The sequence below is a fragment of the Amblyomma maculatum genome, chromosome 5 (assembly GCF_055883805.1).
Source record: "Amblyomma maculatum isolate TAMU_Amacu chromosome 5, ASM5588380v1, whole genome shotgun sequence".
NCBI classification, from domain to species: Eukaryota; Metazoa; Arthropoda; class Arachnida; order Ixodida; family Ixodidae; genus Amblyomma; species Amblyomma maculatum.
Genome location: NC_139348.1, coordinates 63430516 through 63502604, shown reverse-complemented (window position 1 = coordinate 63502604; position 72089 = coordinate 63430516).

Here is a 72089-nt window from a genome sequence, read left to right as displayed (position 1 = left end):
AACATACCGGGATTCAATATCCTGTCCTTCTGATTTCGAAACAAGCCCACCACCGATAGGCCAAAGTTCCACACTCTTTCGTTTAAGTGAATGAGTGTCGTGTGTAAGTTCTGGTGTACGCTTTGCCATTACAAATAAAATAGTACAGAAATAAAAAAATTAGGCGAGCGACACAACACATTTTCAAAATTTTGTTCCTTGCAAACATAGAATTTGGTGGCGATATCATGCCGGCGGACACCAAAAATCGACCTAGTTGGGCTCCTGTAGGATAGAGGCGCAGCCACGCTGCTCGCTGACTGCGCTTCGTACTCGTCCCGCACTGCGGCACCCCAAGCTCACGCTATCACCGGCATGCCGGCCAAGCGCCGCGCAATATGCTGGCAGTGCAAATTTTATTGCACGCAAAGCGCATTTGTTTGTGTAACTAAACGTGTCAGATACGCAACCGACTAAAATTGCGAGACTTTCGTATGAGCCGCTTTTTACAAGTACGGATAGCGTATCTAAGACCGCGCCTGCTCGAGAACCTTCTAGTAGTGCGGACGGTGCATGTACAGCCGCGTCCACTTCTAGCTGGAACACGCTCACTGCTTTCAAATCGTCATTTTTGCTTCCGGCCAGGCCAAGCAATAAAGCTATGTGGCAGGACATGTGAGGCAGCATGTCCGGGTCACTGGGTGCTTGCATCAATTTGCATTAGTATGTCTCTGCGTCGGATGCAATGTTGCTTTGGAAGCAGTGACAGTGTTATAGCTAGAAGTGGCTGACCCTGTAAGTTTTGTCCTTGGCCTTGGGGTTGACAAAGTAATTCTGAAGCCAAGAAGGTGGAGACGAAGGTTAGGCAGCGTGAAAATGCCCAGACGCGGGCACGAGAGGCGCAGGCAATGCGTCAGAAGCGTCCTCGAAACGCGGATTCTTGTGATATCGAGGCGTAAGCAGAACGGTGGAAACGGGAGAACAGGCTGACTACCGAGCTAGGGAGGCGGACCACATGCGCCAGAAGCGGGCTGAAGACGCTGAGTGCCAAGTGAGGAAAGTAGATGCGAAGCGCAAAAGCGGGCTTAAGAGGCTGAGTACCGTGCGTGGGAGTCGGACGTCATGCGCCAAAAGCAAGCTGAACAAGCTGAGTATATTGAACTAGAATATTCATCTTGTGGCGCGAACGGAGGCGCGCGCCAGCCGAACGGCTGAAGCAAAACGGCTCGCCACCCGCAAGGGACGCTGCGCCTTTTGCTAGCCCCGCACCGCTGCCAACGCGCTGCTGAGGGCAGTCGGAATGGCTCTCGGACCCCTTGCTGCGGACGGTCACTTTGCGTTTCGATGTGGTTAGACGCCTAGACAAGGCCTGCGGACGCGACCTGCATACGCGGCCTGCTTGCGGACTCGGCCTGCGTACGCGGCCAGCGGACGCGGTCTGCGGACGTGGTCTGCGGACAGAAATCTGTGATCATAGCGAAGCAATGCTTTCACATTAATACATCGTCTCTTGTGTGCTGTTGATCTGATTGTAGTGTTATGTAGTCCGTACTGAGGGGCACGATATCGAAGACGAAGACGGATACTCATTTCTTTGCGCCGGCCTGTCGGAGCGGCTCTACCGGGCCGCTCCTGAAGGCGTCTTTGTTCACCGCTCCTAGAGGCGATGCCTTCAGGAAAAGGTGGGAGCGCAATCTTCATAGGGAGGACAAACCCCTGACAGAATCTTCGCCCTGGCAACGTCCTGCACGCAACAAGCCAAAGGCTATCTGCCAGCCTCAAATCCGCGGGCGCACGACTCCCCATCTTTCCCAACAAGCATGCCAGGCGCGGGGAAGAGGACGCCCATTTTCGATGGAATTGAAAGTTGTGCAACAAACCAACCAGCAAGTAAGACTTTCCAGAAATTGGGTTGGGAATATTTTCAATACTGGATGAAAGTGAATCAAAATACGTTTCAGAGGCCGCTGAGCCGTTTGAGAAAAAGAAATCCGTGTATGTATGTGCATGAGCGTAGGTGCGCAGACAGATGAATCGCATGTGTAGTTCCCCATATGCACAGGTATAGATAACTAGAATATTATTCGCAGGTAAACAAATTTAGCCTGAGAGGGGCGTGTAAATAACTGACATCGTCAACAAATCAAGCATTTCGCACCGCCCCTATAGCGTGTTGCACAATTAGAGGCGCGATGTAGAATGCTTCTCCCAGCTAAACCGCGCAATCCTCGCAGTTAAAATTTTGCACAGAAAGGGCATTTTGTTGCCAGTATTTTTTAATACCAAATTTGTTTGGGGTACTTGCCTGATTCGATCAAAAGAAGTCAGACGTTCTCATCTTATGCGGCGGCGACGACGCCAGACGAGCCGCTGACCCAGCGAAGGTACTAGTGGCGCCACCTCATGCTGCTTACAAATACTCAAACCTTCTGCCTGAAACGTTCGCCCCCTCTTTTCCTGCTACAGAGTTGTTTTAGCAGCATGAGGTGGCGCCACCAGTACCATCGCTGGGGCAGCGGCTCGTCTGGCGTCGTCGCCGCCGCATAAGATGGGAACATTTGACTTCTTTTGATCGAATCAGGCAAGTACCCCAAACAAATTTTGTATTAGAACCTACTAGCGACAAAATGCAATTTCTGTGCAAAATTTTAACTGCGAGGATTCCACGGTTTAGCTGGGAGAAGCATTCTACATCGCGCCTCTAATTGTGCAACGCGCTGTACTTGGTAGCAGACAACACAGAACCACGCAATTTTTCGCCACTACTGGTCTGGCTCAGAAAGCCAAGGTGCGAAAAAAATGCTTAGATAATTGCACAGAAGCTAGTTAAAGCAGTGGCTTGCAAGAGTATCTACTAAAGAAGCATAAATTCACTACAATGGGGCAACGAAACAGAGAAACACTCACAAGTGTGCGAAGCAGCCGCTAGAAGAATTTGCAGTGGCGCCATCTCGTGGTGTCTACTCCAAGGAGCACGCCTGCGCTCTCTGTTCGCGCCACTAGGACAGTATTCTAGTTCACTATAAAACTGAGTATCGAGCGAGGGAGGCGATGCCAGGAACCGTAATTAGACTGAAGACGCTCAGTACCGAGCTAAGGAGACGGACTCTATGCGCCAAAAGGAGCCGCAATTACGTGTCTCTATAAACTCGTATTATGGGTTGGGGGCTCTGAAATGAAAGTGCTCTCTCATCAGTAGTAGACCGCGAAGGTTTTAAGAGCAGGATAAACGAATGGCAACGCAATGCGAACGTCCAACCAATTTATGTTCCACGCCTCATGTGACCTAGAGCCATATATACTGTTATATTCTTCATCATTTGAAGCTGAGACAGAATCATGACATGAACGGACTTGCAAACTATTCCCCACTCACATTTAAGTACGCTATATTTGACGTATACTATAGTAGAATACAGCATAAAATACGAATTAAACATAATTCAATGTTACGTGGCGTTTGTATAACTTCGCAGATCACGAAAAAATATCCATTTTCGAAATTTAAACGTCAAAAGTTTAATGATAAGGTCATCTACGCACCTAATAATTAATAAATACGTAACGCCACAAAAATATTAAGAAGAAAACGTTGGCATCAAGGCTACCTTCAAAAAGTATGCAACAAGACAGATAGATGGATTTATTGACAGGAAAAGGCAGAGAGGTTGGCCCGAATAATTCAAATCTGGCCTGCTACTTGCCACTGGGGAAGGGGAAGGAGAGAAGAAAGAAGGTCATGATGGGTGACGATGTGGGAGAAGGCATATGAAATATATATACAGACACAGCAGCTTGCTTTACAAACGTGAATCAAGTCCACTGGCTCTCAAATAACGGCAAAGAGCGCGCACTGCCTGGATGCCCTTCCCCTTGTCCTGCCAAGCGCCCAGCAGCAATTCCTCCGACAGAGGCCTCTTGTCTAAACGCTTCAAGGAAGCAGCTAGCACATTTCTTTCGTTCGCATACTCTGGGCACACCAATAATACATGTTCCACAGTCTCTGGGATGCCACAAGTTAAACATTCCGGTGAGTCCATCTGTCCAATAAATGTAAGTACTTGCGCGTGAAAGCCACGTTTAAACGAAGTCGATGTATCAAGCATGTCTGATGACGCGGAATATCACGCGGAACAGTAAATTTAAATGTTCGATCAAGCTTTCCTAGACGCATGTGTCGGGCGTCTGGTTGAGCCCAGTAAGTCGCTGTATCAATATTCATATAACTCTTTAGAAGACACGTCGTATCCGCTCTTGAAAAAGGCACAGCTGTTTGGAAGCCATTGATGAGAGCGCTTTTCGCTTCAACATCGGCCTGCTCATTCCCATGGAGGCCGCAGTGGGCAGGAATCCATTGAAACATTATCATGTGGCCATGCAGCTGGGCAGATGTGATGAGCTCCGTAATGTTTAGTGCCAGGGACTGATAGGCAGTGTGGCGTAAGAAGTTTTCCAAAATTTGTAATGCAGTCTTCGAGTCCGTGAATATACACCATTTTTGAGGTGGTTCCCCACATATATAGCGAATAGATTCCCGAATGGCTACAAGTTCGGCAGCGGTTGATGTAGAGGTATGTCCCAAACGGAAATGCAGAGTCGTTTTCTGAGCTGGTATGACCACAGCTGCAGCGGATGCCTGTGCTGACACAGATCCATCGGTGTATACGTGAATATAACTGGGATATTCTGCCAGATGTGTGCCAGAGTAAGTTGTTTGAGTCCACTAATTGGTACCATAGATTTTTTTAGTATTCCGGGAACAGGAAGGTGCACCAAAGGTTTATCCATCGTCCATGGTGGTTGGGTGGGACGATATGGGAGGGCGTATGCTGTCGGTACTTGCGACTGATGGCAGCGGAGTGCAGTTGTAAAACTGCAGTCCGGCCTCTCATCCAGAATCTTGCTGAGTGGGTGAAAACGGTGTCTTGTAAGTGCTCGTAAATATACACGAAGTGGTTCGTGTGACAAGTATATGGATATTAGGCGAGCGTGTGCCTCTTCAATTGTGCCTTTGTTAGAGGTGCATCTGGGCAGTCCAAGGCATATTTTCAGTGCCTGCGCTTGCACGCTCTCTAAAGTCCGCAAGCAGGAAATGCTCATACTAGAAAGTACTGGGAGACTGCACCGGATGTAGCCAACAAACAGAGCCTCGTAAAGCCGCATTAAGGAGCGCTCAGTTGGACCCCATTTGATGCCAGCTATGTAACGAAGTACATGGCAAAAATTAATTAGCCTCTTCTTCACCATAGCAATATGTTTCGACCAAGATAGTCGGTGGTCAATAATTACTCCCAGGAATCTGTGCCTGGAGACGTATGGTATTACGACTCCATGAAGGGTAATCGGGTAGCGGCTGAAACATTTTCCCGTAAACGCTATCACTGCACACTTTTCTGCCGCTAAAAATAAACCTTGACACCGTAAGTACATCGATGTTGATGACACAGCTCGTTGCAGTCTCCCACGTAGTTGTGGGCGCGTCGGACCAGAGGCCCAGATGCAGATGTCGTCAGCATATGCACTGATGTGGATGTTAGTTGGCAGTTCACTCACCAGGCCAATTAGCGCAACGTTAAATAAAGTTGGGCTGAGAACTCCTCCCTGTGGAACTCCACGACCGACCTGAAAGTGGGTAGTATCTCCTTCAGGCGTAGTCATGTAAACAGAGCAGCCGCTGAGATAGCTTACAATCCACAAGTAAAGTCGGCCACGAACTCCCACGTCGTCAAGTCCATCAAGGATAGCTTCATGGAGGACGTTGTCGTAAGCTCCCTTTATATCTAAAAATGCAGCAGCTACTAGTCGACGGTGACGCTTTTCGTGTTCTACTGTCGCCACAAGGTCGATGACGCTGTCAATGGAAGAGCGTCCGCGGCGAAATCCAGTCATCATATTCGGATAAAGATCATTACTCTCTAGATACCACTCAAGTCTTGCCAGCACCATGCGCTCCATAACTTTTCCAACACAGCTTGCTAGGGCTACTGGCCGGTATGAAATAAGTTCGAGAGGAGGCTTTCCAGGCTTCAAAAGAGCAACCAGGCGGCTAATTTTCCAGTGTTCAGGAACAGTACTAGAAGCCCATATATCATTGAAGTAATTAAGTAGTGCAGTTCTACCATCCTTGCCTAGGTTCGATAAGGTTGAATATGTAATCCCGTCAGGACCAGGTGCAGATGAATGCCGACATGAAGCAAGAGCGGCGTCTAATTCAGCTATTGTAAAGGGCACGTCGTATTGATCATTCGGCGAAGGTGGTGCAAAAACCTCTGAAATTGGTAACTGTGCCTGGTTTGTGCCCACAACCATTTTACAAAAATCTTCAGCTACGTCAACTTCATTGCGGCGTTGGTAAAGGGCCAGGGCACGAAAAGGGTGCTTTTCTTGCGGAGGTGTGCGCAAGCTTCTCGCAACATGCCAGATACGCGACAGGGGCTTACGGGGATCCAGTGATGAGCAGAACTGTCTCCAACGTTGTCGTCCTAACCTCTCCAGGTGACGCAAAACTTGTCGTTTAGCTCGGCGAGAAAGTGCGAGATCTTGCGCGGATTTCGTTCTTCTGTACTTCCTTTCAGCCCGCCGACGGATCGCGCGAAGGCGCTCGAATTCCACGTCGATGCTGGACACTGACACCGGCACACTAACATAGCGAGTGTTCTCCCTGAGAGAGGAAGTAATGAGTCCTTCTATTTGAGATGGTGACTGGAGGTCCACGCTGGAAGTCTCCACCGCTGCCCTAAAGGCGGGCCAGTCTGTGTATTGCACACGAGGTGAAGTGGCAGGTGCAAACCACTTGATGCATATGTACGTTGGTATGTGATCACTGCCATGTGTTTCCACATCACTACACCAAGAAACGGAGGGATGGAGGTTTCTGGAAACAAACGCCACATCCAAGCAGCTGCTGTAGGTTGTTCCGCGTAGAAACGTCGGTGAGCCGTCGTTTATATTGTCGAGATCTTGCGTATGCATAAAGTCTGCCAGGTCTCTTCCTCTATTGCTCATTATTGCACTACCCCACTGAGGGTGGTGAGCATTAAAGTCCCCCACAATAATACGAGGAGCTGCACAACACTGGATTAACGAAAATAGATATGATTTGTCCAAGCCAGCTCTCGGTGGAATATAAGCGCCAATTACAGAACATACTCGTCCTTTCAGGGTTAACGTCAAACAAATGAAGTGGTTCGTGTTGTGGGGCTGCAGAGCATGGCGGACGTGCGCAATGTCTTGGCGTACACATACCAGCACTTTGCTTGTTTTGTTAGCTTCTCTAGACCATAGCAGAACATATCCAGAGAGGCGGAAAGCAGCCGGCATGTTGGGCTCACAGATCACAATCACAGGAAAGCGGTACTTCTGTACCCGCTGTCGGAAGTCACTCAGCCGACCACGCAGGCCTCGAGCATTCCATTGCATCACAACACGGTGGTACGCATCCTCATGAAGCATGCGAGACGGAGACTGTCAAGTGTGCGAACTGCTCGGGTGCCCATGAATCGACGGCTAAGGACTGTCCTAAAATTCGGGATGAAAAACGTATACTAAAAAAGATGGTGAGAGATAACTCGACTCATCAAAAAGCGGCCGCGTCTATTCGTCGTCGCAAGCACCGTTCCCGACGCCGACACAAGGAATCGGAAGGCAAGCCTAGCCTGGATAAGTCAACTTCAGAGTTAACGTCAGCTCAGGTGCCACAACAGATTGAGTCTAATCCCGCTAAGAGTACTCTTGCTGTAATGTCGCAGACAGTGTCACAGGCCAAGGATCCGACAGAGGCTGTTGTATTACCTACCGCCTCTGATGCTGAGTGGCCAGCTCTACCATCAAAGGCCAACGCCAGGCATAATCCCAGTTTGGTTGCCACACGTACTGAAAATTCCGACAACCCCGACAGCCAGCAGGCAAAATAAACGCTGAAACAGCTGGTTCGTTCAATGCGGGTGCTGCTCTCCAGCATCAACACACAAACAGCAAAGTTTGCTGTTCAGTTTTTGGACGCATTTGAGCCGCTCTTGGCGGCATTGCAATAATTCACAATTGCGCAACAAACTATGCAACAAAAATTCTAGGGGGCAATGTGGGCCACTAAAGTGTAGGATGCCTCGGTGCGCGCGCCCCCATCCGCGGCTCAGGAAGGTGGGGACATTCACTGAAAGGGTAAGTGCCGCCTCGCAGTTCCTGGCCCTACGGGGCGGGGACAGTAGGTCAACGCCGCTTGCGGCGAGGGCTAGCCAGCCACCGAAAGTTTATCTGATGTAGGCCGTCATTGCACCCGCGCGCATCTTTCTTTCTCTCTTCTTTTTCTTCTCTATTTTCTCCTCTGTCCGCACAAGGCAACGGAGGTGGCTCAGCTCAGAGCCAGTAGCAGGCCCGCGTGTTTTTGTTTCTTTTTCCTACAGCCACAACAACAACACGCCTCCATATTTGAGGCCACGCAAGTGTGTCCCGCTTTTGCGGCGGCTGTCGCGTGGCGTTCCTTGGCGCGCGTTCAAGTTTGAGATTGCAGATGGCAGGAACTCTAGACAAGATTAGACTTCTGAAGGAAAGGCGCAGTATCTTTCACACTTTCTCCGACAAGTGTGTGTTTGGATGGCACACCATCGCTCTTGTCGCGTGGCGTTCCCTGGCGCGAGTTCGAGATTGGGATTGCAGATAACAGGAACGCTCCTGAAGCGCTATGAGAGGGATGGGCCAAAAAATGGCGGAGTTGTCTCCACTCTTCAAGGGCGCGAAGGCGAGCGCATTGAGGCACCCTGCTAAAGTGCGATGAGGCGGAAACATCCATTGCTTGGTAGTACTAAGCTCTCCACTATGGTACTTTCTTTTTACCTCCCGCCTTCCTAATTTTCTTCACGGCTCGGTTAAGGTGTCCGCGGAGAATTGTGATAGATATTGCGCCTTCTCTTCCCTTTAAACAATTTGAAATGCCGCTGATGTCTGCTGTGCTGTGTCCGATGCATAGGTTGTGTTGTGCGGGATTCGATGAAGTACCAAATGAAAGCCAACGCACGGACGCCTGGGTTGAATACCAGGCAGGGTCAGCTTCATATAAGCTTGATTGATTGATTGTGCAACTTTGAATTCCATCGGAAACAGGGAGTCGTGCGCCCCCGGATATGAGGCTGGCAGGCAGCCCTTGGCTTTTTGCGTCCTCTTCCGCCAGTGTGGTCCGGTGCTGGATCGCAGGGTCCGCGCTTCACAGCAGGGTATGCCAGGCTACTCTACTTGTAATATTTTGTCCTATCCCTGGAGATTGTGGGCACTCCCAAATTAAGTGGTCGACGGTCCCTCTCACCCAGTGTTTGCACAGATCATTTTCCCTAAGGTCGGTAGTGCGTGAAATGCACAGACCGGGTTCATGAACGTACTAGTTTGCAGCCGCCTCCACGCGACTGCTTCTCTATTATTTAGTCTAACATCTGGCGGAGGTACCAGTCTACGTCCCAATTTATAATGGTCGATGATTTCCCCGTAATTTTGCAGACGCTCGTCATATGCCCAGTGTTCGGGGGGCTCGACGGCTAGAGAGCTCGGGCTAGCTCGTGAGCCGCCTCGTTACCTGGGACAGCAGCGTGAGCGGGTGTCCAAATTAACTTAATTTTCCTATTCAGCGTTCTTTGGGTGAGGATTATGGCCGCCTCCTGATATCCTCCCTTTCCAAACTTTTGAATGGCAGTTTGCTGTCATTAATTAGGAACTTGGTTTCCGTTCCTACGCGAAGCTAGCGCTATCGCAACTTCCTCCGCAGTCTCTATGTGGCGGCCTCTGATGGCTGCCACAGATACCGGCGCCCTTCGGCCATCGACTACCGCAGCTACCGTCGCATCTGTTCTGCTACTTGCCACGTCAACATAGACGACTTCCTCCACTCCCATATTCTTGAACCGTCGCTCTAGAGCTTCGGCTCTTTTGTCCCTTCTTTCGGCATTAAATTCAGGATGCACATTTCTAGGGAAGGGGGAACTACTAAGGCATTCCTGCTTTCCCTATTAATTGTGACTTTTTTTGAACTCCTCTTTCTAGGTTGAGGCCTACTTTTGCAAGGATCACCCTGCCCGTCTCGGTCGTGCTTAGCCTCTCTAATTGGGAGACACGATCTGCCTCTCCTAAGTCTACACACGTGTTATGCACCCCGATTTAGAGCAGTCGTTCGCTCGAGGTACCCATGTGCACTCCTAGCGCCTTCTTAACGCATCTTCACCCGCCGGGGTGGCGCAGTGGTTACGACGCTCGACTACTGTTCCCAAGGACGCGGGATCGAATCCCGGCCTCGGCGGCAGCTTTTCGGTGGAGGCGAAAAGCAAGGCGTCCGTGTGCTGTGCGATGTCAGTGCACGTTAAAGAACCCCAGGTGGTCGAAATTTCCGGAGTCCTCCACTACGGCGTCTCTCATAGCCTGAGTTGCTTTGGGACGTTAAACCCCACAAACCAACCAACCAACCTTAACGCATCTTCGAATCAGGCAGTCTAACTTCTATTTCTCGCCGGCCTCGTAACTGATTCTGCTTATTGCGTACGCCTGAATTAGTTTGAGTTAATGTCTCTCCTTGAGGCCACTTCCTTTAGTGGCGACCCTCCTCAAGAGCCTGATGGTTTGCATCGCGTAACTTTCTAATTTTTTTCAGGACCTCTCCGTTATGGCCGTTAGATTAGATCACCATCCCCAATATTGTGGTGTGATCGACTTTCGGCACCGATTTGCCCTCCACCTGAATATGAAATGCCCCGCTATTCTTGCAGTGGAGGTACTTTGGATTATAAACGAATAACTCGATTTATGCAGGGAGCGCGAAAGTCTGCTTTTAGCCGCGTAATCGACAATGATGTCTGTCGCTGCCTGCAGGCGTTCCTCCGTACTCGCAGCGCTCCCATGGTTAATCCAGAGGTTAATATCGTCCGCATACATGCTAAAACTGAGCCCCTTGATTTGGTTCAGTTTACCCGTGAGGCCTCTCATTGCCATGTTGAATAGGAAAGGCGATAGCACTGAGCTCTGCGGCGTGCCTTTGCTTCCTAACTCTATCGTATGAGATTCTAAATTTTAAAATAATATGCTGACTTTTCTGCCCAGTAAGAAGTCTTTTATGTAGTTGTACGTTCTCTCCCCTACTCCGAGCACTTCGAGCCCTTCGAGGATAGCCTCGTGCCTGACATTGTCGAAGGCCTTGGTGAGGTCTAGGCCCAGGATCACTTTGGCGTCTCGATCGCGAGTCTACGATATCATGCTTTAGTCGGAGCATTACGTCCGGCGTGTACAAGTGTGGTCGGAAATCGACCATTTCGTGCGGCCACAGGTTTTTTTGCTCCTTGAAGCAGGTTAATCTCGTCTGTATTACGTGCTCCAGCAACTTCCCTACGCATGAGGTTAGGGAAATTGGTCTGAAATGTTCCAATTGCGCGGGTTTTCTCGGTTTGGGTATTAGTATTATGTTTGCCGTTTTCCATTCATCTGGCAACTGGCTGGTTTCCCAAACGTTTCCAATGAATTTCGTTAGACGACTAATAGAGTCATCATCAAGATTCCTTAGCAATTTATTGGTGATCCCATCGGAGCCCGGAGCTGCTTTAGGTTTTAGTCTAAAGTAAATTTTCCTCTCTTACCTCTTCCTCCGTGATGGGGGCGTCAAGCGCCTCGTTGGGCATGCCACCGTAGCTCGGGAGGGGGGAACGCTGGTTGTCTGCAACCTACGTTTTTACTAACTTATTCATAAACGCCGCATTGTCTCCTTCAAAGGCGTGTCTGACTTTTGCCAATCGTATCCCCGATTGAGTTTTTGAAGTTGTTAGGTCCAGCAGATGCCGAACCATGCCCTACATTTTGGAGAGATTCATGCCTCCCTCCATTTCGTCGCATCTGCTGAGCTAGTTTTGTTCGCACTATTTGATCGCGTAGCTTTCAATTTCTTTGTTATGCCTCGCGATTCGTCTTCTAAGATTCTTGTTCCACTTTTGCTTTTTCAGCCTGCGTTCCATGCTTTGTTTAGCGTCCAACATGTGGAGCAGTCGGCTATCTTCGTCTCCTACCAGCGTCTGTGTCCCCTCACCAACGTAGCGTTTGAGCGCCTCCGTCCATTCCTAAATGTTCTCAATCCGTTCTAAATGCGCGGTTGCCGTGATTTCTCTACATTGATCCCATTCCTCCGCATAAAAGTGTATTCGCGTCACAATAAAAAATAGAAGAGTTGGCACGTGAACGTGGGTTTGGGCTGATCCCAACCCAGCCACGTTAGACGACAGTCATCTAAATCATCCAGGACCTTCCAAAACAGTTCGCCGCAGAGACCTCCCTCATAAAGTGAGAGTGAAATTGATTAATTCGCACCTCTTATAATGTGCAGCATCTTCCTGCTGAGATGCTTCAGGATTCCTTCTGGTGGATGACGTCAGATAATCGGGGGGGGGGGCAACCGCATATGTCACATCGGTCACCTGACGGCGAATACAGGCCGTTGTACTGACGAAGTATTTTTCACAAACATCGACACGCCGAGGAGACCAAACGAGAAATAGTGATGCGGGGAATAGCGCACTGGACAATGCCGGCGGTAGTAATAGAGACGGTCGTAAACAGCGTGATAGCAACTACAACTAGCCCGTTTCAAAGGATACGCTACTATATTCTATCCATCATCCACCCAGTGAATTTCAGGATGCACTGAAATGCTCCTTGTGTTGTGTTTAATGTACTCAATGGGACAGATAACGCCCAACTGTGGAGCGTTCAGGCCACTACGCATTTTCCAGCTTATGTTTGCTCCTCTCTGGCTGTGCACACGAAACATTAGTCTCCTGATTTACAACCTTTTTATTGCATGCTGTCTTTTGTGGGAAGGAAGGACACTCGTGTGATCCACCAACAGTTGTTGGTTGTTGTTGGTTGGTTCGCAGGAAGGGAAAGGCGCAGTATCTGTCACACTTGCTCTGTGGACACCTGAACCGCGCCGTAAGAGAAGGGAGGAAGATGGGAGTGAAAGTGGAAATAGAGAAAGGGGAGCCGTAGTGGAGGGCCACGGAGTAATTTCGACCACCTGGGGATCTTCAACGTGCGCTGACATCGCACAGCACACGGACGCCACTTCGTTTCGCCTCCATCGAAACGCAGCCGCCGAGGTCGAGTTCGAACCCGGGAACTCCGTACAGCAGTCGGACGTCTTACCACTGCGCCACTCCGGCGGGGCCCGACAGTCTTTACCGTCTCTGTCTTGTACAGTCGTTTTGTGGACCGCAGGTGACAAACATTAGTAGGGAGAGCTTGCTACGAAGCGATCTCGCGATAGGCGGAGATGGCCATCAGATAAAAGCTGTATTGTCCTCCCAAAATAACTAAATAACGCGTTGAGAATTCTAACCACCGAAGAGGGCAGCCAGAGATGCGGGCCTCGAACCATAGCTCACTGCAAATATATATATATAATTGGTTCACAGGAAGGAAAAGGCACAGTATCTATCACACTTGGGTTTGTGGACACCTGAACCGCGCAGTAAAGGAAGGGAGGAAGGTGGGAGTGAAATTGGACAGAGAGAAAGCGAGGCCGTAGTGGAGGGCTTTGGAGTAATTTCGACTACCTGGGGATCTTTAACGTGCGCTGACATCGCACACCACACCGACGCCTCTTCGTTTCGCCTCTTTTTAACTATGAACCCCAACCACTGCAGTGAAATTTGGAGGACGCTTAAGCTTCGCCTTCAAGAGTGGAACGCGATAGCGTTATTGCACCTCGTTCGCACCGCCCAGCGCTACCGGCACTGGTAGACGGCGCCGCTTCCATCCCACGCGTCTCAAGAGCGAGCGCGCAAGGCCCTGCAATACAACACCCGTCGACCTGCCAAGGAGTGTAAGACAACGCGCTACGGCGCAGCAATCACTGATGAGGCGCCCCGCGTCAGGCTTTGCACTCACGAATCACGCGGTGAGCGCCGAGCAACGCAGCGTTCGGCGCGGCAACGAAACGTGCGCCTGAGCAAGAGGAACGAACCAAAGAACTCGGTGTCTCGGAGGGAGAAAGCCGAGCAGCGACGCGCCATGAAGGCGGACGCGATCATGGGGCTGACGCCTTGATGGGATCATCCTCTATCTCGCTTGGGAGCACCACACAGAAGCATGATTCCTTCGAAGCAGCTCGGCACACATCGCAGGGGACGCTTTCCCAGCAAAAGCGCTACGGTGCAGCGATCACGTCAGAGGCGTCCGGCATCAGACGCTGCACCTAGCAATCGCGCTGTGAGCGGGAAGAGGAGCCGCGTCGCCTAGACACCTCTGTTCGAGTGACGCACGCTGGATGTTGGAAGGGGAGAAAGCGAGAAAACATTAAACGCAAGGGTATTGGGGCATCCTCGCACCGGTACCCGCGCGGCCCGAAGGGGAGAAGCGGGTGAGCGAAGATAGTGATCTAAAGAAAGGAAAGACGCTTGATTGTACACCAGGGAGGGGGGCGCTGCGAGCGCGCGATGAGAGCTGACGCGTGTGTTTCGGCTCCGCCAATTTGCGGCTGGGGCCGCGTCCCAAATCATCCTACCCCGGCAAAACTGGCATCGATCGATCCGAAAAACCAAGCGGAGCAACTGGATACAAAAGTCGTCCAGGTAGGCCGATTTTCTTCAAATCTACAGCCATTTTTCGACCGACCACGTTGGCGCCGTCGTTAAGCCTAACGGCGTCGCCGACGCCTGGCCTGGCGGAATCGGCCCTCCGGGGAAAAAATGGCGACTTCGCGGATCAAATACGCGGTTACGACCCTGAGGCAATGTTGTGGACCTCGGTACCCGCCACCGGAGATACAAATTCGACGGTTATCCCGAAAATTCGGAGTCAAGCTTTACTTCAAGCGGCTGCACGCCGCTCCCGAGACAAAGCCCAGATGGCGGCGTTCGGCGCCGCCCCGGCCGCCATTTCGTCGGTCGGAAACATGAACGCTCCCGCGACGAGCGCCACGGGAAGCAAGGACAAGGCGTTCTGGAAGTGGAAGCCGCGTCCAATGCCCAAACCGGCTCCCGAAGACTACGTTATAGTCATAAAGCCCACAGAAAGAGTTTCTTTTCATGAGGCGTTCACGGAAACTGGCTACGGCACTTCCATTTCGGCGTACCTCGGGCTGAAACGGGCCAACGCCGTCTCCGTTCTACCCTCACAAGAAAAAAACATCATCATTGTGCATACCCCGGACATCGAGGCGGCCGACCTGCTCATCGGGGACTTCGCAGTAAACACCGAGAAGGGGTCGATCCCGCTTCGGGGTTACCTGAGACAAGACGGCGGCAACATATGCAACGGCGTGATCGTGGTCCGTAACTCGGACACCATAGAAACTCTCCAAGACCGAGTGTGCTGGCGCGCCGGCACCATCCTGGAAATCCGGATATTCGGAACATACAAGGCACGCATCACTTTCGCGGGTAAAGATAAGCCCCGTTACGTGCACTATGACAACATGGTCGTCTCTTTGCGAAACTATTACAAAACTATTCCTGCGTGCGGCCAGTGTGGGGCCGTCGGGCATCGCGCGGATGCATGTCCAAACTTTCAGTCTGACACCGGTGGACTCTGCGGATTCCAAGCTCCGCTAGTGGAGGGGGTGCGGGCTCCTCACAACTGTGTTCCGCGGTGTTCTGTGTGCGGTGGCTCCCATGTCACCAACTCTCGCGACTGTGCGGCAAAATTCCGCACACCCAAGATAAAAAAGAAAAAAATGGCGCCCAAGAAGAAACGCCGCCATGTTGGGCCTCCCGGCGATCAGCCTCGCCAGGAAATCACCAACAGCGAGAACCCACCTACAGGAGGTGCTGAAAAACGACCATCGAAGGTGTCGCCACCACACGGCGGACTGGCGAAACAAACGACGGAAACGCGCGGTGATACCAGGGCCTGGGTCAACGCAGTCAAAAACGGACACCAGGTGAGCGGTTCGGGTAGGGCTGCTTCTCTCTCCCCCCTTTCCACTCCCTCCCCAAGGGCACGTAGCGCCGAGCAAGATCAAAAAGCAGCACTCAGGGCCCAAAACGAGATGCTGCTTAAGAAAATTAACAAATTGGAATCCAAAATTAACCAGTATTCTCCGCCCTCGCCTCCCGCGGCTGAGGTAATGGAGAGTGAGCTCGTGGTGCCAAAGGCGGTAACAAGCTTGGAGGCAGCATTCGAGGCCCGATTCGGGGCCACGGAGGCACAATTCATTGCCATAGAAAATCAAATTTCAGTAATGGTCAATGCCATCTCCAAATTGCAAGAGACAATCCCCGCGATGATTGCCAAACAAATTGCGCATTCCTTACGCTCCTCGCGCAGGCCCGGCGGTCCCTTACCCGGCCGTCCTAACAAAACTTCTAACGCACCCCTGAGGTAGACGATGACGACAACTGCTCGCTCTCCGGTATGGAGGATGCCCCCCTTCCCGCGAGTGTTGGCTCCGGAGCAGCGTCACTACAACCCCTCCTCAGCCTAAATGACCATGGGGAGCAGCCCTAAGCTCAGGCGCTCCCCAAGAACCAATTCGGCCACCCCCGTCCAAATTGTCCAACGGAACTGTCGGGGCTTCCGTTCCCGCGCAAAGAGGGCGGATCTCCGACTTTACCTTTCAACTTTCGACTCTCTTCCCGCGGTGGTTGCCCACCAGGAGCCAGGGAGTGGCGTCACCCTCACAAATTACATCACCTTTCAACTGGACCCCTCTTTCTGCGTCTGCGTGCACAAAAATTATACGGCTACTCTAGTTGACTTAGAACTTGACACTGAATATTCCTACGTGATGGTGACACTTCTTCCGGTCAAGAAACAAGATGCGCCACTCCACGTACTCAACATCTACTGCTCCCCCAGACTCAAAAATGTAACGTTCGCAGCACTCTTTAGCCGCGCTCTAAAGGCTGCGGGCAGGGACTCCTTGGTGATTGTGGGTGATTTCAACGCCCACAGTACACTCTGGGGATACATGCTTGAAGAGAAGCGGGGACGCAAGCTAGCGGAACTCGCCTCCACGCTGGGCCTGTCTCTTCACAGTGACCCTGCATGTCCAACGCGGATGGGTAATTCAGTGACCCGGGATACTGCCCGGATCTCACCTTTACCAAGAACATTGTACACGCAGAATGGATCAACACCGAAGAAACCCTCGGTAGTGACCACTGCCTTATCAATACCACTGTAAGAACTAAACCATTGGCAAGACCCCACGCACAAGCTCGGCTACCCGACTGGAATAAGTTTCGGCAAAGCTACATCAATTCGGCCTCTATCCACGAACAAGGATACCACGCGTGGGCAGAAGGATTGGTTACACATCTTCGCTCGGTGGAAACACAAATTCAGCTCTCGGAGTCCACTCCAGAGGTGGACAACCACCTTCTGCACCTTTGGGAAGCGCGGCACAGCCTCGTCCGCAGATGGCGCCACCAAAAACATAACAGAAAGCTCAAAATTCTTATTGCCGAGCTCACTCTGCGAGCGGCAGAGTACGCGGCCCAACTCGCCGACTCAAACTGGGTAGACCGCTGCAACATGGCGGCCAGACAAATGTCGAGCCGGAGCACGTGGCGCCTTTTCCGTGCCCTAAATGACCCGACTCAAACCCGCGCCGAGACACAAAAACATCTCCAACGAGCTATTCATAGCTTCGATGGAAATACATCAAAATTAGCATGCAAACTGCGCGACCAGTATCTTATCACTAAGCAGGACCCCGGAGGACCCGCGTACTCGTATGCAGGTTCAGAGAACGCGGATCTGGATCAACCGTTCCAGTTGCATGATCTGAAGGCGGCCCTGGCTAAAATGAAACGAGGAACGGCACCGGGCCGGGACAAGATAACTGTGAAACTGCTTGCCAATCTTCCCGACCCCACCTACGAAACCCTCCTCGCTTTCATCAACTCGATCTGGCTTGGTGAGGCACCTCTACCAATTGAATGGAAGACCGCCCTGGTAACTTTCATTCCGAAAGCCGGCAAAGCCATAAACACAGACAACCTCCGTCCCATCTCCCTCACGTCTTGTGCGGGAAAGCTGATGGAGACCGTGGTGCGGGACAGGCTGTCTGGTTTTCTGGAAAATAAAAATACATTCGCAGACACCATGTTCGGTTTCCGCCCGCAAAGGTCCGCTCAGGATGTTCTGCTTCAACTCGACTGAGAAATTCTCAATCCTGTCAAATATCACTTGAAGGGGGCTTTCGACAATGTCACACACGAAATCATACTGCAACATCTCTCCTAGACGAACTGTGGACATAACACATTTCAGTACATCAAGCAATTTCTCTCAGATCGGCAATATTTCATCCGAATACAAGACGAAGAACACGGCCCATATAAACTCGGAACGAGAGGCACCCCACAGGACGCAGTCCTCTCGCCATTACTCTTGAATCTGGCCATGATGAAACTCCCGGCTCAGTTGGCGACGGTCGAAGGCATCCAGCACGCGCTGTACGCCGACGACATAACCATCTGGGCCAAACACAGATCGGTTGGAGACATTGAGACCAACCTGCAGCAAGCGGCGCAGATCGTAGACGCTTACGCCCGCCGCTGCGGCCTTCAATGCTCACCATCCAAATCCGAATTTGTGCACATTCGCCCGTCGCCTAAGTGCACGACAAAAATGGAACTATCCCTGGCCAGCGGTCCAATACCCGAACACGATGAGATTAGAGTACTTGGTCTCCTTATCCACAAACATCGACGGGCTGATACAACACTAGCAAAACTGCGCAAGGTGGGGGACCAGGTGGGCCGGATGGTGCGCCGGGTTTCCAACAAACGCGGGGCGTTACGGCGCACAGACGCTTTGCGGCTGGCGCATGCATTCGTGACCAGTCGAGTACTCTACTCGACTCCTTACCTTCACCTGCGCAGATTTGATGAGAACGCTCCCGAAGTGATTCTCAGAAAGATGTACAAGCGTACCCTCGATCTCCCGATCAACACATCCAACCAGCGTCTTATGGGCCTGGGGATGTTAAACACATTCGCGGAGCTCCGAGAGGCGCACTTGACTAATCAATACACAAGACTTTCAAAAACGCCATCGGGTCGCCGCCTATTAGCCCGACTACACATTCACCACCCAACATTTACGGAAGAGCGCGTACGCATTCCTGAAATCTGCAGATACGCCCTGCACGTACGCCCTCTTCCGGCCAACATGACACGTGACGACCACAGTGGCAGGCGCCTTGCGCGGGCGGAGGCACTGGCCCGTCACTATGGGAACAAACACGGAATTTTCTACGTGGACGCCTCCGGCCCTCACCATGGGGGCTGGTACACAGCCGCAGTCGTCCATCAAAAAATCACGGTGAATGGCCTAACGTTCCGAGCTCAAGACATAACACATGCGGAAGAAGTTGCCATCGCGTTAGCCGCCGCAGACAAGGACTCACGAGTCATCATCACCGACTCGAGAGGGGCCTGCAGAAATATTAAACAGGGGTACATTCCCCTCTTTGCGCACCGCATCCTTCAAAACAGTGACTACCTCGGGGCCCCCGCGTCTCGAACGACTGTATGGGCTCCAGCTCACATGGGCCTCGAAGGCAATGAAACGGCCGACGCCGCCGCCCGCGTGCTCACTCTCCGGGCAACGCCTTCAGACCCTTATGATACGGATCTCAAACCCAATGCGGCTCTCACTTTTCGAGAAATTATTGAATTATTTCAATTCGGGCATGCAATTTATCCTAAGCCTTGTAAGGGCCTTACAAAGGTGGAGGAACGCATACTCCTCCGCCTTTACACCAAAACGCTGCCTGGCCCCGGCAGTTTTAAAACACTTTGATCCTGCCTGTACAGGAAAGTGTCCGCACTGTGCGGAGAAGTCTTCGAACATCTTCCATATGGTGTGGGCATGTCAGTCAACCCCGAACCTCACCCCCAAACCCAACCCCACCCGGGAGGACTGGGAGGCAGCCCTGCTCAGCTGCTCCGATCTGGCAAGCCAGAAGGCCCTGGTTCACCGAGCCCGAGCCGCAGCGGTCGCCAATGGGCTCCTGTAATGAGGAGCCCACCTAGTGTTTGCGTGAGGTTGCTCCGGCTACCCCAAGCTTCCTCCGAATAAAGGTTTTACACACACACACACCCGGGAGGGTGCACGGAAAAACGTCAGGGGCGAGTGGCGCGCCACGTGTCGGGGCAGCGCCGCACATTGCGAGGAGGGGTTCTATGTTTGCCGTAAGATGGCTCTGCATGTGCGCAGAAGAAATGTAGCGGAAACGTACTTGGCTACTCGTGTAACTGCGACATCTGTAAGTAACATGCTCATAATTACCGATATACACCGCAGTATAACGTTCTACGGCACGTTTCTAAGGCAACACTGCATTCACTAGAAGCGCTTTTGTACCGCTTTCAAGCATCTAACTCGTGGCTGAGTGTCATTGATGTGAACTCAAAACAGGCAATAAATAAAAAAATAATACTAATAAAAAAAACGTGGCTGAGTGGTAGCGTCTCCGTCTCACACTCCGGAGACCCTGGTTCGATTCCCACCCAGCCCATCTTGGAAGTTGCTTTTTATTTATGAAGTGCATGCCGGGATTTATCGCTCACGGCCAACGCCGCCGACTCTGACGACACCGGCTTTTCTGCGACACAAGCTCCTTAACGCTGTCGCGGTAAAAGCCGGCTCGCTCAGAGTACGGCTACCGACTGTTGCATAATGAATACAATGTGTTGCTACGTTCGTGCGAGTACAGAACATGGTGAGAACATAACGCCTAATATGGTAACATCATCGATGCAGGCTAGTTGGTCGTGCACCGAGCCTAGGCATCGGCCTGAATTTATCAGCTGACTTTTCTAATCATGAGGTGGCCCAATGGAGTCGGTCATACACAGTATATATTTCCGCAAGGCCCACTAAGCTGGCTGCGTCGCATACCAGAATCGAGCCGTAATATGCATGAGCTGAGGCTAACCCCCGCCCAGCTCGGCATCGAAAGACCGGGCACTGAAGTTGCGCCTTGCAGTCGTCATAGGAACGAATCAAGGGGCAACACGACACATATTGTTGAGAGCGGGCAGCCCTCGCGCCAATCTGAGTTTTAGAAAAACCAGGTCTTGCCATCCCGTTTAGGATGATACATTTATATCTACGTGCATAACGACGACTCGCAATTCAGCGAAGGCGCGCCGGAAATTGTAACGCCCCAGAACCGTCATCACGTATTGCTGCTGAAATGGGTCGAAGTGCTTCTATTTGTTAGGGTGAATATGATGCCTGTAGTTGAGTGAGCATCAGTACATGCTATGAGGTCAAGAACAAGTGTGAGAGGGGCAACAGTGGAGCAGCCATGAGATGACGACAATGGGTTTATAAGGTTCTAGAGAAGATGCTTAATTATTTTACCAGGAATGGCGTCACGACTATAAACCTCATTGAGAGGTATAACTGACATAAATTCGAGGGGCATCGCCCATGTACAGCTTCTTCGAGCAGCAATGTAATGCATCGTTTACTAAAAGAAAGGTTTGGTTGGTTTGGTTTGTGAGGTTTAACGTGCCAAAGCGACTCAGGCTATGAGAAACGCCGTAGTGGAGGACTCTGGAAATTTCGACCACCTGGTGTTCTTTAACGTGCACTGACATCGCACAGCACACTGGAGCCTTGCTTTTCGCCTCGATTGAAAAGCAGCCGCCGAGGCCGGTATTCGATCCTGCGTCATTGGGAACATTAGTCGAGCGCCGTAACCACTGCGCCACCCTGGCGGGTTACTAATAGAAAGGGGCACGAATTTCAAGGCTATTACAATGTTCGTGAAGTTTAGGATGGGCTTGCGTATGTACCATGTTGCGTGGTACAATTTGAGGGGTATGCCATCTCGACGAGCGAAGCACCCACTTCCATGCCACATACTGTATCCAACAGTTCAACTGCGGTAGCTAGGTGAACACACCCGACTGCGCATCCGCCTCATGAAGGCTCGAGAGAAGTGACGCGAACTCTGTTGCCCCTTAAAATGCACTCCGCAGCCGTATCGACACCACAGAGGAAAATAGATTGGTGAAAAAATTCCTGAACACGCGCTCCTTGTAGCACCTGGTGGACGTCTCTTCCCTGCTTTAGATAAACACTGCACAATCATGCATAAATTCCTTTTCTCCAGCTACGGCATCTTGTGCTAGACCAACACATCTGTGTCCGCGATGAGATATTTGAGATGCACAGACTGCACAGTGGTTCTAGAGGGTTGACACAAAACGCGTGAATAGCGATGAACATTATTCTGAAGGTAGGCCTGTGCTTCACTTGTTCGCAAACCCTATACCATTAGCTATTCTGATGTGCCGCAGCCAGTCCCAAACGTCTGCTATACCGCGTTCTCGCTTACGTCCCGCATGCATGTCGACGCCCCTGCACTCCTACTGCAAGGTTTTGCAATATCGTGGTCAGAGCCCGGGCTCAGTGAATGGCGGGGCGACTGCGTGCAGTGCTTCGCATACCTCTGTGCGCCCTGCAGGAACGAAATATCTAAGCGTAACAAATAACTACGCTCTCCGAACCGACCGCGTAAATGGAAGGCGATGGTGAGTGAGACACTATCAGTTATGTGGCCAGCATCTGGGGGAGATCGGGAAAACTGCCTCAACAACCGGCTTAGGGAGCACGAACCCAAAAAATACTAAAGGAGCTAAACATGTGTAGCAATGAAGACCTTGAAAGGATTGAACACCTAAGTTTTTGAGAGGGTGGGTTCTAAGCTACAGAAAATTAAAAACCACTCTTGAAACGATAGAGAAATATTAAATTCACAGAGCTGGGACAGAAAGTACTAGTAGTGCTTCAGTTCTTTTGTACAGCGCTGAAAATATGCCCATTTCAAAACTGTCTCGATAAGGCTGTGGTGCATCTACTTTGTCTTCTTTTTCCTTGCACGGTGTAGGTCTACGCTGGTCTGACTTATTAAGCTGTGTGTGCATCCCTAAAAAACAGTTATCAGAAAACGCTACAGTCTTCATTCCCGTCTTTCTGCTTTTTGGGCATGTGCCATTTCCCTGAGAAACATGAGCTTAAATAAAAACAAAACAAAAACTATCCCGACTACTAACTGTACTGACGAGACAGTACGACACTGTGAAAGAGATCGTAGGAGAAATAAACACGACGCATCCGGCTGGAGCTGAACCTTCCAAGTCAGGTGGGTTCAAATAATGTCCTTGTACATGTCGCTAGCGTCGTGCAACAGAAACTGCGATATTATGCGTTGCATCTGCGATTCGTGCGCCGTGCTGCGTATTTGCCCTATCAGGGCGTGAACACCGCAGTCGTGGTCTAAAACACAACCGAAGTCACCTTGAGCAAGAGCCGATAACCATCGGGAAATCATTGACAAAGAAAACAAAACATCATTGGTCAGTGAGTGGTTTATTTGATCTGATGCCTTTGGGTCTATGCAACGCCCCAGCTACCTTTGAATTTTTATGTAAACCCTTTTGCGGTAACTAAAGTGACAAATTTGCATGTGTTACCTATATGACGAGGTGATTTCCGAGAGGACCTTCGCCGAGCATAACAGCCGTTTAGCTGTGTTCTTACCTGGATGGAGAAAGACGATCTCGTGCTGAACGTCAAGTGCCGCTTCGGGGAACGTGAGATTGTTGTGCTTGGGCATCTGATTGACTAAGACGGTGTTAGGCCCCACCCACCGAAGATTGAAGCTGTCAAGTTCGTCAAAGAGCCCAAGTCTGTGAAAGAACTCGGGAGCTTCTTGGGACGTTGTTCTTATTACGGCACTTCTTGCCCAAGTTTGGTGATGTAGCCTACCCTCTCATATACCTCTAGCTGAAAGATATTCCCTTCAAATGTACTCCCAAATGTGATTCTGCGTTTCGGCAGGTCAGGTTTTTTCCTACCTCGCGGCCCATGCTGCGTAACTTCGACCTGACACCTCCCGCTGAACTCCACACTGACGCAAGCGGCATCGGCGTGGGTGCTGTGCTCATACACTGACATGACTGGAATCAACACGTCGTTTACGCAAGTCGGCTTAAGTCTGAACGCAATTATACTGTCATGGAGCAACAGTGGTCTGACGACGTTTTCGGCCTACAGCGATTTCGCTCGTGACTTCACGGATGTGCTATTACAAGCACCACTCATCATCATTCCTTTTGCTGGCTGGTTTTCTGGGTATTACGCCTTCAGGAGTTCAGCTTTACAGTATCGTACAAAAGGGGTCGCCAACACGCCGACGCTGACTGCTTCTCGTTGCTCCCTCTCGCGAATACTCTGCGATGGCTATTTTGATGACTATCTTGCCGCCGTTTCCGTGCAATTTCTTGATCTTGTCGCTTTTCAGCGAGAACAACGCCAAGATCAAGACCTGGTATCGCTTTTTCTAAAAGCTCGTGATACGGCATCTGAAACCTCTTTCTGCATTAGCGATGGTTTCCTCTACGGGAAAAGTTACTCGCTGGGGGTGTCGGGTGTCACCCGTTAATAATTATGGGGGTATTATTAACGATGCGCACACTCCCAGACACCCTTTGAGTGAGTGGGGGTAGCTGTTCCGGTCGCAAAGGAGATGCCCTCGACCTGCGTGGCAAGCTCTGCCGGAATTCAACTACCTTGTAGTGACAGAAGGGGGTGGTCGTTTGGTGCTCAGCGGTCGCCGGTTCAAACCAGAGAAAGGATCGGAGTCAGAAGTAACAAACAAAACACAATTTATGCACAGCAAGAGACGATACAAAGGAATACACAATATCACTTGAAATACATAGACGAGAGGTTCACAGAATACAAACGCTAAGCATGCAACTACAGTATGATTCAATAACTCAGAGTCTTTACAATAGATCAAACACGAGAGAGTTACATAAACAAACACCAAATTGTTCACCGGGCACTGTTGCAGTCCGACGCCTCAAGAGTCACGATGTGGCCGCCATACGAGACGAGCGCCGCTCCGTTGAAAGTCCGTGGGCTTGCCAGCAGCGGGTGATCCCCGGGAGTCCAGCCGAAGCACAGGCGAATACGTCGCAAGACACTGATGAACTGACTGACTTGCTGACTCAACGAGCGGCGCGGTCGCTTTAAATAGGGCGCCCCGCGTCTGTTTGTTAACATGCGCCAAAGCTAGCGCGCACACACACTTAGCTTCGCTGGTTATAGCGCTCTCTCTTCCTCCTGTCGAGCCGCGCGTCGCCATTGGCCAGGTCCCATAGAAGATGCTTGAATTTTCTGGCTGATTCCAGTCCGATGAACCACCGTCCTCCCCTGGCAAAGGGAAAGAGGGTGACGGCAACGCGTACAAAGCTACGCGCTCTCCCGCGCGGGGAAGGGGGGGCTTTTCTCTACATGCTTTCTACGCGACTCCGTGCGGGCCTCGCGCCCTACCGGCGTGATGAAAATGGGCGCCAATTTCGTGACATCGGGTGTTGCAGCAAACTATCGAGCCCCCGTTTTTTATAGTTGCTACTGAAACACGTCCTATACTGTCCACGTATTGTGCGGCATCTGTATATAACAAGTCCAGTCTGCCCTCAAAACGGGCTTTCAGCGCTACTGCTTTGTCTCTTCTCCGGCTCTCATGGTAGACGGGGTGCATGTTTTTGGGGAGCGGAGGTATTTGTAATTTGTCCCTAACCTTTCTAGGAACCTTGCTTGTACTTCTGGAGCATGCTTGCTGCCTGTTTCTTCAAAATGCTCCGACCAGTACCACTGCACAACAGTCTCTCGTATTGTGAGGTCGTTGCAGCCTCAATGAGCTCTTCGACACTTCACCGCAACGGAGGCGGAAGAGGTGGCCATTGCGCTACCTCTAACTCACCAACAGGTCAAAATTACAGTTACAGACTCCAAATCAGCGATTAGCAACATTGACGCGGGCAGAATTTCGGCCATAGTAGCAATTTTGTTGGCTAGTGATACACCACCGGCAGAGCAGGTTGTGCTCATTTGTACACCTGAGCCACAGGGTTTGAGGGAGAACGAGAAAGCGCACGTACTGGCCCGAGCATTACCTACATTTCGGGATCACAGGGACGTCTTATGCGCAACCCCGTACTTCTTGCGCGATGAGAAGACCCTACAGTTCGATGATGACCCTAATACCTACTAAGATATCCTAAATCCTTACAAATTAGGCAGAATATTTCCGAACGCGTGTAAGCAACTCAGCAAAAGCGAGGAGGTTGTGTGGCGTAAGCTAAAACGGGGGTATTCCCAAACCCTGCTTTACAGCAAGTGGCACCCGGAAATTTCTAGCCCCAGACGAAAACGTTGCGATGGCATAGTGTGCATTATCTACATTATTGTAAGTGTCCCAGATTTTGAGAACCTTAAAGAACAGATGAGTCCATAGAGACACTACTTCTCAAGCAGGGCAACGTGAAGTCGTCCGTCTCGTCCTGGCCGCTGCTCAGATCCAAGAGATCCAGGTCGACTGCTGAGGGGAGGACATTGCTGGGACAGAGCGGCGCCTTCCGATCCTCGCTAACCTTTTGACGGGTGCCATTAAATGCTACTTCACTCTCTCTTTCGGCTGGCGGTGCGTGCTTTCTGCTCAAATTCTGCCAACACTCTACTTCTCTGTTCTACACGAAATGCACAATGGCGTTGTACTTGTGATTTGCTAGTACCCTTACCCGGATTAAGAAACGTTTTTACTGGCCAAATATGCGTCGATAAACTCAGCGTTATGTGACCACCTGTGTGCAGCGTTACTGGTTCAAGCTCTCCACGACTTACACGTACATCCGGTGACACCACCTATCAGTGAGTGTTGACCTCATAGCCCAATTTCCATGTTCGTCCAAAACAATCGCTGGGTCATCATGTGCTTAGATCATGTCACGTTTTACAGTAAAACTGCCACTATCCCCTCCGCCACCGCTCTGACGCCTCTTTTTTCGCGCTGTCATCCTCATCATGCGTGTCATCAGCAGTGACCGGGGCCGTCAGGTTTCGGCAGATGTTGAACAGCTTCTGCGCTTTTGTACTTACTGTTGCGTCACTCTACACCATGCCACTCCCAGACCTGGTATGGCGTGCTTCTCTTGATAACATGCGTCTATAGTACCTCGAAGCCTGAAACGACTGATTATAGTCCATTATATATATATATATATATATATATATATATATATATATATATATATATATATTATAACAGGATGTGCACATCAGCCGCTAGGAACGAGGGTGGCGCTGGTGCATGCTCGCAGGTTTTGGTCTGTCAACATAGATACCCAAGCAAGCGATAAAGGTTGGACAGCCGTCGATGTAGCTCAGTTTTTGGAAGGAATTCATCAATACAGGATTGTACTATGACCTCTGCCTACCGGGGAAGGACTGAAAACTATGCTTGTTCTTCACTGCGACAGCAATGAAAGGCCTTACAGGATAGAATATTTATTCCAGCCGATGAAAGACGCCGGTGTCATCATACAGGTTGGGGTATCGGCACATACCAGATGTCTCATGTCTGGTTAGTCAACTTTCGAACCGAATAGGCAAAGAAAAAGTTACTTGCCTTAGGGCACATACTTGTTGAAGGAAAAAAGTGCGTGCTTTTTGAGCCCAAAACCAGTGCCACTGGGTCAAAGTGCCCCAGCGCCATACCTGATTATGGTCCCAGTATGACGCTGAAACTGGCCACGCTGTATACACAGTGCCTGGTGTCATCGACGGTACCGGAACCATGGAAGAATGCAAATATTATCCTCATTCACAAGAAAAGGGACTCTAAGGACCTTAAAAATTACAGACCAATCAGCTTACTGTCTGTTACGTATAAGGTATTTACTAAGGTAATCGCTAATAGAATCAGGACAACCTTAGACTGCAATCAAGCAAAGGATCAAGCAGGGTTTCGGAAACGGTACTCTACTATCAATCACATCCATACCATCAATCAGGTGATAGAAAAATGCTCGGAATATAACCAGCCCTTATACATAGCATTCATTGATTCCGAAAAAGCATTTGACTCAGTTGAAACCTCGATGGTGATGCAGGCATTGCAAAATCAGGGGGTAGACGAGCCGTACGTGAAAGTGCTGGAAGATATATATAGTGGCTGCACAGCAACCATAGTTCTGCATAAAGAAAGTAGCAAAATTACCATAAAGAAAGGTGTTAGGCAAGGAGACACATTCTCCCCAGTACTATTCACAGCTTGTTTAGAGGAAGTATTCAGAGACTTGGAATGGAGCAGTTAGGGATAAGGGTAGATGGAGAATACCTCAGTAATCTGCGATTTGCTGATGACATTGCCTTGCTAAGCAACTCGGGGGATGAACTGCAAATAATGATCGATGACCTAGACAGAAAAAGTAGAAAGGTCGGCTTTAAAATCAATATGCAGAAGACTAAGGTAATGTTCAACAGCCTCGGGAAGGAACAGCAGTTTACATTAGGTAGCGAAATACTGGTAGTAGGCGAATATGTCTACTTAGGACAGGTAGTAACCGCATATCCGGACCACGGAAAGGAAATAACAAGAAGAATAAGATTGGGATGGAGCGCATTTGGCAAGAACTTGCAGATTATGACTAGCAGCTTACCGGTATCGCTCAAGAGGAAAGTATACAACAGTTGCATCTTGCCTGTACTCACCTGTACTCACTTAATAGGCGGTATAAACTGAAGGTTGTAGAGGCCTATGCACCTACACGTAGTTATGATGACCAGGCAGTTGAAAGCTTCTATGAAGATGTAGAATCGGCAAAGCGAAAAGTAAAAACGCAGTATACTATACTAATGGGCGACTTCAATGCCAAGGTATGGAAAAAACAGGCAGGAGACAAGGCAGTAGATGACTATGGCATTGGTTCTAGGAATAGCAGGGGGCAGTTTCTAGTTGCGTTTGCAGAGCGCAATAGCTTACGAATCATGAATACCTTCTTCAGCAAACGGAAGAACCGAAAATGGACATGGAAAAATCCTAACGGAGAGACTAAAAATGAAATCGACTTCATAATGTGTTCAACCCCCGCCATTGTGCAGGATGGTGAGGTCCCGAATTAACCTAAATCTGAAGAAGGAACGCAATAGATTAGTAAGAAAGAAACCCATCAACGAATTAGCGGTGAGGGGGAGGGCAGAAGAGTTCAGGATCTCGCTACAGAATAGGTATTCATCTCTAACTGAGGATGGCGACATTACCCTAGAGGCAAGGAACAATAATTTCAGAAATATCATTACTGAGTGCGCGGTAGAGGTAGGCGGTAGGATAGTTAGAGAGGATACCGGTAAGCTGTCTAAGGAGACGAAAGATTTGATTAAGAAACGCCAGAGTATGAAAGCTCCAATCCAACAGACCAGATCAAATTGGCCGAGATATCAAAGCTAATCAGTAGCGCAAGGTGGCCGATATAAGGAAGTATAACATGGAGAAAATTGAGCATGCTGTAAAAAACGGGGGAAGCCTTAAAGCGGTAAAGAAAAAATTGGGCATAGGCAAAAACCAGATGTATGCGATAAGGGACAAGGCGGGCAACGTCATCACTAATATGGACAAGATAGTCAAAGTAGCCGAGGAGTTCCATACAGATCTTTACAGTAGCCAAAGTAGTCAGGAGCGTAATGAGATTGGCGGTAGGGAAAAACATTCAGACGTTCCACCAGTGACGAAGGACGAGGTCAAGAAAGCGCTAGAAACTATGAAAAGGGGGAAATCAGCTGGAGAGGATCAGATAACTACAGATTTGCTGAAGGACCGGGAGGATATCGTGCTAGAAAACCTGTTCACAATGTATACGCAGTGCCTGGTGTCATCGACGGTACCGGTACCATGGAAGAACGCAAACATTATCCTCATTCACAAGAATGGGACTCTAAGTACCTTAAAAATTACAGACCAATCAGCTTACTGTCTGTTACGTATAAGGTATTTACTAAGGTAATCACTAATAGAATCAGTACAACCTTAGACTGCAATCAAGCAAAGAATCAAGCAGGGTTTCGGAAACGGTACTCTACTATCGATCATATCCATACCATCAATCAGGTGATAGAAAAATGCTCGGAATATAACCAGCCCTTATACATAGCATTCATTGATTACGAAAAAGCATTTGACTCAGTTGAAACCTCGGCGGTGATGCAGGCATTGCGAAATCAGGGGGTAGACGAGCCGTACATGAAAGTGCTGGAAGATATATATAGTGGCTGCACAGCAACCATAGTTCTGCATAAAGAAAGTAACAAAATTCCCATAAAGAAAGGTGTTAGGCAAGGAGACACAATCTCCCCAGTAGTATTCACAGCTTGTTTAAAGGAAGTATTCAGAGACTTGGAATGGGAGCAGTTAGGGATAACGGTAAATGGAGAATACCTCAGTAATCTGCGATTTGCTGATGACATTGCCTTGCTAAGCAACTCGGGGGATGAACTGCAAATAATGATTGATGGCCTAGACAGAAAAAGTAGAAAGGTAGGCTTGAAAATCAATATGCAGAAGACTAAGGTAATGTTCAACAGCCTCGGGAAGGAACAGCAGTTTACATTAGGTAGCGAAATACTGGAAGTAGTAGGCGAATATGTCTACTTAGGACAGGTAGTAACCGCAGATCCGGACCATGAAAAGGAAATAACAAGAAGAATAAGATTGGGATGGATCGCATTTGGCAAGCACTCGCAGATTATGACTAGCAGCTTACCGGTATCGCTCAAGAGGAAAGTATACAACAGTTGCATCTTGCCTGTACTCACCTATGGGGCTGAAACGTGGAGGCTAACCAAGAGAGTTCTACTTAAGTTGAACAACCCAGAGGGCTATGGAACGAAAAATGGTAGTGGTAACATTAAGAGATAGAAAGCGGGCAGAGTGGGTCAGAGAAATAACTCAAGTTACAGACATTCTAGTGGAAATTAAGAAGAAGAAATGGACATGAGCAGGACATGTAGTGCGAAGAGAGGATAACCGATGGTCGCTGAGGGTAACAAACTGGATTCCAAGGGAAGGAAAGCGTAGCAGGGGGCGGCAGAAAGTTAGGTGGGCGGATGAGATTAAGAAGTTCGCAGGGGTCAAGTGGATGCAGCTAGCACAGAACCGGGTTAAGTGGAGAAATATGGGAGAGGCCTTTGCATTGCAGTGGGTATAATCAGGCTGCTGCTGCTGCTGCTGATGATGATGATGTTGTACTCACCTAAGGGGCTGAAACACGGAGGCTAACCAAGAGAATTCTACTTAAGTTGAGGACAACCCAGAGGGCTATGGAACGAAAAATGGTAGGGGTAACATTAAGAGATAGAAAGCGTGCAGAGTGGGTCAGAGAAATAACTCAAGTTACCGACATTCTAGTGGAAATTAGGAATAAAAAAAGGACATGGGCAGGACATGTAGTGCGAAGAGAGGATAACCGATGGTCGCTGAGGGTAACAAACTGGATTCCAAGGGAAGGAAAGCGTAGCAGGGGGCGGCAGAAAGTTAGGTGGGCGGATGAGATTAAGAAGTTCGCATGGGTCAAGTGGATGCAGCTAGCACAGAACCGGGTTAAGTGGATAAATATGGAAGAGGCCTTCGCCCTGCAGTGGGTATAGTCAGGCTGATGATGATGATGAGATAGCTCACTTTTAAGGCTCTTGTGAAAGACCACACTCAAACCATCTGGTCCCGGGGACTTTCCGACATTCAATTCATCAATGGCTTTTTCTATTTCCTCCACACTTATTTCGTTCTCTAACTCTTCACCAACTTCTTTGCCTAATATTGGCATCAGAGGCAAAAAGGTATCTCTAAATCCTTCTTTACTTGGTGCCTTGCTCGAAAACAGCTCACGGTAATGCTCCACGAAGGCGCTCGCAATTCCGTCTTGATCATCACGCCTCTTCCCCTTGTATTTGATAACCGTTATCTCGTTCGCGCGCGCATATCGCTTTTCTCTAGCGAGGGCGCGTTTTGTTGGCGTCTCGCCATCGAGCCATTTCTCTGTGTGCGCTCTTATCGCAGCGCCTCTGTACTTCTGGACATCCAAAGCTTCTAGCCTAACTGATGCCTTTTATATCATGCATGAACATACCCGGCATTTGTTCTTCTTCACGCCCTAAATATTTTAAGAGCCATTGCAGTGGGTTTTCTTCTTTCTTTTCCTCATGCCTAATAATGAAAGAGTGCTCATTGCATTCATTTTAACCTCTTGTTTAAATCGCTCCCAGGATACAATACAACCTGTTTGGCTGTCACAAAAAATATCAATGCTTTCCTTAACTTTTCTTAAAAAAAGTTCGTCTTCTGTAAGCCTCGAGTTAATTTTTCATGTCCCAGTGCATTTTTGATTAATACTGCTTCGTTCCGCCCAGCGTGACCGTAGCTAAGAAATGGTCACTAAATGACACTTGCTTCACTTCATACTGTTCACAGGTAGGCGAAAACTCTGGCGACACATATATTCTGTCAAGTCGCACTGGACTACTACCTTGAAAACCTGTCAAATGCACACGTTTCTCACCATTCATTAGGACTGTTACGTCCTCTAAGCTGCACTCATTGAGACACACTTCAGCAATTCGGCACTTTGGTCTTTTCCAACATTTTTATTCGAACCATCCTTAGAGTCTACAACACAGTTGAAATCTCCCAAGAATATAAGCGCGTGACTACATTCAAGGAAAGGCACCAACTGCTCAAAAAAGTCGCGCCGTTCTTTTTGTGTAGTTGGTGCATGCAGGACCACGACCCTCACCGCACAGGTTTCGTACTTGATGTCGCACACGACGAAACGCCTCCTTTCACAAGTTATTACTTGCTCCACTGCTATGCCTACACTTTTCCTCAGGAAAAGACAGCAACCTGCCGACAAACCGACTGCATGGCTTACGCAAACATTGAAGTGTGACCGAAAACCAAACACCATATTATCTCTTTGCTGCTCATCTTCAACCTTTGTTTCTCGTATGGCTACGATGTCTAAATCTGGTTCGCTCAAAGAACGGTTCAACTGCAGTTGCTTCCGTCTCGAGGCGAGCCCTCGGACGTTTGGAGTGCCCACTTTTAGCGGTTCTTTCCAATAAGCCTCTCTAACCCGAGCTAACAAACAATGACTAAAGGCTCACTGCTTGAGTCTCTCGTCGCGAGTGAGCGACGAGGACCGCAACGTGGTTTGCGATAAGGCTAACGTGTCTTTCTTAGGGCCTTCCACCCTTCACAGCTTTTCTAGTCGACGCAGTTCCCGTTCTGTAGCTGGTACCTTTTCGTAGTCTCGTGTTCTCTTCATGGAGACGGTTGTCATATCCATCGGGGACTCAGCAACGCTGCCTTCCGAAATGCCTTCCGCTGTTGGCAGATCCGACGACGTAGCACCTTCCGCCCCCTTTCCAGTTGTTTCTGCAGCGGGTTCGCTAACTTGCGTCTTCCCTCCGCCGGTGGTGTGATCCGGCTATTGGATAGCAGGTCCCTCTCCGGATACTGTAGGGGGTAGGGCTCCAGCGCTCTCCAGTTCCTCCTGGTCCATGATCAACTTGCTCCTGTCGTCTTGAGGGGGCACACTACCCGTGGCCACACGGGCAAGGAACGCCTGCTTAAAGAAGGCGCTTCTTTAAGCAGGCTTTCCTTCGCTTCCTCAGTCTTCATCTTCAGCATCCAGATATGGGACATTTGGAAAGGCCCAATGCCAGCCACGTAGGGTAGTACACAGGCCATTTCCAACGGCTCACGAAAATCGTGTATGCGATAAGGCCGGCCGGCAATATCACAGTGAAGGAAAACCGTTGTCTTCATTGCTTCTCCCGAAGGAAACGTAGGTAGAACTATGCGATAGCCCACTGGTGGGCGTCGTTCGCCATATCCTCGGCCAGACATGACCGATAACGAAGCACGCTCAGAGCTTGCCATCACACGTCCGTCTCCCACGGAAGCCGGAAGTGCGAGTGAACTGGATTTCTTTGAAACATATCTGCATTTTATGTCATGACCCACATTTATAAGGTTGAGAATTCATGTTTCGCAGTCTACAGCCCCCCCCCCCCCCCCATTGCTACCGCTCTAACAATTACAACTTCTTGAACATTACAGCTTGCTGTCTGACCTCACGACTTGCAACTAATGTTCTTGGGTGCCTGTGCGCGCTATTTTGTGCACTGGAATCATTTTAGCATGTGGAGTTTGACATCGCTGGCAAATTTACCAACGCCGGCTCTTTGGTGGTGCTTTGCTATCGTGAGCGTAATTTGCGCTGAACACGGAGCTTTAGTACAAACCTTCAAGGAAAAAAGTGCGACCAAGCTTCAATACCAGCAAGCGCAGCAGCGATGACCCTATATTGCGTGTAAATAAACCTTATTTTTATGTAAACATTTTGGGAAGCGTTGCGATAACCGAGCGCTCGGCTGCTTCATACGCAGAGTAAGAAGCAGCGCAAAAGCTTGAGAAACACGCTTGAGTCGACGCTTCCTCGCGGCGTCAATCCGGAATCATTTACAATGGCAGGACGGTACTACATGGCGTGGCGCTGTACGCGCAAAGGTAAGCGCCATACTGGCGTCCTGGTCTTGCTAAGCGATGGCGTCGTTTGAAAGGAGCATTCTTGTAGCAACGCTCAATATCAGGGGTCTGCCCTCCAAAGGAGGCAAAATCAACGGTTGCGACTAGTTACACAGCAGGAACTAGATATTGTAGCGGTGCAGGAGACCAAAATCGAGGGTCTAGACCAGACTGACAGTGTGATGCGCCTTTCAGCAGTAGATACGGTGTTTGCGTTGTTCATGTGGTAGGGACTTCGGCAGGTTATATGCTTTTTATTCGCCAATCGTTGGGTGCGGTTGTGGAAAGCGTTGTGACCACTGATAGTGGCCGTTGGATTATCTGTGACATCACATTAGCTAGTTTGAAGTGCCACATTATCTGTATTGACGCGCACACTAATTCAGATGAGAGGTGAAAACGTTTTGATAATATCGGCTGTTACTTTGACACAGAGCGTACGGTCGTTTTACTTGGTGATTTCAAGTGCGCATGCACGGCCCGTGACAAGACTAGTACTACGCCTTTCCGAGATGCGTGTACCGCCTGTTTGAGTGACATAATTGAGCAATGCCATCTTGATGTCGATGATTACATTGGAAACGCTACTGGAGCGCCTTTCACTCATTTCCAGGGAAAACGCCATGTACGTTTAGATAGGGCATACGTGTCTGCCGAACTAATACCATACGCTGTGAATACCGCATACAACCAGTGCCGTTCAGTGACCACTGTCTTGTTGTCTTTGGGATTGGAAAAAGAAAGGGCAAACGAAACAAATTTGTATGAGAAAATTGGAAACTTAATGAGAAGCTTCTGAAATACGAATATTTTTGCGGGACAAGTAGTGTCAGCTTTAAATGCGATGCATATTGCCAGTAATGAGTCTCGCGGGAAAAATTGGAAAGATTTAAACAGGAAATAACGATGAATGCGATTGAACGATTGTGTACTATAAAACAGCAAGAAAAGGTAAAATAAAAGGCGCTTAGAAACGCCCTCACTTTTCTACTGACGAAAGAGCGCAAGCAGCCGGGCTCGTGTATTGAAGAAATCCGCTCCGTGAAGCAGAAATTGGAGGCATAAGACACGAGAGATATCAAAGTGCGATGGTGAGGGCGAGGGCACAGCGCCTGTTAGCGGGCGAAATGCCCAAAAATGTGCTCTTGGATTAGAAAAGAAGCACGCCAGCAAGAATGACATATCAAAAATAGAATGGAAAGGTGTAGACTAATCAGATAAGTCGAATATAGAGAGGACGTTTTATGAATACTACAGCGGACTTTTTAGTCACATAGAAGGTAAAATCTAACAATTCAAGTCCAGTTTCCTTTCTCTTATGCAAAGGCTCGATGACGAAACAAAACAAAAACGTATAGAGCTGCCAATCTTCGAAGGAGAAGTAAATAAAGCCATAGAAGACCTCAACCCTAGAAAGTCTCCAGGACCGGACGGGCTTGCAGCCGCCCTTTATAAGAAATTCAAAGACGATTTCACTACAGTTTTGATTAAATTATTTAATGAGGTCTTTTAAAAGGATAAGCTTCCCCCGTCTTTTCTACCAGCCCATACAATTTTATTACCAAAAAACGTTGACGAAGCCAAGAATCAACAAGTCACCGTTTACAGACCAATATCCCTGACGAACACAGATTATAAGATCGTCATGAAAATTCTAGCTAATAGGCTTCAAACTGTAATGGAAGAATTATTAGGACCGCATCAGACCTACGGCATTAAAGGCCGAACCATATATACTAATATACACAAGGCGCGGCCTGTGCTGCAGTGTTGCGACGCCTTGCATGAGAGCGTTGCCATGCTCCAGCTTGACCTAGAGAAAGCCTTCGACAAGGTGCCGCGTGATGTCTTGTTATCAATTTTAGAGCATGCATATGTGGGCTCAGTTATTTGCAAAGGAGTCGCAATGGCGTACAGAGGGTGCACGACGCGCCTGATACTAAATAGAAGGGGGGTGAGCGCATCCAAGTGCAACGCTCTGTACGTCAAGGCTGCCCCCGGTCGCCATTGCTTCTCTGCTTGTATATTGAGCCATTTTGCCTGAGCATTATAGAGAGCAGCAGTATCCGATGTTTTCGCTTGCATGCAGCAGAGGTCCGCCTACTCGCGTATGCAGATGACATTGCCGTCTTCTGTACCGACTACGAAAGCATTGGTAGTGTTGTCAAATTGGTGAAGGACTTTTGTTCTGTGAGTGGTAGTGCTGTGAACTGGAATAATTGTCTGGGTTCCTGGCATGGAGGGTGGCACACAACGCCTGCGAATTTCGTGAACATGTCTTGGGTAACGACCCCAGCGAAGTATTTAGGAGTGCCACAGGAAAACTACCGAGGCGGTGAGTCATATTGCATCAAGCAGGTGTTAGAAGTGCGTGAGAAGGCCAACAGACTAAGGGAGGAGGAAGATGAGGAGGAAAGGCAGGGAAGTTAATCAGTAAAGGAACCGGTCTGCTACCCTGCACTGGGGGAGAGGGGAAGGGGGTAAAAAGTTGTGGGTGAGAGAGGGATGGGTGAGGACCGTACAGTCACATTACAGACATGTCACATGACATCACGTCACAGTCATATTGTAACGTAACGTTACACAGAAGGCGCTCTGGTACCGAAGAACACCAACAACCAGTCAGGTCAGCTCGAAAGCGGAGCATCGTTTTTGCTTCGCCGTCTTCTCCGAATCGCCCGTTCAAACCTTCTTCGTCTATGAATGGCATGTGTTAAAACAGAAGCTTGAGCATGTTGGTAATTCATTGTGTAGAACAGCGCGAAAAACACGACAGGGACGAACGAAGACAACAAGACGAGCGCTGACTTTCAACTGACAAGTTTATTGCATGCCTGCATCCATATATATGAACACGTTCACACAATAAACGAAACAAGAACAACTAAACAAACACCGAAAAGTGTAAGAATGCAATCGAACCATGTGTCATCCAGATTTTCACAACGCATCATTTTCTCGTGTTCATAAATCTTACTTCACGTTCCGATAAAGCTATAGACGGGCTGCTGATACAAGTTTCCTTTATCCTGTTGATTTCTTTTGCTTCTAAAATCTCCCGTACTGTCTGGTCATTATGCCGATTGATTATTTTTGCTTCCTGTAGAAATGGCTGGCAAGCGTCGCTTTTTCAGTCCCTGCAGTGTATGCCCATGTTTTTGGTACGGTAAAAGAAACTATGGGCATACACTGCAGGGACTGTAAAAGCGACGCTTGCCAGCCATTTCTACAGGAAGCAAAAATAATCAATCGGCATAATGACCAGACAGTACGGGAGATTTTAGAAGCAAAAGAAATCAACAGGATAAAGGAAACTTGTATCAGCAGCCCGTCTATAGCTTTATCGGAACGTGAAGTAAGATTTATGAACACGAGAAAATGATGCGTTGTGAAAATCTGGATGACACATGGTTCGATTGCATTCTTACACTTTTCGGTGTTTGTTTAGTTGTTCTTGTTTCGTTTATTATGTGAACGTGTTCATATATATGGATGCAGGCATGCAATAAACTTGTCAGTTGAAAGTCAGCGCTCGTCTTGTCTTCGTTCGTCCCTGTCGTGTTTTTCGCGCTGTTCTACACAATGGCATGTGTCATTGCCCCCCTTCTTGGCAGCATCGCGTCGATGCTGCAAATGCTGCTTGATGCGATGAGGTTGGTATGGGATACCACAACACAAAACGGGGCACCATCAGTCTCAAGAATAGTCAGCGGGGCGATCGTGGTAGGGTTTCATCCGGACGACGTGTACAGCATCAGTGAACTTGCGTCGTCTGCGGCTTGAGGGATCTTGGGTCGCGGATTCAACTTCGTAAGTAACGTCGCTGAAGTGGCGTAGGACACGTTATGGGCCGAAGTACCGGCGCAGCAATTTTTCAGAGAGCCCACGATGACGAACTGGCGTCCAAATCCAGACATAGCTGGCAAGGCAGCGAAGCGCCGTCCCTTGTTGTAACGGTCAGCGTCTAGGTGCTGTTGTAGATATATGCGCTGCCTTGCCAGCTGCCACGCTTCTTCCGCACGCTGGGTAAAACTAGCGATGTCCAGGTCAAGCTCATCTTCGTTGTCGGTGTATACAGGCAGCATTGTATCCAGTGGAGTGGTAACTCGACGGCCGAAGACAAGCTCGAAGGGTGTGAGCCGCGTCGTCTCCTGAAGTGCCGCAATATATGCGAACGTGGAATATGGGAGGATTTGATCCAAGATCTTATGTTCTATATCCACGTACATAGACAGCAGATCGGCCAGAGTTCTGTTTAGCCGTTCCACCAAGTCATTAGTTTGCGGGTCGTATGCCGTGGCCCGTCTATGGCTAGTGTGTGTAAGGTTCAGTACAGCCTTGGTCAGGCTGGCCGTAAAAGCTGCCCCGCGATCGGTAATGATAACAGCCGGAGCGCCATGACGCAATACGATGTCATGGATAAAAAACTCTGCGACTTCGGTGGCAGTTCCATTTGTGAGCGACGCGGACTCAGCATGTCGGGTCAAGTAGTCTGTCGCGACAACAATCCAACGCTTTCCATTACTTGACTTCGGGAAAGGACCAAGAAGATCCATCCCCACTTGTTGGAAAGGAGTTTTCGGTGGAGCGATCGGCTGATGAAATCCAGCTGGTTTCACGGGTGGAGTCTTTCGGCGTTGACAGTCACGGTAGGTTTTAACGTAATATCGCACTCAAGGTAATAATTTCGGCCAGTAGTATTTCTCCCGAATTCTTGCAAGCGTACGACTAACTCCCAAGTGGCCGGAGGACGGTTCGTCGTGACAAGCGCTTAAGATGTCAGGCCGTAGGTGCGTAGGTACTACGAGTAGAAATGTCTCTTTTGATTTTTCAAAATTGCGCTTGTAGAGAACTCCATCCAATTCGTAAAGCGTACGACTGCAAGCCACGGCGAAAAATAAGCGGTACTCTACCACCGCGTCCTTCCAGATAATCAATGAGCGGCACCAGCTCCGGGTCCTTGCGTTGAACGTCAGCCATATGGGATTATGTAATGGTCCCAATAAAGGGAAAATCGTCGGCATTTTCCGCTGCAGTAGAGTCCAATGGCGCGCGTGACAAGCAATCCGCATCTAGGTGTTTATGTCCCGACTTATAGACAACGGTGAAGTCATACTCTTGAAGATGGAGGCTCCAACGAGCTAACCGTCCAGACAGGTCTTTAAGGCTTGCCAGCCAGCACAAGAAATGATGTTCGCTGACAATACGGAAAGGTCGTCCATACAAATATGGTCGAAACTTGCTGATGGCCCAGATTACCACTAGGCACTCCTTCTCCGTTGTCAAATAGTTCGCCTCCGATCGTGAGAGTGTTCGGCTTGCGTAGGCGATAACCCGTTCTACTCCGCCTTGCCACTGAATGAGTACCGCGCCGACGCCAACGTTGCTGGCATCAGTATGTACGTCGGTTGCGCCGTCTTCATCGAAATGGTCAAGTATTGGGGTCTGTGTAGGCGGCTTCTAAGCTCCTGGAAGGCTTGTTCTTGATCATCTCCCCACATGAAGGGTATGTCTTCTCTGGTTAGTGCTGTCAGTGGTTCGGCTATTTTAGAAAAATCTTGAACGAAGCGTCGGTAGTATGAACAAAGACCTAGAAATCGTGGAAGTGCCTTTTTGTCGGTAGGGCATGGAAAACTGCGGTAGTCTTCACGGGATCAGGGAGAACGCCCTGTGCACTGACAACATGGCCGAGAAAGCGTAGTTCTTTGAAAGCAATGTGGCATTTCTCAGGCTTGATCTTTAGTTGCGCGCCTTTGAGTGCTTGAAGCACGATGCGCAACCGGTCCAAGTGTTGCTCGACAGTAGGCGAGAAAATAACGACATCATCTAAGTACACGAAGCACGACTGCCACTTCAGACCTGATAAAACCATGTCCATCATACGTTGGAACGTGGCCGGTGCAGAGCAAAGACCAAACGAAAGCACCTTGAACTCGTATAAGCCGTCGGGCGTCACAAATGCTGTCTTCTCTCGGTCTCTTTTATCTACCTTAAGTTGCCAGTATCCGCTTTTGAGGTCTATTGAGAAGTACCTGGCGTTGCTTAGTCGGTCAAGGGCATCATCAATCCTGGGTAACGGATAGACGTCCTTTTTAGTCACGTTATTTAACTTTCGGTAATCTACACAGAATCTCAAGGTGCCACCTTTCTTTTTGACAATGACCAGTGGCGGCGCCCATGGGCTCGTCGAAGGGTGGATCACGTCGTCGGCAAGCACTTCATCCACTTGCGTTTTAATGGCGCCACGTTCCTTAGGAGAAACCCATTACGAGCGCTGGCATACAGGTAACGTGGTCTCATCGGTGATATTGCCGTGCTTGGCGAAAGGAGTACGACTGACCTTAGAGCCTGTGGCGAAGCAGTCTGCGAAATCGCTCAGAAGAGCCGAGAGAAAATTTCTCTGATCGGGCTTCAAGTCGGGGTTAATTTTTACGGTTTGCAGAGCATGACAAGGAGCGGCCTCTTCTTTAGGGTTCGCTCCGGCGGTGCATAAATGAGGCAAGGCAGTAACATCGTGAAGGACGGCAACAGCCGTGTCATTGGCGAGATGCCGCATCTCCTTAGCAAAATTTGTCAGGAGGGCAGTAGCACAGCTGTTCTGGAGCTGTACGAGTCCTCGAGCAACGGCTAATTATTTCTCGAGTAGTAGCGGAAGATGCCCATCCGCGATGCCCTTGTAATCGTGGAATAAATCATGCTTTACAAGAACCAACACCCTAGGACGTGCCGGAACCCTCACGCCATCGTCGACTATACGCAAAAGATTCAGACCCGGATCTTCGTTTTCAGTGCACGCCACGGCTCGTTTCGTCGAAAAGGAAACACGCGCTTCTGTCAGGTCAATGACAGCGCCGTCGGTCTGCAGGAAGTCTAGACCAAGGATCAAGTCTTTCGAACACTCAGGAAGCACGATAAATTCTCCGACATAAACAAAACCACGGATGCCGACCCCCGCTGTGCAATTGCCTGCAGGTTCGATCAAGTGACTACCCGCCGTACGAATTTTCGGGCCGGACCAATGTGTCAAAACTTTCTTCAATTCTCGAGCGAGACCACGGCTCATTACTGAATAATCGGCACCAGTGCCGAGAAAAGCGGTGACACCCACTCCATCAATCGTTACATATAAATCGGAGGTAGTATGCCGGATGCTGTCGCTACCTGACACAAGCGAAGTCTCGTCGGGTCGGCCTGACGATGACGGAGGATCTTCACATTTACTGACATCATGGACCCTGCCCCAATGGCCGCTGGTATTTTCCCGTCTAGGGCTGGGAGAGGAGCGGCGTCGGGAAGAGTGGGGACTTGTCGAACGGTAGCTCGTCGAGGACGTAGACGGACGCTCTTGGTAACCGGACGTTACGGGATATTGTCGCGCTGCAAGGTCGCTTGCAATCTCAGTAGGCCGTTCGTCATTCCGAGGGTAGAGGTCCTCCGAGGCGAAACCCCGCATGTTGACGCGGCGGTACGGGCACGCCCGGTAAAGGTGACTGGCTTCCCCGCAATGATAGCACCGGGGCCGATGGTCCCGGGGCCGCCATACTTGACTTTTACGGAGTCGCTGGTAGATTGGCGGAGGGGAGTAGTGAGGCTCCATACGGCTCCATGCGAGGCCCTGCGGCTCCATTGCTGGAGCTGCGGCGTTGATACTATGGTCCGGCGGGGGAGCCTTACGTAAGACGGACGCGTAGGTGGGTCTCGCGTCGAACGTCTGGTAGTGAACGCGCTGCTGGGGAACTTCAGCAACTTGCTGAGCTGCCATACGCACCTCGTCCCGGACGACTTCAGCCAGTGAAGGAAAAGATGTGTTGCAAGGCATCCGGAGCGCTTGCAGTTCCTCCCGCACGACAGAACGGATGAGATTGCGTAGTGCGTCCATGTCGCTGCCGACATGTACAGGGGGTGCCCAATGATGTTCACGTCACGGTTGTACTGACGGGCTCGGTGTTGCAGCGTTGTTTCCATGTTCGCTGCCTCGCTGAGAAACTCCGCCACAGTGCGCGGTGGACTGCGCACCAGTCCGGCGAAAAGTTCTTGTTTAAGGCCCCGCATCAGGTGACGCAGCTTCTTATATTCAGGCATTTGTGCGTGTGCGCTCTTGAAAAGGCGTGCCATGTCCTCAAAGAACATACGCACGCTCTCGTTCTGGCTCTGATTGCGCGAGTGTAGCGCAGCTTCTACTCGCTCCCGGCAGTCGGCGCTATAGGAAAAGTGGCTTTCAAATCACGACAGAAGGCTGCCCAGGATGTAAAGAAAGCCTCATGGTTTTTAAACCATGTCCGTGCAGACTCTTCAAGAGCGAAGTACACGTTGTGGAGCTTTCACTCATCAGTCCACCCATTGTAAGAACGACTCGCTCGTAGGTCTCAAGCCAGTCCTCGGCATCTTTGAACACGTCTCCATGAAAAGAGGGGGGTGTTCGCTGCTGATGGCACAGGATGTGGGTGGGAAGCCTGCTCTCAGATGTCATTGCAGCATGTTCTACGGTCGTCTGAGGGTGCTTCGTCCTGGTAGCGGCCGGAAGGGGTCCGAATTCAGGGGGCGCTCCACGTAGGCGGCGGCCGAGGCGTTGATGTACGGGGGTAAGCTCCGTAGTGAGAGGTTGATTATACAGGACTGGATTGACACCCGGCAATTCCTCCACCAGATTTGTAACGTAACGTTGCACAGAAGGCGGTCTGGTACCGAAGAACACCAACAACCAGTCAGATCAGCACGAAAGCGGAGCACCGTTTTTGCTTCGTCGTCTTCTCCGAATCGCCCGTTCAAATCTTCGTCGTCTATGAATGGCATGTGTCAATATGACGTAACAAAAAAAAATCATAGCCTTTCCATCAGTCCTGTGCTTTTCATAAACGGGAGCAGTGCCTGGGAGGCCTTCACTGCAGACGATCGCCGTGGCAAGGGACCTAGGATCTTAATTTCAGTCAGTGGGGGTCCATCTAGATGCTCCAGCGCACGGCATAAACACTGTCTTTCCTCGCTGTATATGGGGCACTCACAAAGAATGTAGCCTATAGTCTCGTCGCACCCGCAGTTTGTACATGCAGGGGTATTTGCCATACCTATCACAAAAGAATAACAGTTTGTAAATGCTACAGCAACCCACAGGCGGCACAGCAAAGTTTCTTCACATCGGGGTAGGCCAGGTGGAAGCCGGAGCTTCAGGTCAGGGTCCAGGCACTTTAGGCGGCAGTTCGCAATTTGGTCAGATTGGTTTATGTTTGCACGTGCTACAATTTGTAATTTATTTCTTGTTACCAAGATATGGTACGTGTTACAAGTACTGCATTGTTCTCGTATGAATGTGCAGAGATTTCACCGTGTATTCGCCATATTTGTGTGGGAAAGCACTTGGGAGCGCACCCACCGAACCAGCTTGTTTCATCGGGTGCGTGTGGAGGAGTTGGTTTGGCGCATTTGTATTTGCGCCAATTTGTTCACCGTTTTATGCTCTTTCGTAATACAAAGGACCCATTTTTTACGAAGTGCGTGCCAGCTTAGATTGAACAGAGTGCTACCTAATTTTGTTGTGAGTTCGGCGAGAATGCAGGGGAGGATTTTCAAAATCCTTAAAGAAGTGTACATGTTATGTCGGGTTTTGCAAGCCCGTTTTTCTTTTGAATATTTATCAAATGTGACGCGAAAGAAACTTCACAAGGACTTGTGCAATGTCTTCCTCCCATTTCCATTTTTACAGATCGTATACTGTTCAGGTCCAGGGAAGTGAGTCCTTAAACGAGTAAAAAATATGGCTGTACCAGGGGGAGCAAAAACTTTATTTTTCAAGCTCCATAGCAATACACTAGAATTAGGAGTTATTTAGGAATGAAAGTTTTTTTTTGTACCATGGGGAAATCACTGTTTCATATGCCGCAAACCAGAAACTATCGAACACGTTTTTTTATACTGTTGGGAAGATTTTTTTCCTCTGGGACATTCTACAACGAACAATTAAAGAAGACCTACCCACGGTTGCTTTCGGAATTTGATTTCGGATGATGATGGGCTACCGTAGACATGATCATGCTATTGAGCCTGCACAGTATCTGGCGATCCAGACTGGCTTTCAGGCTTGTAGACGTTGATGCGAGGAACGCGAAGCCGTTGCGAGATTATGAATGTCTCAAGACACAAGACGAAGTGCCTGAGTGGCTTCCGAGAATGGAAGTGTTGCTGCAAATGACTGATTTCTAATCGGCCACGCTGCCCAAATATCGTGGTTTTAACCCATGTTGTGTATCTGTTGCATAATATTCTGTGTGTGTGTGTGTGTGTGGAGTAATGTTATTTATGTGTAAAATCTAATAATAAATTAGGCAATACAAAAAAGTCGACGTAGCTCAGTTGGAAGAGCACTGGACGCTACATTCGGAGGTCATGAGTTCCACTCCCACCATAGGCGCGTAGTTTTCCTGTCCGCGTTGTATTTTTTATTATTTATCCCGATAATCACCATATCACTAATTCTAGTCAGATAGCAACAGCAAAACATAAAAAAGGATGTCCCCGGCTTTTGCCTTGGACTCGTGGACTGTTGTCTACTTTAAACTATACTGGCAGATCGGAGCGAATGAACGTGATCGAGAGACGACCGCATTTATTACTCCTGACGGACTGTACAAACTTAAGACGCTTCCGTTCGGTTCAAGTTCCGCTCGCAGAACGTTTAAAAGAATGATGGACACTGTCCTAGCCAGCTTGAAATGGCAGGCGTGCCTCGTCTACCTTGACGACGTTGTCATTTTCTCTGCGACATACGAGGAGCACCTCAAACGATTGACGGTCGTGCAAAATGCCATCCGCGTGGCCGGGCTCTCACTAAACCCAGAAAAATGCCACTTTGCATTCCAAAAGCTCAAGTTCCTGGGTCACGTCGTGAGTGGTGAGGGAATCAGCCTTGATCAAGAGAAGACGGCTGCCGTAGCTGCTTTCCCGACCCCACTAATAAAAGTTCCGTACGTCGGTTTTTGGGCATCTGTGCATATGAGCAGCAAAGGGCCTTCGAGGAGCTTCGCAAGCGCCTTCAAACAACTCCCGTACTTGGCCACTTCGACGAGGAGGCCGACACGGAATTGCATACCGACGCCAGTAACGTTCGTTCTCGTTGCTCACAACAGCCGCATCCTGTCTCGTTCGGAAGCAAATTATTCTACTACCGAAAAAGAGTGCCTTGCAGTTGTGTGGGCGGTAAGAAAATTTCGATCGTATTTGTGTGGTCGGCCGTTTAGAGGGGTCAGCGACCACCACTCACTCTGTTGGTTAGCGAACCTTAAAGATCCTTCAGGCCGGTTAGCCCGCTGGATTCTCCGCTTACAGGAGTTCGACGTCGCTATTGTGTACAAGTCCGGCAAGAAAAACAGTGACGCTGATTGCCTATCCCGAGACCCTATCGCGTGTTTTTCAATTGAAATAGATGACTCAGTTTTTCTCGGCGCTCTCACGACGCCACATCTTGCGCAACAGCAGCGAGACGACACTGAACTGCAGCCCCTCATCGATTACCTCGAAGGAACTGCCTCATCGCCGCCTCGCCTTTTCAAGCGTGGCCTGTCGTCGTGCTGCTTGCGTGACGACGTCCTCTACAAGAAAAACTACGCTTCCACAGACATTCAGTATCTGCTGGTTGTCCGAACGCCGCTCGGTACCGACGTTTTGCAGGCATGCCGCGACGTGCTTTCTGCCGGACATCTGGGTTTTTCTCGCACCTTGGCACGAGTACGAAAAAATTATTACTGGCCCAGGCTTGCCGCTATGGTTAGGCGCTATGTTAGGACGTGCCGTGATTGCCAATGTCGGAAGATACCACCTGTCCAGCCTGCCGGCCTCCTGCAGCCTATTGTTCCACCGCGAGTACCTTTTCACCAAGTCTGTATGGACTTGATCGGGCCATTTCGTACTTCATCATTGGGTAACCGGTACATTACTGTGCCCCAGATTCTGCAACCCGCTATTGTGAGACGAAAGCTCGTCACAGCGGCACGTCTACTGATATTGCGAACTTTTTCATCTTTAATCTAGTCCTTCGTCACGGGGTCCCTGCGATCGTTCTGACAGAGGCACGGCATTTACTTCCGCTCTAACCGAGGAAGTGATGCGGCTCAGTGGCACTTGTCATCGCAGAACAACAGCTTACCACCCTCCGACGAATGGCCTTACTGAGCGACTCAGTAAGACCATCGCCGATATGCTTTCGATGTACCGCAGTCCAGGAAACGACCCGCTTAACACCGTTTCGTTTGGTGTATGGTCGCGAAGCTGCCACCATGCTGGACGCAATGCCACTGCCAGATGTTGCCCACGCATCGATTGCAGGTGCCGACCAATTCTTGCAGCATGCCGAGGCCGCTCGCCAGCTGGCTAGACTGAGAGCCCGGACACAGCAAGTTAAAGATGCTCGACGTTATAACCTTCCTCACAGGGAGGTAATTTACAACCCTAGCAATCAGGTTTCGGTGTAGACACCTGTTCGCCAGCGGGGTCGCTCCGAGAAGCTTTTGCGCCGCTAGTTAGGCCCGTACGAAGTACAACGCAAACTCAGCGACGTCACCAATGAAGTGATCGCGCAAGGAACTCTTCGCTCATCCCAACGGCAAGCACAATCGGAAGTCGTACATCTAGCAAGAATGAAGCCCTTCTACTCCCGCTAGGTGTTGCTATATGTGTATTTTGTTTGGCTTCCTGTAACTGCTTTATGAGAAGGCGGCGTCCTCGCCGACTGCGGTTATCTTCACCCTAGCCACTCGGCATCGGAACGACGCTATTTCCACCGGGAGGGGCAATGCCGCAGTGTTTAAGGCTCCTCCATTTTTTCAAGGTAGCGACAGGTCTTGATCCAGCCGCCCCTCCCTCCGATAGGCCAGTCGGCTGCACGTGACCTCTTCGCCGCTAAGCTCCGCCCAAAGGGTCCAGCGGTGCTCGCTGCGCCGCTAAAATGCACGGCGATCTGCGCTTGCCATCGAGATATTGGCCGATTAGTTAAGCAAAAAGTACTTCACATGCCTCTATTGCATTTTTAGGAGTGTATGTGCAGTACTTAGTGCTTAAGCGGACGCAAGAGTTACATCTCTGAACTCAAATTTTGAAGCACACGCGTGACATGCAGCTGCGCCGAGCTGCCGTGCTTTCGTATGCCGGAACAGTGCGGAAGACTGGATAAAGTCATTTTCCATTCCTCGCGGTGACGATAATAACAACAGAAGGAAGCTATGGCTTCATGAGATCGGGCGTGAGATTTTCATGGCCACGGAAAATACCCCACATGCGAAGTGATTTCTGCCTGCTTAAAAAGCCGTTCGCTTGCCCGGGATGACCTTTGTTTGGGCATATGCTATTTCATGAGCAAAATATCAAGAACGCTATGACTATGTCGCTATTACTTGTACTGTGTACTGCCTTGTGAAAAGTCACTGCCGTGTCGCGCCCCCTTACTTTCCCCGAAGAGATCAGAACTGCAGTATAACGCGTGGATTCAGTGGTGTCAAAATGCTTAGAATGAAAATGCAATGCTTGATAATGCTTGTTATGAAAATTTAGACCGTGCATTGATTAGCTAATTGATATAAATGAAAAATGAAACATTGGAAAAACAGCATGGTGCAAATGTGTCAAAATGATCGAAATAAAAAGTCAATATTTGCCTATGCTAAATATCGATGTATAAAAATTAAAAACAAAAACAAAGATTTGTACCATAAGAAGTGTAAAATCAACCGTGTGGGTGAAACGCTATTGAGCCATTGTTTTAACGGAGGAGTTTCGCGACGTTGCATCGAAGTTCCGCTGAACGCGCACAGTCGGCATCCAAGCTTTCTGGTGACATTCTTGCCCGGCAGGCTAAGGAAAACAATATAAAGCAAATTAAGAATGTAAAAGTGAGAAAACGTTATCCGCGAGCTTTGTAACGCATCATACCCGATTTTTTTTTTGTAGTTGTTGGAAGACATACATGCGTTGGTAATGTACAGCTGCAGAGAAACTCACTTTTTCTCCACAATAAATCTATTGGAATACTGTGTAAACGAAATAAACCCGAGCCAAAAAAGTGTTTAAAACGGAGTATACCCAAACGGTTACAAACGCAAATACGCCCATATTACATTAGAGCTCTGTGCGCAACGACGTTTCCAAAAGTTGCAGAAAACTCGCAGTCTACTTATTTTTTAGTAAGGAAACGAGCCCAATAAGTTTACTGAAATACATTTTCTGCTTCAAGTTCACTACTAATTTCAAAGCATAACAATGAACAGTTTTCTAACCGCTGTACCGATGCGAATGGTTCAGTAGAATGGGCTGGCTCGTTTAACGCCCGCGTTTTTGTGTGTTTTTTTGCGTTTATGCTGCACACGCATATTTAAGTTATTATTCCTGTCTTTTGAAGCTTCTTGAGTAGGATAGGACACAAATCTGTTGAATTAACCTGTTTGTGTGTGCACCGAGCACGGCTTCATGAGTACATGGTATGCACGAATGAGTGCGACGCGTCGTCTGCTAGCGCTGTCCCCTGGACCCCTCGAGAGGGCGCTCGAGTAGTTGTCGCTACCTTTAAAAAAATGGAGGAGCCCTACCAGTGTTACCTTACTGGCGCCGCCATGTGGCGAGCTCGGGAGACTTTCACGCGCTCGTCTTCTTCGCTCTCGGTGCTCGCCCATTAGTCGGTTCCGTGCCTTATTTTGCCGGTGCGTTTGCTTAGTTGCCCAGGCAGCACAGAATGTGGGGCCCCAGTAAGTCCGATGTAGGCAAGTGGGGCTGGGGCAACCATCATAAAACCTGCATCGGTACCCGATGGGGCAAAAGTGGGCAAGCCCTATTTGGGCTTGCCCCTGCTCCTCCTGCATGTGTCCCGTAGCGGTGTTTCTCGGGCTAATGCAGAGCACATTCCTGCATCCAGACCACAAGGGTCCCTTGCCGGATATTTGAGGACAATCCAACCTAAATGTGGGCTTTTTAGGGGAAAGCCCTCATATATCCGAAATGAGCACGCCCCCATTAAATCTTTGCGGGACCAACATCGGCCGTAGTGGGGCAAGAAAACGGACATACCCACATGCTGCCCCAATCGGCCCCTTGTTGGTTACTTGAGGGCAGGTGAAATATGAATAAGGGCTCAATTTGGGCAAGCCCTCGTGAAGCTCAAATGAGGTGCCTTAGCTAAACCGTTTCAGGTCCCACAAAGGCTGTAATGGGGCTGGAAGGCGGGCGTGCCCGCATGGTACCAAAATCGGTCCTTTTTGGGGACTTGGAAGGCCCGTGCAACAGCAGGTGGGCTCTAGGTTCAAAACCAACACCCAGCCCAATTGGGGCTGCCCACACAAAACCGCTGTAGGTCCCACATCGGCCGTAATGGGGCTAGAAGGCGTGCGTGCAATTGCGTAATCATTGTTTTCAACCTTTATTCGCATTTGATGTTGCCCTAAATTACTATTATAGATTATTTGTATAACAGTTGTTGCCATGTTTAGTCGATTAGAAATTTACATGGCTTTAGTTCTCGCGCTCATGCAAATTGCGCTACAAATACTAAAACAAACTGATTGCTAACTGTTGCCTCTTATGTGGTTGCTTTGGACAGCCTGCAACTCCCAGCACAATATTACTGTTCAGAACACACATCTCCATAGCCTGAACAAGATGTACATGAAGTTATTTCGGCTAGATGAATGTTATTAATTATTGTAAAATTTAATATTGTGGCTGTTTAGAAAGTGCAGATATGTATAAAATGATTACTTAACTATGTGCATAAATATTGATTGGTAAAACTTGAACTAGGGCTTTCCGTCAATTTCCTGCATCGGACCCCTATGAGAATAATGTGGGCAAGCCCAAGTGTGGCTAGCGCTATAGAACCCGCACTGGTCCTATGTCATTATCTGAGGGGCGAACTGAACTTTAAAAAAAAATGTTCCTCCAAAGCGGTTGCCCAAATCGGTCCAAAGTAGGACCATCGCGGGGCGTTCGCGGGATGTGCCCTTTTAAGAACGCCGGAAAAATGTGGGCAGCCCCGCAAGGGCTGCCTGCATCGGCCCCTAGTGGGACCCTTTGGGGCTTTGTCGACAGCCCCCTTCGGGCCTACGTCGGCCCCTCTTGCAGCACCCACATTGAGCCCACCGGAGCTGTCCTGCAGTGCCTACATCGGGCCCACCGGGGCCCACCCTTCATAGCCCACTTTGTGCTACCTGGGTGTGAGTAAGCCTGTTTACCCAGCTCCACTGGCTTCTGTGACAATATATATATTGTGAGCGCTGTGTGGCGCTTCATCTTCCACACGGCTGAACGTGCGGCTTCATCTTCATCCTGCTCCCTCTTGTAGATACCCATCGTCATCGCGGAGTGTGTTTGGCTGCAGTGTCCGACCAAGGCTTCAGGTCTGCAATAAAGCCTGATCTCCCAAGTCCGACCTTCGCGTTACCTTACACGTGGTGGAGGTGCGCCTTGATTTCCCCGCTGCTTCGTCACCTGTATCCACCTGGAGCTTCGTTCTGGCCGCCGTTTGACCCCGACCACCATCGTCATGACTCAAGAGGGCCACTCCGCTATTCCGGCCTCTACCAACTCGACTCAAGCTCCCCTTGCCACTTGGACTGTCAGTGGCCGTCAGCGCGACCCGCAGATGTTCGCCGGTCTCCGCGGCGACGCCGCTGATGACTGGCTTGACAGCTACGACCGGGTCAGTGCTTTCAACCGGTGGGGCGATTCTCTTAAACTAATTAACGTGTCCTTTTATTTGACGGATGTGGCCAAAACATGGTTCCGAAATCATGAATCGACGATTCCGGACTGGGCTACCTTTAAACAAATGTTACGCCAGATTTTCTGCGCTCCTACTGTTCGCACGGAGTCCTCCAAGAAGAAGCTAGAAGCCCGACTTCAGCGGTCCAATGAGACCTATACCTCTTATATAGAAGATGTTCTTGCACTTTGTCGGCGCATAAATGGCACCATGTCAGAGGCCGAGTGGGTTCGCACGTCCTTAAAGGTATTGGGCCACTCGCCTATAACGCCCTGGCCGTGCAGAACCCTACCATATCGACGCTATCATATCGACTTGTCAACGCCTTGACGAACTACAGTCAATAATCCTGCAGCCTGATCCCACTTCATTTGGTTTCACTGCCGACGCTGACCTCCGTTAGCTTATTCGCGGATTAATTCTTTAAGAGCTATCGGCTCAAGGTAATTTTTGCCGCCCTGCATCTGAGCCACATCCTTCAAGTGCCGGCCTGCGTAGCATTGTCAAAGAAGAGCTGGCCTCAGTGACCTATTCCCTCCCAACATCGGTCGCTCCTACTCTCTGTCAGGTGCCAACGTACGCGCAGGTCACGTCCTCGCCGCCTGCAGTTGGAGCGCCTACGCCACCGGCGCTTACCACTGCTAATGTCGCTGCATTGGCACCCCCTTCCGCGGCGCCGACATACTACCCCAACTGGCGCCCAGCCCGCCCTGTTTGTTATTACTGCGGGTACCGAGGCCATTTTTCCCGCTTCTGTCGTCGCAGGCTCCAGAATGAACGCCGCGGCTGCGACTCATTTGAAGCAGACTACCCTCCTCGCTTTTCTTCTTTAAACACCGTTCATTCCCTGATAATCCCCGACGTTCATCACCCCCGCCAGAAAGCCCCTCTCCGCCTGCTGGTTACAGGCCTGCAAGACGCCGTTCTCCTTCGCCTTTTCGCCGCTCAACCTCGCCTCTCCGTCAAGCTTCTCTGACGACCCCCTTCCTATCGGAAAACTGACTACTGCAGTTTTAGGAGGGAAAACTGCACTCGTCGGCCATCCTGAAAATCCTCCGGAACGTCCCTGGAATATTATTTTAGTGTGGGTTGAAGGTTTATCTGTTGAGGCTTTGGTTGACACGGGCGCCGCTGTTTCTGTGATACACACTGACTTGTGCTCCCGCTTGCGAAAAGTAAAAACGCCTTATGATGGACCTGAACTCCGTGGAGCTAATGGTGCAATAATTCGGCCTTTTGCTAAGTGTACTGTTCGAGTTTTTGTTGATGGTGTCCGCCACCATGTACAATTTGCCGTGATGATACCGTGCGCTCACCCAATTATTTTAGGCTGGGATTTTCTGTCTGCCGCATCAGCCAGCATTTCGTGTCGCGACAGGGTCATTTAATGAATGAGACCGATCCGTCTTCTGAATCTCCCGAGCCCCGTCATCGCCTGCTTGCCGCTACAAACTTAGTTTTGCCCTCTGGATGCGAACAACTTGTCGCGCTTACTTCTACTGACATTGATAACGGAGATGTGCTAATCGTGCCTTCTGATCGCCATCTGACCCGTGGAATCGCGCTACCACCAAGTCTGTTTCGGTTTGAGCATTGCACAGCGCTTGTCGCTGCTTCGAACACTTCCCCAGAGCCCAGCCCCGCCGGGGTGGTGCAGTGGTAAGACGCCCGACTACTGTGCCGGAGTTCCCGGGATCGAATCCCGGCCTCGGCGGCTGCGTTTCGATGGAGGCGAAACGAAGTGGCGTCCGTGTGCTGTGCGATGTCAGCGCACGTTAAAGATCCCCAGGTGGTCGAAATTACTCCGTAGCCCTCCACTACGGCCCCCCTTTCTCTCTATCCACTTTCACTCCCACCTTTATCCCTTCCCTTACGGCGCGGTTCAGGTGTCCACAGAGCAAGTGTGACAGATACTGCGCCTTTCCCTTCCCATGAACCAACCAACCAACCATCCCCAGAGCCCATTGTGCTGACTAAAGGGACATGTTTTCCTTGTGCCCTGGACATTCACCCGGTGTCCCTCACCACCCTTACCGCCTCCTCTTCCTCACCAGCAGCTTCTTCCGATGCTTCTCTCTGTGTTCTCCTTGGCACGATCACTCCTGACCTTCCTGCGACTCACCGCCAAGCTTTGCAGGAATTACTTCGAAAACACCAAGCCTCCTTTGATGTCACTTCTCCGACCTTGGGCCGAACGTCTTCTGCACAGCACCGCATTATTAGAGAAGGTACTTCTATTGTTAGCCGCCGCCCTTACCGTGTTTCCTTATCAGAACGTAAAATCATAGAAGATAATGTGAATCCTATGCTCCGACGAGACATTATTCGGCCCTCAGCTAGCCCCTGGTCATCTCCGGTCGTCTTGGTCAAAAAAAAGGATGAGTCCGTGCGTTTTTGCGTTGATTACCGCGCACTTAACAAAGTCACCCGCAAAGATGTTTACCCCATGCCACGAATTGACCACTCCCTCGACTGTCGCCCGGGCACCGAATATTTCTCCACTTTGGATTTGAGTTCCGGTTACTTGCAGACACCGATGCACGAAGCCGACAAAGAAAAACCGCATTCGCTACTCCCGATGGGCTTTACGAATTCAATGTCATGCCGTTTGGACTTTGTAATGCCCCCGCTACACGTTTGGGCGCATGATTGACACTGTTCTTAGAGGACTTAAGTGGAAAACATGCTTGTGCTACCTGGACGACGTAGTTATTTTCTCTGCGACTTTTTCTGCTCATTTATGCCGCCTTGATCAAGTATAAACGTGCCTGGAATCCGCCGGTCTCCAGCTGAACACAAAAAAGTGTAATTTCGCCAAGAAAAAAATCAAGATCCTGGGCCACCTCGTCAGCCGCGATGGCATTCGACCCGAACCTGACAAGCTTGCTGCAGTTTTGAATTTTGCACGCCCTCAGCGGACTAAGGAACTACGCAGTTTCCTTGGCCTGTCTTTCTTACTTTCGCCGTTTCATTCGCAATTTCGCTACCATTGCTGCACCGCTCCACCGCCTCCTTACCGACCGTACTACTTTCAATTCGTCTGACGAATGCGAAAAATCTTTCCAAACCTTAAAGAATGCCCTCACTTCGGACCCTGTTCTCGCTCACTTCGACGACACTGCTGCTACCATTCTCCACAGCGATGCCAGCAGCCTCGGTATCGGCGCCGTACTTCTGCAACGTGACGCCGCTTCTCGGGAAAAAGTAATTGTGTTTGCCAGTCGAACTTTAACACCATCGGAACGCAACTACACCATCACTGAGCAAGAGTGCCTCGCCGTCGTTTGGCCAGTTAAGAAATTCTGCCCCTACCTCTACGGCCGCCATTTCATGATCATTACCGATCACCACGCTCTGTGCTGGTTATCAACCCTCAAAAACTTGACTGGACGCCTGGGCCGTTGGATTCTACGTTTGCAGGAACACCACTTCGATGTCATATTCAAATCGGGTCGCAAACATCGAGATGCCGATGCTCTTCCCCGCTGCCCGCTCCCAGAATCAACACCTAGTGCTTCTTCGCGCCTTCCTTCGTGCACCCTCGACGTCCCAATGTCGCCCAGGGCTCCAAACATCACCTGTGCTACACCTGCCGCTGCTCCAGATCACTACGCCATTATTTCAGACCAGCGAGCAGGTCCCTACTGTCTTTCCCTAATCAACCTTCTCACAGGTGCTTCTCACCCTCCTACTGCTAGGATGCGCAGACAACTCAAAATGTTCAAACTTGACAACGGCGTGCTCTCCCGTTATATTTATTGCTCTGAAGGCACCCGTTGGTTCCCGTTATTCCGAGAGCGCTTCGCACCCGTATCCAGGCGGCTTTCCACGATGATGCTACAACCGGTCACTTAGGCTTTCATAAAACTTACCACCGCGTGAAAACTCGTTTCTTCTGGCCTGGATTAATACGGTTTCTTGGGCTAGTTGGTTCATATTTGTACTGTGAACAACTGCGCCGAAATAAACACACCACACGACAGAAGACGGGACAAAGGCGCTACTCACAACTGAATTTATTGAAACCCACGAGTGATCTTATATAGGCGAAGTTTCCAAAGGGAAAGAAGGATGGGGAGAAAGATAGGGGAAATCATCAAACGACCATCGAGAACGCAAGGAAAAAAAAAAAACTCGGTTAATGGATAGCAGAATCTAAAAACCTAATTTCGGAGGCCAGAAGAGATAATGAGGGGATGCTGATACACCTGCTGTCAAACTTCTTAATGTAGAAAGCCTCCAAACTAACACGTGCCGTTTTATCCTTACTCTTTCCAAGAATCTTCGTCTCATTCAACCTGGCCCCGCATCCGTTGCAGTTGATTACGTGCGCAACCAAATGTGCGTACTTGTCTTTTAAATCGGACAAATTTCGTGCATGTTCCCCCAAACGCTCGTTGATGCATCGGCCAGTTTGGCCTACGTACAACTTTCCACACGTCAAGGGAATAGCATAGACCACTCCAACAGAACACTTTGTGAACGGAGAGTCGTGCTTTATCTGGCAACCCCCTTTTCTTGGGTTGCAAATTCGGGGGCACAGCTTCCCCAACTTGTTAGGAGCCGAAAAAGCGACACTCACGCCATGCCTGTTGGCCACTTTCCTCAGGTTGTGCGAGGTTTTGTGCATGTAAGACACAACAAGCGGTTTCTGCGTCCTCCGTCTATCCTCTCCAGTACATCTTCGCGTTCCGCTCTTGATCTTTTGAAGGAGGGTCTCGCAAACTGCAACCAACACAGAGCAGGGGAACCCAGCCGCCGAAAGCCGGCTCATCTGATTATGGAAGCTGGTTTGCAACTGATGCGGGCATGATTTCCTGAGCGAAGACCCTAAGCAATGCGAAGCTATGCTTAGATTCTTGCGAAGATTCTTGGAAAGAGTAAGGATAAAACGGCACGTGTTAGTTTGCAGGCTTTCTACATTAAGAAGTTTGACAGCAGGTGTATCAGCATCCCCTCATTATCTCTTCTGATCTCCGAAATTAGGTTTTTAGATTCTGCTATCCATTAACCGAGTTTTTTTTTTGCGTTCTCGATGGTCGTCTGATGATTTCCCCTAACTTTCTCCCCATCCTTCTTTCCCTTTGGAAACTTCGCCTATATAAGATCACTCGTGGGTTTCAATAAATTCAGCTGTGAGTAGCGCCTTTGTCCCGTCTTCTGTTTTGTGGTGTGTTTATTTCGGCGCAGTTTTTCTGGCCAGGCCTCGCCTCAAGTGTGGCAAAATACGTCGCCTCTTGTCTGCCATGTCAGCGCCGCAAACGGCCAACTTCTCCTGCTGGCCTACTACAGCCGCTACCTTGCCCTGCTACTGCTTTTGCCGTTGTTGACATAGACTTATACGGGCCACTTCCATTGGCCGCACGAGGTAATCGCTGGATCGTCACCGCCGTCGACCACCTAACACGAAACGCTGAGATCGCTGCCCTGCCTAATGGCTCAGCACATGGGGTCGCGACCTTCTTTTTGTAGTCGCTCGTACTGCGCCATGGGGCCCCTCAAGTGCTTCTCAGCGATAGTGGTCAGACATTTCTGTCGACGATTGTAGCCGAAGTTATTGAGACCTCAACCACACATCACAAATTGACCTCCAGATATCACCCGCAGACCAATGGGTTGACTGAGCGGTTTCACCGCACGCTTTCTGACATCTTGTCTATGTACGTCGACCAGGACCACCGAAACTGGGACGCAATACTTCCTTTTGTTACGTTCGCCTACAATACGGCTGTACAGCGGACCACAGGTTACACCCCGTTTTTCCTCGTTTACGGCCGTTCTCCCGCTACCTTTCTTGATGCCTCTTTTCTTTCTACACATGCCAGTTCCTCATCCTCTCTTTCTGACCAGTTCCTTTCCCGAGTGCCCAAATCTCGCCGGCTTGCTCGCGTCAACACGGAAGCTAGCCAGGAAGACCGCAAGTCCCGCTATGATGCAACCCATCGCCAAGTTTCGTTCCATCCCGGTGACGAGGTGTTACTATGGACCCCATTACGCACTCCTGGCCTTTGTGACAAGTTACAGCACCGTTACATTGGTCCTTACACAGTTTTTGCAAAAACCTCCCTGGTCAACTATCGCGTCTCCCCTGTTTACCCCCCTCCGGACTGCCGTTACCGTGGCACTGTAGTTGTCCACGTTTCGCGTATGAAACCTTTTATTCGGCGCGATCTTGCGGACTAATTGCGGGCAGGCTGGCCGCTTCAACTGCGCGGGTGAAATAGTGTGAGCACTGTGTGGCGCTTCATCTTCCACACGGCTGAACGTGCTGCTTCATCTTCATCCTGCTCCCTCTTGTAAGTACCCATTGTCATCGCGGAGTGTGTTAGGCTGCATTGTGTGACCAAGGCTTCAGGTCTGCAATAAAGCTTGATCTCCCAAGTCCGACCTTCGCGTTACCTTACAATATACAAGTAACCAGAGAGTGCAAGTTTGGTTTAAATCATACAATGGAGAAAAAAGGGGATTCTTTGGATTGGTGGAGAACACGTTCGAAAATGAGTCAGACGAAGTGGAGGAAAAGAGAGTGTGTTTGACGTCTCGGGCCGCGGACTGACCTTCGTCGGACGAAACTAGGTTACAGGCAGGTTCTATATTTTTAAGCTGCGTCTGTTAGCACCAGTACTGCTGACGGCGGCCATCTAATAATAAACCAAAACTGAAATATGTAACCCTCATGCAGTCACACATGTGGGTTCTGGACTCCCGCCCCATCGGCGGGAGCCCAGAACATTTTCTTTTCTGGCCGATGAGGATTTCCAGGACTGGGTGACGCACTACAAACGTGTCAACAAATACAATCGCTGGTACTCGGCAATGCGACTCGCGAACGTGGTAATCTTTCTGGCCGGCACGGCGCTGCTGTGGTTTGAGAAAGATGAAGACAACCTTTCTGACCAAACCCTTTCCCAACGAGCACAGTTACCTGGAGAAACTTGCACGACATATATAGAGGAAGTCCTAATGTTCTGCCGCTTTGGTAATAGACGCATATCCGAAGAAGACAAGGTTGGCCATCTCCTAAAAGGTGTTTATAATTTCGTTATTACAAAAGAAACCCTACGAGTACTTCGGACGTTATCCAGTACTGCCGTACCTTTGAAGCTTTAAAAATGCTGCGTACTGTACCGAAATTGAATGTCCCAACAGTTCCCAGCATTGGGTACACTGTCCACGATGATATCGCTTCTCTGTTCTGAAGAGTTGTGAGTAAAGAGTTTGGCCAAGCACCTGCAAGGCTCCGACGCGCGACCTGTGCACTTAGAATACGCAGTTAAGCCACAGCAAGCTGAATATCCAGCCTCGTGGGCCTGTCAACCAGAACTTCCGCACTACTCCTACGGCAATGAGCGCACCTGTTCGCCTCTGACCAGCCGCTTTCCTCCAAATGAAAAATAAGTCACGCAGCTCCCATCGTGTCTCAACCACCGTAAAATTCCTCCGGACCCAGTGCCTCCACTTTTCGTGAGTCACTCGTTTGTTACAACTGCGGCCGATTCGGGCACATAGCGCGGCTTTGTCGACGCCGGCGACGGCAGTCCTCGCGTTCTTGGACCCCCGCTTGGACAGGTTTCAGGGAACACAACAACATTGGAAGGCGTCAACCGCATCCACTGCAGCCCCGCCCAGGCGTCTTTCGCAGTCACTCTCCCGCTTCTGACCGCAGCTTCAGATCACCACCGCCGCGCCGAGTATGGTCCATGTTCCAACGTCGACGCTTGCCTATGCCACCATCGGGAAAATAGAAGGAGCGGCCGAGGGAAGTGAGGTTGCGAAACGGTCATCTTCGCCATCCTCTGCCTACTGTGTGTTGAACAACACAGTTCATGTTGCTGTAAAATGTATAAATGCGTTAGCTTTAATGGATACTTGTGCCACAAGTTACGTGATGAGTCTCAGTTTTAAAAAATGCCCTGGACCGACAATAATGTTCGCGTGATACAAAGTGCCAGCTTTCGTGGTGTTGGGAAAGAACATTTGCGTCCAGTGGGTCTCTGCTGTGTGTCAGTGGTCACTGATAGGGAAACGTTTCGAGTTTAATTTGTAGTTATAGCAAGAGCTACACAGGATGTTATTCTAGGAATTGATTGTCTGCCCGAGTGTGGAGCAACGGTCGATTGCGCAGCCGTTGAAATTTCTTTGCGCTGCAATATTCTGTCTGCTTTTGCAGAGGAGACACCTAGCTCTAGTGACGGCGCATTTTATGTTTCCAACTATGTAATGTTACCTTATATGGCTGCAATATTCGTGCCGGTTCACATCTGTGTCGAGCGAGCAGGCACCCACTCCGTGTTTGTTGAAGCTGACATGAACAATGCCGTGAAGAAAAATTTATTAGTGCCCCGTGCCGTGGTCGACGTCGTAGATGGTTGTGCCCTCTAGTGGACTGTAAACATTTCGACATAACCCGTTTGTTTACAATCTGGCCTCAGGTTGGTTACCCTTGACGGCTACGAGGTCCTTTCTATTCGGTCTGTGTCTCCTCATCCGCACCATTGTGTGGATCCTGATTACAGCGCGAATATAACCCGGATGATAAACAAATCGTTTTATTCATCCGACCAGCAAGAGTTATGTGAATGTTCTGGCACCTTACGCATCTGTGTTTGACTTTGCTCATGAAGCCGATTTTTCTGTTCCGCCACATTCACGCATGTCACACAAGGTCAAGACTGGTGATGCGATCCCTATCAGACAGAAGGCCTGCCGAGTATCGCCAGTCGAGCGCAGAACAATCAACGAATAAGTCCCGAACATGTTGAAGTATGGTGTTATATGAGAGTCCCCCAGTCCTTGGGTAGCCGCCATCATCTTGGCGAAGAAGAAAGACAATTCGTGGAGATTTTGTGCGCACTATCGTCGGTTAACCGCAGTTACAAAAAAGGACGTTTATCCTCTTCTACGTATCGGCGATGCCTTAGATAGTATTCAATCCGCTTTCTAACTTTCGACAGTAGATGTTCGGTATGGCTATTGGCAAATCCCGATGGATTCGTCGGACCAAAAAACGACAGCCTTTGCGACATCTGACGGACTTTATGAATTTAGCGTGATGCCCTTTGGACTGTACAATACACCAGCGACATTCGAATGATTTATGGACACAATTCTGCGTGGTTTATAATGAGAAGTATGCATGTGCTACCTAGATGACGTCATCATCTATGGAAGAACATTTCGCAAGCATAATCAGCGACTTAGTCTTGTGTCTTGTGCTGGATTGTATCCGAAACGCAGGACTAATTTTGACCTCTAAACAGTGTCACTTCGGTGAACGGCAGACCTTGGTGCTTGAATTTTTAGTGAACCAGGAAGGTATTTGGCCCGACCCCCAAAAGATTGCTGCTGTGCCAGACTGCAGAACCTCAAAGCGTAAAACATTTAAGAATCTTTCTAGGGCTATGTTCATATTTCCGCCATTTCATTCAAGGATTCGCCCAAATTGCCCATCCGATCACTTCCCTCCTGCAAAAAGATTCTCCGTTTGTTTTGTCCTTGCAATGTGAGGCATCATTCCGACAGATGAAGTTTCTGCTCACATCTGGCCCTGTTTTAGGCCATTTCGATTCGACTGCTACCACCGAGGTTCACACCGATACGAGCGGCGTAGGCATTGGTGCGGTTCTTATCCAGCTCCAGAATGGCGCCCAGCATGTCATCGCATAAGCAAGCCGCACTTTAACAAAAGCAGAATGCAACTACACAGTTACAGAAATAAAATGTCTCACAGTCATCTTCGCCGCTACCAAGTTCCGCCCATATTTTTATGGCCGTCACTTAAGCTTCATTACCGACCATCACTCCGTGTGTTGGCTTGTTGGCCTGCGTGACCCCTCCGGTCGATTAGCTCGTTGGGCATAACGTCTACAGAAATATAACTTTTCTTTGTCCTAAACGCGTGGCCGCCGCCACGCCAACGCTGACTGTTTGTACCGATTTCCTCTTTCATGCACGGCAGTCGCTAAAATGATCCGGACGGCTGCCTGGCGCCTGTGAGCGCTTACTTTTAAGCCATCTGTCTCCGCCCTTGGCGGGGACAGCAGCCAAAAACCAATAACGCAAATTTTCTCACCATTCTGAGACTGGGGAAATGATAATAATTAACAACACTTGAGAAAGGAGAGGTCCCACGCGAACATAAGAACGGCACTGGCGTCACCACATTCCAAAGCTCTGCTTTCTCTTGTTTTCTTTCACACACGTGCATGCAAGACCAACGTATGTCGCGTGAACAACAGCTGAAGTTTTTTATGATAAAAAAAAAGACAGAAAGCGGTCAGTGAGGGCTCAAACGCTATGTGGAAATTCCAACTTGACCAACCCCTTCTCATGAGCACCTGCTGCTCAGTGACCCATTGCGCTTCACCGCGCACCGGTTAGCCATCGCACACCTGCTACCCCACGAAGGCCTTACGCACATGCGCAGAGGGAAAGACGCGCACGTAGCAATACGAGAATACATACAAAAGAAAACGTGCACTGGTCCCCGATATGACATTCAACACTGAACACTGCACCAAGAGAACGAGCGCTCTGCTGCGGCAGGTGACGCCGGCAACAATATAGCTGCATCGCTTCACCGTCGTGCGTCCGCGGTTGCACCAAATTGGTAGTCACCGGGATCATCTCAAAGTGCAAGGAGGTGCACATCTCAGAGTATTTATCACGGTTTGTACACTCTGTACGCGAAACCGAATGGCGCGAGAGTTCACCGAACTTCACACCGCCCAACGAAGAATGTCACACGGATACTTGCTGTCAGTGTGAGATTTCAGTTCAGCCACAAAGTTTCTAGCATCCCTGCGCGCACACACAGAATTGATTCGTTTCGCGCGAAAGATTAAGACACCAGGCAGCACATTGCAGAACCTGCCATGTCCCTTCTGTGCATGCCAACTGCCAGGCTAGCTCCTATACCCTTTACGTCCCACACTGACTGCCGCAGGGAGCCAGTCAGGCACTACCGCACAATGTACATAATACACCAAGAAGATCTACCATTAGATTTATGGTTTGCAGCTGCTAAAGGAACAAACACCCAACTAACAAAAAGAAATTTTTAATGCTACTGTTCCTTGGATTATAGGCACCAGAGTGCATCAGCGCACTTGTTCAGTGAGCCTTTGATATGCTCTACTTCTAGGTCATGCTTCTGCAAAGCAAGCGAGCAACGTATCAACCGCACTAGTGGGCGCTGAACGGGTCAGGTAAGTGAGCTGGTTGTGGTCTGTTACGACCTTCACTTTAACCCTAAATAACGAAGTATCCAATTTCCCCAGTGCCCACACGATCGGAAAGGCTTCCCTTTCAATTGCAGACCATTTGGTTTCAGCAGGCGTTAATTTCTTGCTCAAACATGCAATTCGTTTCTGTTCCCCTTCAACTGCCTGTGATAGGCACGCTCCTATAGCGACGTCCGAAGTGTCAGTTGTCAGATGGAACTCCTGGTTGTGATCAGGTGCGACTAGCTCCGGGAACAACGCCAATACCATTTTTACTTCACAAATTGCCTCTTCTGCCTTTTCATTCCATCGAATGATGTTGGGAGCTCCCCTGTTAGTCAGGTCCGTCAATGGGCGCACTACCTTTGAATACTCCGCTACATACTCATGGTAATCGTTAAACAGGCCCAATACACTACGCAGCTTCTTCTTTGTTTTAGGAGCACTCAATTTAGTGAAAGCATTTACTCTCTCGGGGTCGGGGGCATGCTTGCCTGACCTACCACATGGCCTAGGTACTTTACTCTCCCTTGTGCAAACTTGCATTTAGCAGGGTTTTCCGTTGAGCCTGCCCTTTTCAGAGTCACCAGTACCGCCTGCAGGTGTTTGATGTGCTCCTCGCAAGTTGACGGGAAAATGGCTATATCATCAATGTATGCCATTGCATAAGGAGAATGTTCTTTTAGGAATTCATTCATAATATTTTGAAAAGTTGCCTCTGAATTTCTCAACCTGTACGGCATTACCTTCCATGCATGCAATTCCTTAGGTGTGGAAAACGCAGTAAGGCGCTGTGACCGTTCGCCTAAAGCGATCTGCCAATATCCTCGTGTCATATCCAATACCGATATGTAGCTTGCACCTGCCACCTCAGAGAACACCTCAGTCATATTAGCCATAGGGAAGCTGTCTGGTTCTGTAACGGCCTTCAATTTCTGGAAATCGATGCACATTCTCACCGACCCTTCCTTTTTTGCTACGCATACTACAGGATGCGTGTATGCGCTGTCAACTGGATAGACGAAATCCCACGCCTGTAGTTGCTCCACCTGACGCTCTATTTTGTTTCTGATTGCAAGAGGTGCCTTATAAAGGTGCGACGTTTCTTGTTTGGTGTGGAAGCAGCGTTATTTTGTGGCAGCCAGCTTTACGTCGACCTGGGCGCTCAGAAAATACTTTGGATGCACCAGTTATTACACCAGATAACTCACGTCTCTGTTGCTGCGTCAGCGATCCGTCTGAGATCTCAAACTGTAGAGATTGCTTTTTCACTTCACACTGTGGTGTTTCATACACCACACCACACTCGCTCTCCGAGTCAAAAATAACCCCTACATTCTGGGTTCGTGCTACATAGGGCCGCAGCCTGTTCGCATGCACCCATCTGCTTCCTTCGTCAGTGTCGATAATATAGCTGTTCTCTCGCTTTCTCTCCTTTATAACGTCTGGTCCCCGCCACTTAGGCTGCAACACACCGACTTGACGGCTTTCAACTATGAGGACTTTATCGCTCTTTCTGAATTCTTTTGGGCTTGTCCTACGGTTGTATTTGGCTGCATACGACCTCTGTATGGCTCCTGCTCTTTCATCAACCTTTTTCGCGGCGTCATTCATAGTTTGCCCCAGCTCAGACAGGTATTGAGCGGGTTGGTGTGTTCAGTCCCGTCGGCGGTGTCCACTCACCAGTCCACGTTTTCTGGAAGATACTGAGCGGTCCATGTGGGGCGCGACCAAACATTAGTCCAAATGGTGACCTGCCCGTTACGTCATGAGGTATCCCCCTGTATGCCCAAAGAACGCATGAAATGCGACGCTCCTATTCTCAATGATGATCATGTACAACATGCTGAAGCATAGCCATAAATGTCCCGTTCCATTTCTCAACGATCCCGTTACTTTAAGGGTGGTCTGGAGTAGAAAATCGCATCTGAACTTCCAGCATCTGCATTAATTCTTGAGGTAATGTGGACACAAATGTAGCTCCTTAGTCACAGCAAATTAGTTCAGGAGTCCCAAATCTAGTGAAAACCTCTATCAACGCATGACACGTAGATTTGGCTGTCAGGTTTTTGAGCGGTATAACTTCTGCCCATGTCGTACACAAATCAACGATGCTTAGCAAATAGCGGTGTCCCCTTGCCGACCCGGGCTAAAGCGGTCCTATGCAATCCAGGAAGACTTCCTGAAAAGGTATGTCTGGTGTAGTTAGCGGTGTTATTGGCACCTGATCTCAGACTGTTACACGTGAAAACATCTGGCATGTGTGACAGCTATGGCAGTGGCTCTTCACGTCCGTCCCTATTGTTGGCCAAAAGAATGCACTTCTAATCCTTTCCTTTGTTCTCTTTTCCGAGAAATGCCCACCGCTTGGTCTGTCATGCGCCCGTTCCAGCACTTCGCGCCTGCGAGATTCTGGGAGCTCTAGTTGTCTGTATACCCTTCCATCAGTCATTTCTTCATAGAAAAGTAGCTCCTCATGCACAACCATCCCGTGGCTGCCCTCTTCTGCCCGTTTCCACACTTCTCGTAACGATACATCGTCTCGCTGCTCCACCTTAAAATCTTGAGCCCTCGATCTATCTTCAGACGCTGCTCGTTCTTGGCCTACAGCTAAAGCTGAGAGAATTATCGGCTCTGCATTATCGTCTTCATCGAACTCGAGTGTACGTCTGTTTTCTCCTTGTCCAACCCGCGCATAGAGATTACCTCTTTTTCAAGGATGGCCCTGTCTTCAGCGTTTGCCACCTGCTGCTTCTCGACTCTGAAGCAGTGAATAAGTTTCGGGTGTGAGTAACGCACCTACACCTTCGGCTAGCTCTGCAGTTACAGCGCATAGTATTGGCACCTGCTGATTAACTGTTTCTCCTTCTGGTACTAAGGACATAGGCTCATACATTAGGTCTGCGTCCACTATCTGTCCGAAAGCACCTCTTAGTTTTGTTTTAACGGAGCAATCATCTCGACACGAAGCAAGTACCATCGTTGCCCTCAATAATCTAATCTCTGCTCCTGAGTCCATACAAGCTTCTGTCCTGCTAGCTCCGATTTGCAACTTTACCCAAGTGAGAGAGTCAGATTCAACTACTTGATCGGGTATTTCCTTTCTTTCCTGTTCAGAGTCAAGTTCATCGGGAAAAAGCATTCCAGCTCGGAATACTGGCCTGCTCGTTTTCTTTTTGGAATCCGTTGCGTCCTGCCTTTGTTGTGCATTTGTGCAGTGAATGGATATGTGACCATATTTCTTGCAGCGAAAGCACTTCACACCTGCATGTCTTTTTTTCCCACCAGCGTTACAGTACTGAGTTCGCGGTTGCTTTTCCCGTTTCTCCCCACCTTACTGTTGTGGTTTAGAACCTTCAAAACGCTCCCGAGGTTTTCCTACCTGTCGGCTTTCCTCGAACGTTTCCCCTAATCCGGCCATCTCATCGGCCGTGAGCTAGCTCTGGTTCTCATTTTGCACGACATATGTCCCGACTTCGTCTGGCAACACTTCTTTGAAACGCTCTGCTATCATCAAATCTCTCAAACCTTCCAGACATTCTATGTCTCTGCTATTCACGTAGTATGTGAATATTGTCTCGAGCCTAGCCGCTACCTGCTGCCATGAGTCACCTTGCTCTTAGCCTATCGCCATAAACAACCGCTTGTATTCATTCGGAGTCATTCTGAGCTCTTTTAAAACTCTTTCCTTAAGCTCCTTGTATGGCATCACCCTTCCATCGGACTCACTGCCTACAAAAGCCCTCATTTTCTCAGTGAGGAACGGCAATAAAAGATTAAGGGTTTCCATCATTGTATCAGCACTTTTGAACCATGCGGGCACCTATGGATCCTTTTCTGGTATAGACGCCAGCACCGCTTTAAATTCTTTTGCATAATCGCCCAGATTTGGACTTGGCTTCTGTCCATGTTGCGTATACGCCAGTGGTTGAAGTTGCATTTGAGTCAGTTTTATTTTTCCAGCTCGAATTGGAGGCTTAACTTCTCAATTTCACACAACTGAACCTTATGCTCCTGCTTTACAAGCAACGCCTAAGCCCCATTTCCTAGTGCCTGCTCTGTCGCTGGTACTGGCTTTGCTAACGCAGATTGCCCGAAAAGCTCTAGACCGTTCCCTGCGGCATTCATCTCTGTATCGATCATTCCATCTACCTATAGCGACAGCCACTGCACAGACATGGCAAATTCGGAGAAAGCAAAAGGATGTCCTACCTTTTACGATGCTCCGTCGACCGCACTACTGTCGCACTCGGCGTGATGACAGCGGGCTCCCGGGAAGGTAGATACCCACGAGCTGTTCCTGGTCTCTCAGCAGCTCACCGCCTTGGACCTTGCTCGACTTGGTCGCCTGGTTCTTGCTTTGAACCCTTGGATGGCTTGTCACCAGGCTCCTTCAGCTCCTCGCTGACGTGAGCCTTCAACGTCCTCTCGAACTCGATTAGGGATCACGAAGCTTCTCCACGTCAGTTTTTGATGCATCTTCGCGTTTTCTCCTTTAGGACAAACTACCCTGCAGCTTGTCCAGTGACGTGGTCTTTTCACCTTCCGTCAAATGCCTCGAGTAGAAAGACGTTGCGATCTTATCGACTGCGCCAGTTGTTTCCCCTTCAGGTGACCAGGTGAGGAAACATTTGAATATATCGATGTTGTTTATACATTGAAGGTTCAGACTCGCAACAATCACGTTACTTGATGCCACGACAGAAAGATTAGTTATTTGTCGGTCGGACGAAGTAAGCCCCGGTTTAATCCAGAGCGCTTACTTTTAAGCCACCTATCTCCACCCTTTGTCGGGACAGCAACCAATAACCAATAAGGTAACTTTTCTCACCAATCAAAAACTGGGGAAAAGATATCAGCTAACCACACTTGGGAAAGGAGAGGTACCACGCGAGCATATAAACGGCACTGATGTCACCACATTCCAAACCTCTGCTTTCCCTTGTTATCTTTTGCAAACATGCATGCGGGACCAACGTATGTCGCGTGAACAACAGCTGAAGCTCTTTATAAAAAACAAACAAACAGGAAGCTGTCGATGAGGGCTCAAACGCTATGTGGAAATTCCAACTGACCAAGCCCGTTTCTTGAGCACCTGGAGCTCAGTAACCTATAGCGCTTCATCGCGCACCGATTAGTCATCGCACAAGTGCTACCCCACAAAGGCTGTATGCACATGCGCGCGCAGAAGGAAACACGCGCGTAGCAATACGAGAATACGTACAAAATAAAACATCCATTGGTCCTCGATATGACATTCAACACTGAGCTCTGCACAAAAGGAACGAGCGCTCTACGGCGGCAGGTGACGCCGGCAACAATATAGCTGCCATTGCTTCCCCGTCGTGCGTCCGCGGTTCCACCAAATTGGTAGTCGCCGTGACCGAGGACAGGTGCACATCTCAAAGTATTTATATCGTTCGTACGCTCTGTACGCGAAACCGAATGGCGCGAGAGTTCACCGAACTTCACACTTCTCATGCGCGTGCAAGAAGAGAGTGAGTAGTTTGGGCTTAATGTGAACAATAACAGACAAAGATCATGGCGTCTTGCCCTATCTAGTCCTAGAGCATCAAGGGACAAGAAGTCGAAGCCGTGACAGATTTTCTCTTCTTGGGCTCCAAGATTACCCTGGAAGAGGACTGCAGCCATGAAATTAGGAGACGCCTGCTTTTGGGAAAGATAGCCATGGCTAGCATTGATCGCCTAGTTAAGAGCAGAGATATCAGACTGCCAACCAAGATCCGTATAACTCGTGCTATGGTCTTTCCAGTTGTGATGTATGGATGCGAGAGTTGGACTGTGAAAAAGGCTGACCGCCGAAGAATTGACGCGTTTGAATTGTGGTGCTGGCGAAGACTCTTGAGAGTTCCTTGGACTGCCAGAAGATCAAATCAGTCGATATTGTCGACCATAAACCCTGACTGCTCACTGGAGGGTGAAATTCTAAAGTTAAAGCTTAGCTACTTTGATCCGCTGATGAGAAGAGAGGAGTCGCTAGAGAAAGCTTTGATGTTGGAAAAGGTTTGAGGTTACAGGATAGGGGGCAGGCAGCGAGCGCGATGGTTAGATGGCATCCTCGAGGCGCCGCAGATGAAGTTATGTGATGTTAGGAAGATAGTGACAGACTGTAAAGCGTAGCGTGATATGGTCCATAGTGTCACGAAGAGTCGGAAACGACTGAACGACTGAACTGAACTGAGAGAGCGAACGGCATGATTAGAAGAACTGGTGGGAACGTGAGCGTGGTCAATTTGTTACTATAGTTTCAATTTCAGCTGTTGGGCTGAGCCAAAGCATCGTCTCAGTCATGCTTTTGTGTGTGTGTAAGAAAGTAAGGAATTATAATCGGGACCCTGATTTCAATCTTCACAACTGCCGGACAGTTTTCTATAGTAGTCATAGAAAGCAGCAAGAATACCAGGAGCGTAACTGCATATGCAATCACCGTACAGAAGTTCCAAAATTTATTCGCAAGAGCATTTTCTCTTTCATTAGTCAGGGCCCGATGTGAAGGTCGCTCGTCAGGAAACATTTGGATCCTAGATCTTATCATGGCCCCCTTGCACCTTTCCGTCGCAAATTGTTGAAGCTCTGCCCTTACGTTACTAATTTGTTGAACATGGGCACCCAGGCTAACCCTCTTTATCTCACGTAGCTCAGAGTGCACCCAATCTCACCAAGGTGGTGTATTCAGGAATGCGATTCCTGCAGAGGCTTCAATTGCCAAGTTTTTGGTCCCCGGTTTAAACAGGTATTTTGAAAAACTGACTGATCATAGCGTGTCTTTCAAACAATTATGTACAGCACGCTACATCTGCGAGCAGACAGTTATTCATCTTCCACAGCTCCAATCTAGGGTGAAGTGTGTGCTTATTGCACCTCCCTCTCTGAAGAGACACCATACAGTGGTCAGTGAAGAAAATGGGCTCCACCTAGTAAGCGAACACATTTCCTAATGTGTCTACAGAAAACAATTCTGTCAGGGCGGGCATTAGAGAAAAATTGAAAATGAGACAAATAAATACTTTGGCCTTTTTCCTGCCCCACACCAACAAAAATGTATTCAGAAGCGAAATCGGTAAGTAGTGCAGCACTATGGCCATACCTCTTGCATAACTCTGATCGGTCCTCATCCCTACAAACACCCCAGAACGACTTTTTCCTGCCACGCCCATCAAAGTGTAGCGCTACGCCCCGGAGCGTGAAACGCTCTTCATAATTTCCTTTGTCTGTGGAGAGAATGATAGCGGGATTCCGTGAGTGGCAGACACGGCGCCTTTCCTTTCTTGGCGGCTAATTACAGTACACCGGTGAACTTTGATTCCTTCATTGAAATTGCACGAACGTCTTTATATTGTATGGGAAGTAACGTCGTGCCTGTCGACGGGTATGATTTCGGCACCTGCCACGGGGTGGCGCAACCAGACAGCGCGGCAGATGAGCGACATGACAGGGCCGTGGCGAGATGGTTGATGATTGCAGTCGGCGCCCGCCGACGGGATTACTTTAACAGTGCGCTTGCTTTGTCAGCACTCTGCCTAGTGCAAGCTTGGGCTTTCGCCTCTCCACACTTTAGACAGTCAAAGTGTTCCCTGAATTTTTGCAGCTATAAATAACTACAATGATTAAAACGCGCGAAAAACATGAACCTAATTTTTTTTATGTTTTTGCGAATATAATCGAAGGTTATAGTGCATTTATGAAAACTTGGCCTTGTTAAAAATGTTCCTTCCATGTCCCAGATAGTTCTGCTCAAATAACAAAACACACACAGAAGGAAATTTGCAAGGGCCCATATTTGTACAGGAAAAGAAATGTCATAAGTGTAGTTCTCATTGGTTTGGTTTGGTAAAACTTTATTTCCCACAGTAGGGGTCCTGGAGGACACTCGGCTAGGCGCCAGGTGTAGAGGGCAGCTAACATGTCGCCACAGAGAGCCCGAAGCTCTCCGCCGCCGCGCGGGCCTCCTGGACAGCCCGAAGCTGATCATGTAGGGAAGCACTTTTTAAAACTTTGTCCCAACGTTCCTTGTTCTTGGCGTAGGCGTCGCTCGATGCACAACCACACAGCATATGGTTTAAGTCTCCAAGGTCACTGCACCGTTCACACACATGTCCGTCGTAGTCTGGGTCGATGTGCTTCGTGCGCCGAGGGTTGGGGTATGAGTTCGTTTGGAGCAAGCGTAACGTGACTGATTGGCTGCGGGTTAATTTCTTATCCGGGAGGGGAAATGCTCGTCTGCCTAGATAAAAGTGCTTAGTGAGCTCGTTGTACGTGAATAATTGATCTCTGTACTCGATATGTGGAGTAGCAAGGGAAACCGGTGGGACGCGGTCGATGAGTCCTCGCGCCGCCTCGTGTGCGATCTCATTGAGATTCCGCAGGCCGCCCCCTAAGCTGTCCATGTGTGCCGGGAACCATACGATGGAGTGATCGGTGATGTTACTTCTGCCTAAGATCCGTAGCGTCGTCTTGTCTATCCCGCCCTTGGCGAAAGCTCGAGTGGCTGCTCTAGAGTCGCTGTATACAGTTGCGAAGTCCGAGTCTTTTAGAGCTAGTGCTATCGCTGCTTGTTCAGTTACCTCTGGCTTCTTGGTGTAAAGTGTGAGTGAGTTGCGCGTACGCTCGTGTCCGTCGACTACTGCTACCGAGTAGGCATGCTTTCCCGGTATGTACGCTGGATCCACGAAAGCTGTCTGGTCGCGGAACTGTGCCGCGTCCGCAGCGAGGGCTTTGGCGCGGGCGAGCCTTCTTCCTTGATTGTGGATCGGGTGAACGTTTCTTGGGAAGGGGGACACTTTGATTGCTTCTCGCACGACTTTAGGTAACTGCGGGACGTTGTCCTTTTCTACTGTGGTGTTCAGGCCGAGCTTAACGAGTATCTCTCTGCCCGCTTTGGTGCTTGATAGGCGTGCAATCTGTGCCGTGTGCTGTGCCTCGATGATTTCGGCAAGGGTATTGTGCACTCCTAGCTTTCAGAGTAGTTCAGTGGAGGCATTATCGGGGAGCCCCAACACTGTCTTGAAAGCTCGGCGTATGTGTACTTCAAGCCTCCTCTGATGTTCCTTTTTCCAGTTGAGCATTGCAGCCACGTATGTGATGTGACAGATTACAAAAGCATGGACATTTGAATAGCGTTGTCCTCGCTCAGTCCCCTGTGCCTATTCATGATGCGCCGAAACATCAGGATCGCGTTTGCAATCTTGATCGTGATGCTGTCAAGCATCGCCCAGTTGGACCCGTTGCTTTGAATGATTAATCCTAGAATTCCTATTTTATCGACCGTGGGTATGCGATTTCCATCCCTGTCGTGTATCTCTATGCATGGTGTGTGGTGTCGGCGCCAGTCGTTGGACGGGCACCCTGGTCTTGGGGGGTGGTAGATGAGTAGCTCGGATTTTCTAGAAGAGCAGCGAAGTCCCATTGGGGCAAGATGGGCCTCGGTAACCGTGATGGCTTCTTGCATGCGCGCTTCCAATTCCGCATCGCTGCCACCGGTGCTCCAGATGGTAACATCGTCTGCGTATATGGTGTGCTCTACATCAGCAATTTCACCCAATGCTCGAGAAAGCTTTGTCATCGCCAAGTTAAATAAGAATGGTGAAAGTATTGAGCCTTGTGGTGTTCCCTTATCGCCCAGATTAAAGCTCTCCGAGACGTGTTCGCCTATCCGGATAGTGGCCGTTCGATCCTGCAGAAACGCCTTGACGTAGTGGTAGAAGCGTGCTCTAAGATTGTGGTC